This window comes from Alligator mississippiensis, chromosome 4 (assembly GCF_030867095.1).
Source record: "Alligator mississippiensis isolate rAllMis1 chromosome 4, rAllMis1, whole genome shotgun sequence".
NCBI lineage: Eukaryota > Metazoa > Chordata > Crocodylia > Alligatoridae > Alligator > Alligator mississippiensis.
This window is the reverse complement of record NC_081827.1, coordinates 71,623,692-71,695,780: the sequence shown is the minus strand read 5'-3', so window position 1 is coordinate 71,695,780 and position 72,089 is coordinate 71,623,692. Positions and strand designations below refer to the sequence as shown.

General features: G+C 42.9%; 1 protein-coding gene across 2 annotated transcripts; it reads right to left on the bottom strand.

Annotated features, from left to right (window-relative positions):
* Positions 1-20,847: 20,847 nt before the first annotated feature.
* On the bottom strand, positions 20,848-38,928 carry TMEM19 (transmembrane protein 19). Of its 2 annotated transcripts, XM_006273803.4 has the most exons (7): positions 38,886-38,928; positions 38,632-38,782; positions 32,272-32,385; positions 29,972-30,109; positions 29,455-29,709; positions 28,851-29,060; positions 20,848-23,460 (listed from the first exon to the last, which is right to left on the bottom strand). In XM_006273803.4, exons 2-7 carry the CDS (start codon positions 38,759-38,761, stop codon positions 23,297-23,299), a joined length of 1,011 nt encoding a protein of 336 aa, XP_006273865.1. In that variant the 5' UTR covers positions 38,762-38,782; positions 38,886-38,928; the 3' UTR covers positions 20,848-23,296. The 2 variants fall into 2 exon arrangements, with proteins under 2 accessions (XP_006273865.1, XP_019349216.1); XM_019493671.2 differs by lacking the exon at positions 38,886-38,928 and having other exon boundaries at positions 38,632-38,877.
* Positions 38,929-72,089: the final 33,161 nt, after the last annotated feature.

Genomic DNA, 72,089 nt, shown 5'->3' with positions numbered 1-72,089 from the left:
AGGGGGCTCCAAAAATCTTGATTTTTCTGCATTTTATTTTATCTTCACTAATCAGATAAGCTCATCTACAAGGCACTTTTAAATTCATATTTACGGGTGTTTTTACAAAAGGAAATTTCCTGGTATAACTGATATAAGTATAGTTATACCCATATAACTGTGTTGTGGACATACTTATTCACAGATAAAAATGTCCTTTCCAATTTAGTTGATATCATTTTGTAAGTAGCATACTCCAAATTGGGAAAAGGTACTCTTAATCTGGACCAGGAAATCACAGTGATTTAAATACCATCATAATAATGACAGTGAATTTCCATAAGTCCCTAGTCTTACTCCTAGCAACTTACTTCCATAAGCTGCTTACAGTGAATAGAGTTGATTTGCTTGTAATTTGTCAGTTGTCATTTCCCTTCCCTTAACCCTATCTTCTCCACCCCCACCACTTGGGGTTTGGCCCCACTCCCCTGCTCCCTCGCCGCATCAGGCCCGGCCTGTTCCTCCCCTCTCCCCACACCGCATCAGGCCTGAGCCTGCTCCTAGCCTCCCCCCTCCCCCTCCAGGTTGGGCCTGGGCCGAGCCCACTCCTCCCCTCCTCCTCTGCCACATCAGACCTGGGCCTGCTCCTCCCCTCCCTGCCACCATGTCGGGCCCAGACCTGCTCCTCCCCTCCCCTCCTGCCACATTGGGCCCAGGTCCACTCTTCCCTTCCCCCGCTTGCCACGTCAGGCCTGGGGCCCAGGGCCGTTCCCCTCCTCCCTCACTTGGGGTCCAGGACTACTCCACCCACCACGGCCTCCAAGGAGCAGGAGTGGGGGTGGGGGGTGAGGCCAGCAGTGCCATTGCTGCTGCTTCTAGGGAGCAGGGCCAGGGGGTCTGCCCCCACCATCATAGCAGCACTCCGCTGCCACCTCCTGTCCAGAACACTCTTGGAGCACTCTGATTGGCTGTTTCAGGCAACCAGAGTATGACTAAAGTGTTACAGACAGACAGACTAAGGCTTTTATAATATTAGCATTGGGAAATCAAAGCATCTAGCACACAGAGTACAGTACCACTTACAGCAATTACAGTAGTCACTCAACACATATATATACCAAAGTCCATCATTTTATTTTGCCAGTCCAAAGGGGCACATACCAGTGGAAAAATATGAAAGTAACATGTGGTTTACATATCAAAGATATAATTTGAGACTACCAGGAGGTTGTTACCACATTCAAAACTGGTGGAGGGGTGCCATGGCTCTGAAAAGGTTGAGAACGATTGCTCTAGGCCAGGGGTCAGCAACCCCCAGCACATGCCAGCACACATTTGGGCCAGGGCTGGGGCCAGGGCCAAGGAGACAGCAGCTGTTTGTAGCCTCCAGGCTGCAGCTGGCCCTGGCTCTGGGTAGCTGCTGCCAGACGGGAGCCTGGGCTGCTCCCAGTGGGTGGCTGGGGGGCTGCAAGCCCTGTTGGGAGCAGCTACCCCACAGCTGGGGCCAGCTGCAGCCAGAAGGCTGCAAACAGCTGCTGCCTCCCCGCCCCGGCCCCAGTCCAGCCCCACGGATGCAGTGCCAGCACTCGCTGCCTTCCCAGAGCTCGGGACCGGGAGACAGCTGTGGTCAGGGCCAGGGGCAGGGCTGTGGGGCAGGGGCTTTGGGTGGGGGCACGGGGCACAAGCAGGGCATCCTGCCATGTACCCCCTGCCCTCGTTTTATTTTTCTGGCATGCTGGCACTCTGGCACCTTCCAAGGTAGACACTGTGGGGGGTTTTGGCACTCTGGCCAAAAAACGTTGCCTACCCCTGCTCTAGGTACACATTTTGGTTGCGGACTAGTATGGACCTCCTGGTTCAAATGCAGAACTGAGGAAATTTTGCTGTTTCCCCAGTGTTCTCTGCTCAGTTGGATCCTTGCATCTCCCCAGGTAACCATTTTAAGTTGTAAGGCTTTACCTTTCTGGCTGTGTACAGACATTTGGGAAGGTTAGGGGGAGGTTTGATTGTGTTAAAAATGGTCATCCAATGTAACTTAGTTCACCCAGGTATGGACTGCAGACTGTATGTGCAGACTGTACAGAAGTTCCAAGAAGGTTAGATTGGTCTAAAAATGGTCAATCCAATCTAAGTTAAATTTATCTCCAAGGTAGTCTAACTTAGATGAGGTTGCCCCTGACTCTCCTTCTTCTCATGACCTTTTGGCCATAGCCCTGCTCTTTGGCCTTTGGCCCCTCTCTTTTGGGCCCCAGCCCTGCTCCTGGGCTACCTTACCTCCCTTTGTCTTAATCCCCCAGACCACCAGTTCACTTATCCCAGCTTAGTTGTTTGCCAGGAGCCTAGCTGTAGTCCTGCTGTTCAGGAGTTTTTTACATCTCAGGATCAGACTGCTGCCGCAGTTCAGGCTCTGGGCTTCTATCCTGTAAGCTCAGACCCCTTCTGGGTCACGTGACCCTGCAATTGCCTCCTGCAGCACCTGCAGACTGGCTCCATTTGCAGTCTGCCTTCTCTTAGGGTGCAGACAGCAGTGCAGCTCCCCACTGTAACTGCAAATGCTTTGCAGGAAGTGTTCTGAGTTACAAGGATCCCCTGGACCAAACACAAGTTCACTGTCAGTTTCAAGGGGAAGGGGAATCTAGCTGCTGGCTGGGATCCTGCAACCAGTTTCCTCTAAAAATAGACCTTCCTCTCTCCCAGCCTGTCCCTGTTTTCAGAATGGGAGGGGGTAAAGGGAGCAGAGGGAAGTCATTCTAGGAGTTCCCCAGGGAGCACTGGAGGGTGGGCTGGGTGAACAGGAGCTCCTTCCACCTCAGTGGGACTCCAATACACCTGCCCCACCCTCCAGTAGGCTGAAAAAAATCCCAGACCAAACTCCCTCTGCTCCTTTTTCCCCCATCCCATTCTGAAAACAGCTTGAGTCTGGGAGGCAGCGCAGGCACAAGTTACAGAAAACACTCTGTTTTGAAATTTCTTCATTTGACCCCTCACGCAATGAGGGTTCCAATTTTCATCCAATCGGCGATTTTTTAAGCTGTCTGCAACCGTGCACTTGTGTTTGGTCATGGCTATAGACTGCTTTCCATGGCCAGATCAGGAAAAAATGGCCACTTTTTTCTGCGTCCCTTAAGTAGCAGGAGTACCAAGCCTCCTGCTTCAGGTATGACAGCAACTGGGCTTTATGCATTCCCAAAATGACAAGATGACTCTGATCTACAAGTTCCCTCTCACAGTTACCCGAGACATTAGGACAGCATTTATCACTTACCAGAAGAACATATTTCCTGTGCTTTAAGTAAGCCATATGAATAGCATCTAATCAGCAAAGGCACAGGACTGCAGGGGAGTCACTCAAGTTAACAGGAACTAAGTGTATCTGAGATAATACCACTGCACACAATTCTGCAAAACTGGAATGTTTGTGGGTTTTGCTAAGTAAGGGGGAAAAATCCCTGCATACAACTTTTCAGGAGACACTTTTTATTTTACAAAGCTGAAGGAATACCCAAAGATAGTTTTTAGCAGAGTAAAACACAATGACTGAAATATACAGCCTACTTCAGATCCACTAGTATTGTTGCCAGCCTTGGCTATAAGCAAGGGCCTAGAGTCCTAGACCAAACTATAGAATTGTGGCTAAGGCAGGAGGTGCCAAACTTGTTTCTGTGTGACTGCATAGTGATACTTTCAGATATTACAGCTAACCTGCTCAGCAAAATGAAAGGAAACAATCAACATGTTCAGCTAAACTAGTAATGAGAAGCATTTAAACAGAGCACAAGGAGACACAATAAAAGAAGGACTTCAAATAGATAAGTGAAATATACTGCATCACAAATTTAGCTTAAAAACTAGTAGCAGTGATTAATCTCACCAAATGTATTGGACAGTTTTGTTATAGTTATATTTGTGTTACATTTCTTAGATAATTTGTGAAAATTAAGCAGCTTTGTCAGTGAAGACTATAAAGCTCAAGTGACAAGAAGACAGGACAGTGGAAGCAGCATTCCACAATAGAGAAGGAAGGAGTTAAGAAATCCTTCCTTCCAGAACTGTAACTGTCACAAGGATAGATATCCCAACCAACTGACACCTTGGAAGTCCATAAAAGAGCTGGTTCAGTTCAGTTCAAACATATCAGTGAAACAAAGAAATGTAAACAAAACCAACCAGAGAATGCTTATTAGAATATGAGAACAATCCACTTATAAATATAGGGTCTAGACTGCAGGGAAATTTTGAGAATTCAGCATATTCAGGAAGACCATGCTGCCAGTCTGTTTGCCAGCCCGTCCCTCTTGAGTCCCCCAGCCGGTATAGGTAACAATCTGGGTTGCACTGTTCTGGGTAGCCAGACAGATTTTGGGAAAAGTTGTTATTTATATACTAGCCAATTGCCCATCAAGAATGACGGGGAGGGGGGTGCAGAGCAGGCAGGGATGGAGCCATGTGCCCCCTCCCCATCCAGGCCTGCTCCCCCCCTTCCCTCCTGCTGCTTGGGGTCCAGACCCGTTCCACCCCTCCCCACCGCAGTGGCGGGGGGAGGGGAGGAACGGGCCCGGGCTCGATGCGGGGGTGGACCGGGCCTGAGGGTGGGGAAAAGCCAGGCCACCACCGTGGGGTGGAGGGGAGCAGTGGGCCCGGGCCAATCTGGTGGTGGTGGGAGCACAGGAGGAGTGGGCTTGGGGCTGATGGGGGGGAAGGGGAGTGGGGGAGGAGTGGGCCTGGGTCTGAGGGGAGGACGAGGAGGAAGCCTGCTCCTCCCCTCCCCCAGCCACTGCTGTGTTTGGCTGTGTTGGGCTACGTTCCATCCACTCTGTTGCTGTCGCCTCCAGGGAGCAGGGCGGGGGGCAAAAGCCACCTGTGCTGGCCTCGCCCCCCTGCTCCATCCCATGTCCCTGCTATCATGGCGGTGCATTGCTACCCGTCTGAATGCTCCTCCACACTCTGATTGGCTGTTTATCAGCCAATCAGAGCATGAATAAAGCATTACAGACAGACAGATTAAGTTTTTTATAATATTAGAATTTTGGGATATGAGCAATAAAAAGTCAGGCTGTAGACCTGCCTTTTGACTCTCTTATTAGTAGCCAATTTATCACTTCACCTTTAATCCAAGTAACAATATCCACTGAAACTGATTTACACTTCGAGATGCCAGGCAGACAGACAGAGGATCAGGTCACTCATGAGTAAAAGGTAAAAAACTCTGAGGCACAGCAGAAAGTAGCTAGCTGCAGTTTAAAACTCTCTCTGCAGCCAAATACATAGCCTAACAGAAAAAAACTGAAGTTCAAAAATGAAAAATACTAGAACTGGTTGAAACAATTAATATAGATCCATAATGTCAGAGGTGTAGGGATCACTTCAGTACCTGGGGCATGAGGGTGGGGTGGGGGTCAGGGATTATGCTGACAGTTGAAGAGTGGAGAGGTGGGGAGTGGAGTCTAATCTGATGGGGCCTTCCTTGGGCACCAGCTATTTTTGTTCTCTCTGCTCTACAGCTATGTGGGTTCATACCGCTGCTGATGAGAAATAGGTAGCTGTGCAGGCCCATTTTCTTCCCCCCTCCAACCGTGGAGTGCAAGGCTGTGTTTCCAATGGCAAAGCCTCCTGGTGGGGTGAGGGGTGTCGAATGACACTCCTCCCCAACTGCCTAGATATACTGTTGAGCATAGGGCTTTGCCTGTCCCACTCCTTTGACTGGGTAAAGGCAGCACAGAGCCGCACCTCCTATGGCAAAGACTCCTGGAAGGAGAGGACCATACCAGTGTCCCCTCTAAGTTGGTACCAAGGACTGATGCCCCATTTGCTCCTCCCTAGTTATACTACTGCATAATGTAATCACCAACTGGAATTTATCCAGATTCTGGTGCCAGCAGGTCCTTTTTACCAAGTGCTATGGTATCTTTCATAACAACAATCCATATATATACCATCAACACAAGATATTATACTATGCAAAGAACTACAGAGTGCAGATCTCCTATGTCCTTGTGCTACTCAGTGCAGGGGGAAGGGAGCTATCAAGGAACTGCTTATCGTTCACTGATTATGCATCTGCCTGGTGTTAGTCAGTGCAGCTTATGGGTCACCCTAAATTAAACCAGGAAGGGCTGGCATAGCAGAATTCTGCTCTGAATTTCTCTAACCTTTACACTGGAAGGGTCACTTGACTTAGGAGCCCTGTCCACCAAATTTACTCCAGTGTAGAACTCACCACTGACAGGAAATTCTCCACTGGTAATTTACTACCAGAACATGTTGTAGAATGGCCAGATTCTGGCTCACCATTTTCAAATGCCATTGATCAAAGCAGGAAGCAAAACTGTTTTGATCAACCCATTCAGATAAAACAAAGAAGCATTCAGCCAACCATCCAAAAAAGTCCAAAAAAGTTTGTATAATTTTTCTCCTTTTATTTTAAACTTTCACTCAACACTTCCTGATTTTTGTGGCACCAGAAGCAGAACTCTGTAAACTGCTACAAGGAAGACTGCTTTCAGGGGATTTCCAGTTTGACTTGAAGTAAGAAGGAAGTGAGTGCTAAGACCACACAAAAGTCAGTTCAGAGAGTGGATTGAGCCAGTAGCCAAATCCATACTGGACTGACCAGTTTCCACACCAGCTGCAGAGACTCAATACTTACAGTGGGACTCAGAACAGATCTGTTGCTAGTGCAGGTCCTAAAACTCAGCCAGAAAATGATGCATTGGACAACATTCTGATAGTTTTCTTTGTAATCAGAATCAGCTGGTACATGCTTCAGGTCTTTATTTATTGACCATCTTTATTTATTCTATAAACACCTAGAATAGTATAAATAATAGGAACAAATGAAGGTTACATTCAGGTATTACCAAATGGGATCATGGACTCTCTACCAGATATTCATTTGTAATGAGATGCTGAAACTCACATAATCCTTCCTCAAGGGTAAAGGATAATCCTGTAGTACATGCTGGCTTCTTCATCTGTAGAAAACCCTGTGATATTTGAGCAGTTACTACAGTGGTTCTTAACCTTTTTAGATTCAAAGCATCCCTCAGAAAATGTCAGTTCTTAGCTTTCACTCATTTTGTGCCTATGGAAAAATAGAGTAATTCTTCTGTTGCAAAGAACTCAGAAAGACCACACCAGGTTAGAATGTTTTTGATACTATGGGTTCCTATTTGTAATCTATGGTTGCATCCACACGAGTGTGGGCATTTGGTTCCCATGGGGCAAGTTACCCCAGGTGGGGTAAGGGAGGGGATATCCCTCCATACCCTATCCCCTACCCTATCCAGGAGCCAAAAAAACCCACGGGGAAAAAAAAGAGCAGCGCACACATGGGCATCACTTTCTTGCAGTGTGGAGAACATCTGAATATGCAATATGTAGCACCACAGATACCATACAGCCAAGCTCGTCTGGACACAGCCTATGGCTTTATCTTGTGAATCATGTAGGTGTTTGTATACCTGACCATGGCACTCTGGTTGAGAAGCATTGAGTCAGTAGCTGTGTAATATGCCTCCAGTTACTCTGATCTCTGAAAATGTCTTTCAGTTACCTATGACAATGATACAGTAGTGTACAATTGTCTTACGTCTGCCCTTCACTAACTCTGTGTATAAAATTAAAATAATTCAAACAAGGAAGTAGCAATATCAAAACTAATTCTGATCTTTTCTATTACCACATTATTCAAATAAAAGAAAAGCAAAGCACCTAACCTTCTAGACAATTGGAAGGGGAAAAAAATCCTACTTAAGACTCAAGCTTTTTAAATTTCCAAATGAACTCAAAGCTTGCTGAGGGTAAGTTTCTTGTTCACACCTTTACAGGAACAGGGATTGTAGTTTTACCAAGGCATTGGATTTGGGCATCACATTCTGTAATGGGGCATTCAGTAAATTCTCTGTAAACTGTCTGAAAAATAATATTTATTAAAACACTGAGAAAGGGGCTCAGGGTCTGCACTGGTGATGTTTTTTTACATAAAAATTCCACCATTGATATCACAGGTTCAGCTCCACTTAGGGAAGCATTATGAAAGCTCTACCACATGCAAGGCTTTTCTGTTTGTACCCCTAGGTCATGTAGACTTGCCAGCCATTACAATAAAGACCTATAAATCTTCCTGGGCCTAAAAGCCTTAAGCTGCCTAACAATTGCCACATCAAAGACACTTTGGAATATATCAATGAGGGCAGATGAAGAAGCTCTGTCTATCTAATGGCAAATACAAAGTAAACAAATGCCTCTTTTGATGTTAAGCTGCATTTCTGCCAAAGGAGATCAGCTGACAACTCTGGTCTCTGTAAAGGGGATGATAATCTTGATTTTTTAATGCAGAAAAGAGGAAAGCAACCCAAGCATTTTAGCAGGGGGAAATAGATAGATCTGTTTGAAAATTACAGATTTCCAGGAGCTGACAGGAATTAAAAATAATCACAGGAAATTTGTAGAATGTTAAGGACAAGACTTATGATTTTGCTTTTATAATTCAATATACTCAGTTGTTATGCCATCTCTCCACAAACAGAAGCTAATAAGTAAGAATAAGTGGACCCTATCCAGCCACTACATGAAACCTACTGCCCCCTCCGATCAAAATCCAGGAGCTTCAGGAAGTTGTGCTAATGTTTTACTAAATGACATGTTTATCTAAGTTAGTATAGAACCAAAGTTGCACAACGCTAATCATGGTTCTAGTTTGAAGGTATATTTATTTAGGTGAGACACAAAACAGGTTTGGATCACCTTCGCTGTTAAGGGTTTCAAATACAAATGCAGTGGAATGTGTACATTGGCTAAGTACAGACAGTCAAAAAGCCTGAGGCTAAATTGATTCAATCTCTGCAGGTTAGTGTAAGCTGTGTATTTTGAACCAATAAACAAGTGAACAAGCATTCACTTTTGATTACAGAAATGCAGCCACGTTCCTACAGTGGCCCAAGCTAAAAGCCGGGTCATTGGGGGGCTGCAGCAGCTGGTGGGGGATGGGGCCAGGTGGTGCAGCAATCTGGGGGCTGGGGTGGGGCATGTGGGCCTTGCAGGGGGGTGGTATCCCCTGCAGGGGCCATAACCCCTTGTGTGGGGCCATAACCCCTGTTGGGGGCCCATAGCCCCTGTTGGGGGGGCCGTAGCCCCTGTGGGAGGGAAGCAAAATATATATTCATGTTTCATGAATTCATGAAACATGTATTTAGAGTTCACTTTATTATTATGATAGAGACACTGGTAGGCTTCCACATTGCTTTAACACTGTAGTGTAGATATATCAATAAAACATTGCCCAACTGATCACTGTCTCTGTCTCTGTCTGTCTGTCTCTCTTTATAGTGCTCTTTTGTTTTAGTTGTGGAGGAACATGGATTTGGGGGTATTTTACAGAATGACTTTGGGAATTTTTTTTATCACAGATTTTTCAGTTTTCCAATAGGGAACACCAGAATTCCTGCTAGGGAGGCCAGTGGCAGGACCCTGCCTGCTCAGAGCTGGCACTTTGGACCCAGCTGGCTGTAGCTAACCTCCTGGCCTCATGGGGCCAGGAGGACATGGTTTGACAGTTCAAAGCAGGCCACCACACCCAGAACATCTTCTGGGCGATAGCTGCCCAGATGGCCTGGCAGGGGCACACATGGCACTAGTGCCACACAGAGGCCAACTCTGTAGCCACAGCCCACTGGCAGCTGGTGCAGAGGGGCAGATGCCTCTACTGACTGTGCAGTCCCCATCTGGGTCTGGCAGGTGCACAGCACGTCACAGTTAAGCAGCAGCCCCCGCTGCCAGATTGCTGCAGTGTGTAAAGAGCGCAGGGAACTCTCAGGGCTGCTTCAGCAGTCCAGCTGGCACAAGGGGCAGGGTCCCCAGGTACCAATTGGCTGGGGCCCAGAAGCTCCTGAGAGCAAGTAGTCCTGAGCTACTTACCAGGGTGGCTTTTTATACTGCTGGGGCCAGGACAGGGCAGCTTTTTATACTGCTGGGGACAGCACAGGTGCTGGCCCTGGGCTCTAGCTCCCCCTGGCTGCAGATCTAGGAGGAGCCAGGCAGGGTTATTTTGCCCCAAGTGGCACTATTTGCTCCTCAACAAAGCGCATGTCCAAGCACATACAACGAGGCAAAAAGCCCCGGCTCAAATTTGCACTGCTTCTATTTGAGCTGCTGCAAGTGCATGTGCTTGCGTGTGTGGACGCGCCCACATAGGGCTGACCTCAGGACTATGAAAATGGTAATAAGATCATTCGTCAGGATTTCCTCCAAACAAAACTGACTCCTTCCCCAGTAAAAGGGAATATAGGAAAGACAAACTGATCTCTTCCCTGTTTCCTGCAACAGAAGTTGAGGATTCCAGCTGCTTTTTACTTTCAACCAAAACAATCAAGTTACCATAGCCTACATTTTTGTTTTCCTACAACCTTGGGAAGGGCAGAACGTTGAAGAGTAAGAGACAGGGGTGGGTGTTGTGTGCTATGGATTGAAGATGGGGAAAATTCTGGTATTCTTAAATTGGCTGATTAGTAGGATAATTTTTATAAGAATACACTATCTTGCATTGTGTTTTTATAAAGCAACTAGTATTTAAAAAATGTCAACCATTTGCCTTAGTCAAAGAAAGAATAAATTGTTCATAGTCAACTAACATGTCAGACATTTAGAAATATTAATTTCATATCTGCCACTACCAAAAGGTTCTGTGTTTTGAGCTATGTTCCAATCCTTATTCACAGAAACAGAATATAGCTGGAGATCTCCGTCCTAGAAATTGCAGCAGTAAAACAGAAAAAGAGACAAGGGAATGTCTTCAGGTGATGAAGAAAAATAAGCATGACAGAAGACAGATGGCGCAGACATCTCATAACTGAGGCAGCCAGATCTGGATCTGGCATATACTATATGTGTTTTGAAACGTCACACAGCAGTGTTTGGAGATTGAAAAATAATCGTTCATATAATTGTCTTTTTTTCCCCCTCTCTACACATCGCCTATATCTTGTAGCCTGAAAGCAAATGTGAAACTGTAACCCTGTATAGAAAGGAATGTTTTCCTGACTGATTTCGAAGAAACGTAGTGAGACACTCAAATTTCTGCAAGAGAATATCATAGATTTTATAGTGGGTTTCAAGAACTCTAATTATAACTTCACTTCTACTCCACACTGTTTCAAAAATTCTCCCTTTTGGCCAAAAAGTTTTCATGCTCACTTCTCAGCCAAGGGTAATTAGAAATCTGAACAAAATGCAGCTGTTTTTCTGTTAACAGAGTGAGAAGAAAAATATACTCCCTCTTTCAACAGTCTCCTTTTCATATAAACAAAATAGTTAGTTTATAAACATATCAAAAACAGCAAAACTTTACACTTAACAAATGGCTCATCCTCAAAGACAGCAGTCTGAAATTTCTTTAAAATTAATAAAGGCAGAAGCTATTAAAAATTCCCTTTCATGACTGCACAGTAAACACTTTCTGGATGTTGCTATTATTTCATTTGAGTAGATACAGAGTGGTTCAATACAAAACCTAAAAATTATCCAAAAGCTTTCCAAAAATTATCCAAAAGCTATTCAGTAAGTGGAATAATCTTTTAAAGACTAAAAATAACAAAGAAATTAAATGCAAATCTACATATAAACATATGTATGATCTTTTGCATTTGATGGTAACAACATATTGTCTATCTATATTATAAATCTATCTATCTATGACTTGTACATTTCTAATTTAATGTGCAACACAGATATCTCAACACTGCCATTCAAAGCTCAACAGTTGCATTTCCTGTCCACATACTGCCCTCTATGGATGAAAACTTCCTGAATTTGTGCCTGGTGAGTCAAAGCCGCTCCTATTGGCACAGGCATTGAAAAGAGCTAAATCAGACATTTTATAGATATAAAACCTTGTTAAATGAATGTCAAGGTTTGAAGTCAAGCACTCAAAAGTTAGGGCTGTCAATGCATCTTCTATTATGCCTTCTGTGCATTTGCATTATGGTATAATCTCCTATCATTTCCATAGAACTCTTGCCTCATCAATTAATGGATAGTTATTCAATATTTCTTTTTTATTCAGTGTATCACCATAACTCTTCTTTACCACACCATTCAAAGCCTTCTCTGAAAACAAAATTTATTAACACATTTCTGTGGTGTGACCACCAACATTAATGAAGTTATCTGCACAGAAATTCTGCACAAGTAGGTATTATCACCCCCTTTTTAAAGATGGGAAACAGAAGCACAGAGAGATTAAGGTCAAGATAGTTTAAAAATGTCCATTAATTCTGAGTTGCCAAACTGAGACAAATGTCACACACAGTTTGGCTGACTATCGAGTATTTCCATAAAATGGGAGTAGCCAACCTGCAGCTTGTGGGCCACAAGTGACCCTTGTGTGGCTGCTAGTGTGTGGCACATGGCAGTCTAGGGAGGGGACAGACAGTCTAGTAGCATATTGGGCAGGAAGTAGAAAGTAGAGCAGCAGAGTGGAGTGGCACAGGAAAAATGCAGGGATAATATATGACATGGCTGCCAAAAAGGCAGGCCCCCACTGCCGTACAACATTGAACGGTCAAATGCAAATCCAACTGCTTCATGTCCAGTTGTGGGTCCTCAGACCTCCTGTACATCTGGCCTGAATGACCAAAGCCTACAGGGAGGAACACACACCTAAGTGGCTCTTCATAAACATTTCAGCTAACATGGTTTGGTCATATCACACAGGAATTTGTGTGGATAGAGGCACACGTAGAATCCAATAGTCACCTCCGTTAACCAGGACACAACCCTCTCTCATTGCATTCCCCATAACTTCTACAGCATTGAAGCAGAGGCCCTGCTGACAACAGCCTCATTCACTGTCTGATCCTGATTCATTTCCTAGATACTACCCACTGTGTCAAAAAAGGGCTTGTGTAATGTAATAAAGGACTATCATAATGCACAAGCACAAGGGCCCCAAATTGAGGTCACATGGATAACTAATTTCTGGCATTTCCTAACTACTGACTGCAATTTTAGTGTTCTTATTTACCAGTTTTTTAGATAGGATTTCCTCATTTTTCATTTCCTCCTCACTGAAAATCACTTATCTCCTTTGCATTCACACTACACCGGGGGTGCTCAAACCTTGGTCTGCTTCCCAAAGGTCTGGAAATTAGGCACTGGGAAAGCAATGGCAGTGATAATTGCCACTCCCTCCAGATTGGCCCCATGCCACTCATCTGGCCTGCAGGGCCAGAACATTGGCTGCCACTGTATTGGCCGTTTTGTCTGTCTCCTCCATGGGCCGTCAGAGGCAGCATGGAGAGCACAGGAGAGAATGGTCATGTCTACACAAGATGCTACGTTGATGTAGCAATGAGCTATGGCAATGTAGCTCATCGCTATGGCGACAGTGTCGGCAGGCATGAACCATGACACTGATGCTACTGTGCAATAGCTATAAGCTACTGCACAGGATCTTGTTGCTACTGCTGTTACCAAATTTGCCCATTACTTTGGGGTGTGCTCATTTATTAGGGATAGTTTCTAGGGTCTTGGTGATTCTGTCAATATGCTGCTTGTGTTACTATATGGAGCTGTATTTCTCCCTTCTGCAAGCCCTCACCCCCGGTGGAGCTATCTTGCAGGACTCAATCTCAATGGGACTGGGTTCCTCCAGTCACCAAATCAGTCATACACACAAACACACACAAATTAACGTGACACGCCTGACCCGGCCGGGCTGATCAGCATGGACAGGCTGATCCCCTCATATGCCAAGAATCAGTTCATAAGAGCAACAATAAAATGCAGTCAGACACAAGCACACAGGTAAACAGAATCCCTCTGAATCCGGCTGGGTGTCCAGCTGACACCCTCATGGGCCAGCATTCAGTTCATAAGGGCACGTCTGAGTCAAACTGGGTCAATCAGCCTGTACAAGCTGATCCCCTTATGTGTTTCAAACTCAGCACATCCCAATCTTTGGCCTCTTGATGAGCAGACCCCACAATAATTTGGGCTTCACAGGGATCTTTAGCATAGGTAAAAGAAGCGTTGCTGCAGAGCACGGGAGGAATGAGAAGCAGAGAAGGAAAAATATACCCAATTACTACCAGTTTGACTATAAAAGTTATTTATTGCTAAGCATATGAAATATATAATAGTACTAGTAGTAATAGACATGCAAAAGAAAAACAAACACAAACAATGACAATACTACCCTGGTTTCACTAAATATTTGGGGAAACTTAGCTCAAGCTTAACTGATACAGTTCAGGTTCAGAAGTTTATGCCTAGAAAAAAGAGAGACAACGTTGGAATCTCACCTAGTCCACGGTACTCAGGCTGCAAAGCTGACAGGCACAGTCCGTAGCACAATCCTTGAAGAGAGAGATGATCTGTTCTTCCAGCGTCCCAAGAACGACAGGGGATGGTGTCAGCACAGGAGTTTTCTTCTTCTTTCCTTTTCCTCTCCTTCTCCTTTCCTCCTCCTTCTTCTTCTTTTTTTCTTTTTGAAGCACACACACTTACAGATTTTTATACCCTCAGTTCAGCTGCTTCGAAGCACCCTCAGTAGTGTAAATCATTGTCTTTTCTATTGACAAGGGGTTATCTGGTTTGGAACATCTCAGGAAAGTGTTTCCTGATTGATAATCAGGAAACACTTAAGATTAGGGAGTAACCCAAATACTTGGGAGCCAGCTTGAAATTCCTATGGATGGCAGATATACTGATGGGATATCTCATGGTTTCTTCAGGAACAATAGATAGCTTGCAGCATCAGGATTTTGGATTTTTACTTGTTGTGCACAAGCCTCAGTTTAGCATGACTTTTCCAGATTTTACTATAGTCTTTTAACAGACTTAAAGCAATTATTGGGGAGCTCATAACCTTTTGTGGAGAAGACTCCCACCAGTCGTCTCGGGAAAGGTATGACAACACCTGTGATTAGGGCTCCAGCAGGCTGGATGCTGTGATGAACCCTTAACCATTGTTCAAACATTGCCCATACCCCCTCTGACTCGGTCTCTTGCCTCAGCATTCCCTAACCCGGCAACCGAGTTTTAGTCAATCAAGTTTAAATAGGCCTCCCATAGTGGGACCGGGGAATGTACGGCCCGAGATGCCTATTAAACTTAGAGCTGTGTGTGTGTGTCTGGGGGGGGGGAAAGTCCTTAGCAAAGCCAGATTAGAACTGGTCTGATAAATGCTGTGAACATGGGTTGATTAACATTTGAAGCACAGATTCCCCATCATGCAGTGCTCCCCTGCTTCTCTGGTCCCAGAATTCACTGCAGTCTCTGCTTCAGGCTTTCTGTTCTCCATCTCTCATGTAAATGAATGGTCATCTGGTTCCATCTCGGATGTAAATGAGACCTAGGGCAGTTGTTTCACTCTTATCACCCTTATCTGGTGAGGGTCTTAGGTGCGTCTCTCACTGCATCTTAATCAGTTTCATTTAGGTAGAGGAGGGGAGGGAGAAGGGGGGTGAGTCCTTTGTGAGTCAGACAGACTGCATCCTGTGCCAGGGTTGCCCAAGAACACAGAGCTGAGGCATAACACTGCACAGTAGCATCAGAAAAAACCTGTGCAGTACCAGGACTGGGTAATATGGTAGAGACCATGGAAGGAATTCGGTTCCCCTTTCTGTACTATTTGGCAGTTTTGGCCCATGTAAATGGAGCATGATCAGTCACACCTACCTGGACATTTCTGGAAAAGAAGGAAGCAGTCCATCCCATGTTTTAGCACAGTAGCTGTGTAGTTAGGGCATTTGCCCAGGAAGTGGGAGATCCAGGTTTTAGGACCCCTTACCCAGAGAAGGCTTGTACCAAGATAATAGTATTTTCACCTTACTTTTTAGCATGTCATTACAACAAACATTGCTTCTTTAAAATGCTTGCTGTTTTTTTAAATTTCTGTACTGCTAACATCTTGAGTAAAGCTGGATAAGAGGGGCAATCGTGAACAGTGGGTGTGTCTACACAAGGCACTACTCTGCAGTGGTTATTAAGCATTTATTTAGTACTTGTATAATCAAGTACTAAATAAATGTGCAGTAACCAGAGTTACTGTGCAGTAGAGCCAGTGAATACCTTTTTAGTGATGCTACTGGGTAGTAGCCAAATAATACTGTGCAAGAGCATATTAGCACTGTTGGTGCTGTGGCGCACTGCTGTGCAGTACTATTTGCCTACTGCACAATTAGTGTCGCGTGTAGACATGCCCAGTGAGAGTAAACTGCTGAAGAACACTACTTGCTGTACTAAGTTCAGTGCTTTATAGAAAACTAACCACTATATCATTCCTGAGTGTGCTGTTGGCCACATCTACATCAATGCATTCCAATGCCTTGTTGCATGAACAGGAGGTGGAAATATTATTCTCCTGTTATTATGGTCATGTCCTTGCTTCTTGCTATGAGGTACTTCTGGAGCTCCTTTGCTTTGACTTGGCACTGGAAACAGATCTGGGAGCTCTGTCTCTTGTTTGCTCTGTCTTCCAAATGTGATTTAGTAAGTGATTTGTATGCTTCTTTTATTTCAGCATTGACTCTGAAGCCTAATAATGGAAATTTAAGGAGCAGATTTTAAAATAGCACAGGTGTCCACAGCATACACATTTAACACATCTGTCAATGAAAACCAAGTAGCTGCATGTACCTATTGCCTAACAAGCAATGGGGCAAAACAGCTGTGATCCAGAGTGCTACACATCACCGAAACTGTACTCTACCGTCTATATATTTGTATAATGCTTATTTGTTCCAGACTAATTATACGTACATTTAACCTGGTAACCACATCCACGGTTATACATATACTTGTTCCCTGGTTCACGAGGAAGATGACAGCAAAGCAGAATGTATTTGGGTGAAGATCAAAGGTGAAAGATATGGCACTAATACAATTAGTTGAGATTTATTATAGACCACCTAATCAGCTGGTAGATAGATTTGTCACATCTTCAAGCAGGTGATGAATCTATCCAAAAGCTATGGGATGGTATTGATGGGAGACTTCAGTTTTCTGGACATCTGCTGGAAGAACAATGCATCCAAACAAAATGTCAAGCCAGTTTCTAACTTATGTGGAAGACAACTTTCTCTTCCAGAAAGTGAAATTAGGGGATCATCTATCTTAGATCCTGTCCTGACCAACAGGGAAGAACTAATGGAGAAGGTGAAAGTCATGGGTATCTTGGGAGGAAGCAATCATGATACGACAGAATTCCAGATCCTGACACAGGGAAAACATGAGGTCAGAAAAATTAGGACACTAGAGGCACCCATACACGTGATAGACCTCTGCTTCGATGCATGCTAATTAGCACACGTCAAAGAGGACTCGATTAATCAAGTCTGCTGCAAGTCTGCTGGAGCGTGTCAATTAGCACACTCCAGCAGCCTCTGCATCACATGTATTCAGCATCCCCTACATTTTAAAATGGCAGCAGGGTGCTTTAAATGAAGCTTATCGAACGAGCTTTAGTTACTGCCATTTTGAAGCATGGGACACTGAATACATGTGATGCTGTGGGCGCCTTAATTAGAGCAGTTCTCAGAGCCACTCTAATTGAAGTGCCTCCTCCCTCCTCCAACCTGGAGCACGTGTATAGACGTCATAGATCTCAAAAAGGTGGATTTCATCTGACTCAAGGAGTTAATATGCATGGTGTCATAAGAGGATAGATTGAAGGACAAAGGTGCCTAGAAGGGCTAGGAGCTTCTATGGGGAACAGTATTGGAGGACTAACAAGACACTGTCCCAACACAATGGAAGCACAAAAAGAATGGCAAACCAATGTGGCTGCACAAGAAGCTTCTAAACTGCCTCAAATGCAAAAGGAGAGCATACAGGCAATGGAAAAATGGGCAGATCACCAAGGACGTGTAGCAGAAAATAGTAAGAAGCTGCAGGGACAAAATCAGGAAGGCAAAGAGAAAAAATGAGCTGCACCTGGTAAAGGAAGTGAAAGACAACAAGAGGTTCTGGAACTATGTTGGACAGAAAAGAAGGACCAAGGAAGCTGCGGGTCTTCTGTTAACAAGCCAGGAGGAACTCCTAACTGAAGATACAAAGACGACAGAGCTAATTGACAGCTACTTTGCCTCAGTCTTCACAAAAAAAAATTAAGCTGCCAGATACCTAACAGGAATTGGGTGACAATTTGATTCAGAGATTTGGTCCAATTCTGTGACTGAATCTCCGAATCCAGATCAAATCAGGGGACCAATTAAAAGGTCCGAATCAATTCGGACAATCCGTAGTGGCTGCAGCAGGAAGCTGCAGCTGGACTTGGAGCTGGTAAGTAGGGGGAGGGGGCAGGGGGCTGCGGTAGGGGACCATGGGAGGACCCCTGCCAGGTCCCATACCCTGCCTGCTCCACCAGCAATCCCTGGCCCCTGTCCACTCTCCCAGCCCCCACCCCCACACCTGCCCCAGCTCCCAGTCTTTAAAAAAAAAGCCTGCTGGGTGGGGGAGCAATCCCTGCTGCCCCCCACTGCCCCATGCTGCATGGGGGCTCTGTCACAAGCCCCCCAACCCTCCCTCACTCCCCCAGCCACCCCACAGGTGCCCTGCTGAGGCCAGCTCCGGCCCTTTAACAACAACAACGAGAAAAGCCCCAGGACTCACTGCTCCTGCGGCAGCCTCTGCACTTCGGGGGGCTTATGCACAGCCCCCCTTCCCACAGTGCAGGGCAGCAGGAGACAGTGAGGATCTCCCCCTGCTGGGCAGGAATGGTGAGTCTGGGGTTTTCCTCACTTTTTTTTTCTTGAAGGGGTGGAGCTGAGGTGGGTGGGGCACCCATGGGGGGCTAGGGGAGCGAGGGGGGGGTTCAGAGGGCTCATGCAGAGACCCCCATGCAGCGTGGGGCAGCAGGGATTGTCCCCCCAACCCAGCAGCACCCAGTAAGTTGGAGCTTTTTGTTTCCAAGCGCCTAGACCTGGGGCAGGCAGGGCAGCCATTGCCGGGGCTGGGAGAATGGGCAGGGGATGAGCCTGGCCTGGGTGATACAGTGATTCGGCAGCAGGGCAGGAGTTTCCTATATGCAATGCAATTATATGTAATGCGGATAACTGGCTCAGTAGCTACGAGCAAAGGGTAATTATTAATGGGTCCATGGCAGAATGGAGGAAGGTTTTGAGTCGCCAAGGTTCTGGGTCTAGTGCTGCAAAATGGCATTTATTAACTTTTTGGATGCTGGCATAGAAAACTTCTTGAGCAAGTTTGGAAATGACATGAAACTGGGAAGGATTGTGAACATGTTGGAGGAGGCGAGTGCAATTCGAAGGATCTTGACAGATTGGAAAGTTGGGCTAGAGCTAACAGGATGAAGTTCAGTGTGGACAAATGCAAGGTGCTACACCTTGGAAGGAATAATCAAAAACACAAATACAAAATGAGGGACACCTTGGCTGGATGGCATCTCTATGGAAAAGGACTTGGGAGTCTTGGTAGATCACAGACTCAATATGAGTCTGCAGTGTGAAGCAGCTGCACATAAAGTGAGTGCCATTTTAGACTGCATCAATAGAAGCAGTAGGTGCAAGACACGGGAGGTGATAGTGCCTCTCTACTCAGCACTGGTTAGGCCTAATCTGGAGTACTGTGTACAGTTCTGGGCTCCATATTTTAAAAAGGACATGGAAAAGTTGGAGAAGGTCCAAAGGCAGGCAACAAAGATGATCAAGGGCTTAGAAGGTAAGCCGTACAAGGAGAGGCTGAAGGCATGTTCAACTTGTGGAAAAGGCACTTAACAAGGGATGCATGATAGCAGCCTTCAAATATTTGCAGGGCTGTCATTAAGTGGGAAAGCACCTTCTCTCTCTTTCTGCAAAAGATGCAGACCAATGGGTTTAAGTTGCAGCAAAGTAAGTTTAGATTGGATATCTGGAAAACCTTCCTTACAATACCTGCTTGCAGATGTTTAAAAACCCCAAAAAACTCCCACTTTACTGGAAGCAGCAGCACGTTATTTCAACATGGCTCTGCAACGTCTGTATAGACTGGGGACTTCAACGTGGCTTTTTGGCACTTTTATCTAAAAGCTGATTTAATCAGCTATTAGGTAAAAACACCAAAAAAGCCCCACTAACGTGTCTGATCTATACAGAGGTTGGGTGAACCGGGTCCAACTAACACGATGCCTCTTCTGGGCATGTGCTGGGACTGTGCTGAGTTTAAACTAAAGCTCCACTTTTTTGTGTGTGTGACTGTAAGCAGCCTGCTAAAATAGTGAGGCAGTGAAGCAGACTTTCAGGAAGGAATTATACCCCATGGTCAGATTGGTACAGACTGTGGGGGTTTGTGCCTGCCTCTGTAGTGGGGGGTGTGACTCTCTACTGGGACCTCATGAGCACATATTGACATCATTTTATAGAAGCAGAGCATTGGCTGCTGTGGTTCCTCTCCTTTACCTGTGGCAAGTTAAAGCGTTAGGTTTATGTTGCATATGGGTTGATGGTGGTCTTACGTAGAGCTTAGATTATTGTTATATGAGATGGTTTGGACAGGGATGATCCCGTCTCAAGCAGAGAGTTGGACTAGATGACCTCTGGAGGTCCCTTCAAGCCCTACTTCTTTACAACTATAGCCTATGTTTTAAAGTTAGCCCTCTCCCCAGCATATACTTTATTTAGTTGTTCTACTTGGACATGTCCCAGTGATCTGTAGTTTAAAAAACACATGCTGGTACACTATTATGGATCTGACAGGCACAGAACAATGCATGTTTATAGTAGCAAATTAGTAAGAAAAGTGTCTTACAGATATATTTTAAAAATGAGTGATCCTAATGTAGTATTCTTAACTATTGTTTGGATTGAGATGCTAGACAGTTCAAATTAGAGTTTCTTTAGTAGGAAAAAAAAGAGTTCTTACAGACACAAAGCATGAATTGCACATGTTTATTAAGAAAAATTACTATTTAAACACTGAAAAATAACACATTTACTTGAACATACATAATCCATAAAATCATACAGAGAATAAGGCTCTACACTTTCCAATCAGAATTTTTTAGTTTAAGGAAATCTGACCAAAGGACTCAAGGAGTCGTTTGTGAATTAACATGCCAGTTCATTAAGAAAATTAGTGCCAGATTAATATAAAAAACTAACCATACACATATTGAAGCAAAACAAATATTCAGATATTTCAAAGTAAGTGAAATGTAAGCTGATTGGGGGGGGGGGGGGAGAGGGGGAAACAGGCCCAATTTATTTCTATTAATAATCTTTCATCCTCTCCTTCCCTTATCTGCTTCCCTTTTATTACCTTCCCTTTTACTTTCATATATATATATATATATATAGTCTCTGTTTATATCCAGACATCTTCTGCAGTATTGCCTCAACTTTTTTTTTGGAACAGCTCTCAGTGACATAAACTAGTTTACAGGCACCAAGTCACTTACATCTAATTTTCTTAGAATGCCTACATTTCCCCCTTTCAGATAGACTAAGCTTTCTGGGTCGCTTTTATGGAACATAAGTTAAATACAACACATTAATGTGAACAGTTATGTTCTATTCAGTGTAATGTCATCCTGCCAAGGCAATGTAATTTTCTGTAAAGCTAAAGAATGGTTGGGTTCTTCTACAACACTAGAGATTTCTGAGTGGGAATTTCAAGATAACTCCACATAAACTTAACTCCCCTCACTGGAAAAGTTAAGACACCAAGCATTAAGCACTTCTGAAAATTCCAACCCTGCTGCAAGCTTCCAAATGACTTCTTAAAACTTTATTAAATTTATATAATAGAAATCAAGACATTTCATACTGTTTTGGAAAGCTCATTTTAATGTTATGGTTGTGTTTCCAGTGTTAACTAAAACACCACACATGCCCATATCAGATATCAGTGAAAACTTGGTTAAATGCTTACTTAAGGGTTTAAAAATAAACCTTTGATCCCTGAAACAACACACCAGACAATAACACATTTAAACTGAAAGTAAGTCATCTCAGAACATCGCCATCATCCCAAGTCCTCCTTGGATGCTTAACACCACTTAACAAGAGAAAAAAAATGTGACTGTCTATTTAGACGCAGTAGAAAATCCCAACTATGCATGAAGAAAAACCTGTCTATTTACAGTAAAAATACAGCTAAGCAATAAGAGCATTTATGCTTTTTGTTTCAGTGCCTTTCAACAGAAACATTGAGACGAAGTGATCACATTTATTTAATTTTGCTTTAAATGATGCTACTGGTTTGAGATCTCCTACACTTTCAAATTGGGAATTATCACTGGAACGGGTAATCTCACTCAAACTGGAAAAATAGTTGGTAAGGTCTTATGGGTCAGATCCAGCAAAGGGATGGAGGTGGGCAGTGCATGCAACCTAGTTATAGAATCAGATCCTTTATTTACCGTATCAACTGAAAATCTCTTTAGCCTGCCACTGGAAGACAGAATTGAAAGCTGGTAAAGGTAAAGGTCTTCACACCATTCCATTTCCAGTGTGAAGTTTATTTAGCACTAAACAGATATGTTGCATTACTGGGGACCCAACAACAGCAACAAAAATTGCACTACTCGGAACAGACATGAAGAGTATCATGTGGTGAAAAAACCGAGTATAATTCTAATATATAATTTTAGACTTTCAGTAGCAATATTCACCTTTTCTAAACAGATGAGTTTTAATTAAAATTGTACTCTAAATTTAAATATCAGTAATTTAATTTGATAAGAAGTACCTCATGGTATTGCTAATGTAAGCTTTATAACCCCATTTTATACAAGTCAAATAGGCTGTCAAGAAAAAAAGCAAGGACAAGGGTCATCTTATTGGTCATCTTATTGGTAAAAGTATCAAAACACAGAATGGGCAATGTTGCTTATTAAAGTACAATTAAAGTACATTAGCTTGTTTCTATAAAACTTAGCAGATGATGGAAAATATGTACTAAACCTAAATTCAGTGATTTCATCTGTACTATTATGAACTTTTAAGAAGTTACGTAGCGTTCGGTCTGGCTTGGTGAATAGTGGCAATGGTTCATTATCCAGTCTCTCCCTTTCCCAGCTTCTGGGTACCAGAACTGATTTGCAGGCCAAGTATTCATCATCAGAAGTGTGACTGATGAAGTACTTCATGTCACACAGTAGTGATCTATGTTCAGTTAAGAAGCTGTACTGACTGGTTATTAAAAGGCCATCACCTTTGCCCAGACAGATGGTGGCTGTTACATGAAACTTACCGCTTAAGGAAGTTAAGCCCTTATGGCTCTGTAAAGGTTACAGACCCCTTCCCTCCGTAAGGCAAAAATAGTGCTCTGCGGAGAAATTTCCGAGTAAGATTTGAACCACATATAAAAAAATTATGATGTTTCATCCTCTTGGCCAAAAACCCCATGCTATACCAGGTAGCAACAAAGCAATGACTACGGAAGAAAAGAGGTTCACTGCGTTGTTGTCTAGTATAGGTTTTCCAGATATGTGCTCTGAGTCTTTTGTTTGGTGGTTGACAACCATGCCAATACGCTTGTCAAAACCTGGGGAAAGAAGTAAATAGAAGGTAAACATATTCAAATTTTGCAGCTGTCTTAATTGAGAGGAAACCTAACATCAAGTGCATGTTACTTCCTATAAGTGCTTAAGTTATGGCTTTTGGAATCAAACATCTATCTACTTAAAAAAGATAAATTCTTATTTTACATGAGCATTAATACCCTAATTTTTAAAACACACACACACACACACACACACACAGACAGAGTTCTATAATACTGTGATAGCAACAAAGGCTATTAAGGTAAGCAAAATTATTCCAAGAGTTGTCATGATAAAGATGATGTTACTGAACAAACATATAAATGGTTAGAAATGTGTATCCCTACCAAAAAAACACCCAATGCTTTCATATCCAAAAGTTACTCCATATCACAGCAAATCTAACCCTGAAATTAAGCCCATTAAATATCTTCACTTCCACAATGGTATTACATTAACTGGCTGTATAGCTCTCTTTCCAGTCTATGTGGCCCCTGGTCTGCCTCTGTATAAACACTGTCTTTCCTTATCAATGCAAAGGAAAAGTTAAAGTGAGTGGGACAGCATTCTCCTTATCCAATCTGTGTGCTAGGACAAATGTACATTTTAATGCTGGCTCAATACATAGTGAAGGATTCTATTTCTGTGGGGAAGAACCAGCATCTCAAAGTAAGCCATTATATTGTTTGCCAGTACTGTTCTTTGAAGTTTCTGAATATCTGTTAGTGCCCTGTATGTTCAAAGTAATGTTAAAATTCATGTTGAGCTACTGTTTTACTGAAAAGAGATGCTTAACACACCAAAAGAAAATCACACAGCTGCCTTGAAAGCAAACAGTTGAGAGTACTGCTTCTTCCCTAGCACTTACTGAACTAAAGCCAAAATGAGTTGTCAACAGTAATAGAAGCATTATCTTAAAACTTGTGATAGCTTAACACTTACTTAACACCCATTATAAAAGGGCGAAATCCATACATATTCCTAAACAGCCCATTAGCCACACATTAACATTTTTTTTCTGGGAGAACAGGGAATAGTCATCTCCTGCATCCATATGAAGCCACAATAAAAAAATAAAATTAAAAACCACACCACATAAGGGCTAGATTTATCTGTCCTTTATCACCTCAAGTAGTATTAAGTAATTAAGAATGGAAACTACTTGCACAATCCTATTAGGTCAGAATAAATTACCACTGCAAAACTGGGTAGCTTAAGTTTGACAGAATAACTGAAAAAGAGTGAAGTAAAGACTGTTTCGGCATTATAGGTGCACTTTAATTGGATAGCCATTCAGAGTACTAGGAAAGGGAAAAAGTAGACAACGCTAGAATACAGCATATTCAGGTTAAGAACTACAGGGATGGAAGGGAAGCTACTTTTACCTTCACAATAACAATTGTTCTTCAAGATGTGCTGGGCACACACACACTCCATTATCAAATGCACTACACATCTGTTAGAGTGCCACTGGCAGAGTATGCACCCTGCACATCCCCAGGCTTTCAAACTTCCCTCTCTGTTGCCAGAATTCTGGAGATGCAGGGTAGGAAGGAGCATGTGGAATGGACACAGGCACAAAACATCTCAAAGAACATCAGAACTATCCTGCCAAAGTCAGCACTGAGACAAGAAGTTTCAACTAAGGCATAAATGTCAAGGAAAGCCACGTAATGAAAACTTTTTTGTTTAACCTTACAAGTATCTACAATTGGGATACTGCTTTAGCCAAGTCAAATGTGCAAATATGCAAAAAAAAAATTTTCTGTGAGCTGAACTACAGCAAGTCTTTAGATATGCTGTAATCCAAGTGGCTATTAACTGACATTTCAATCTGTTTACCAAAGTAGTTTCGGTGAAGGTCCTTGTTTCATCGATGCAGAAGGGCAGCATTTTGTCAACATTTCTCTTTGGCTATTCAGAAGTGAGGCTTAGGAAGGAGGTATAGGTAAATGGATTATTTGATTCAGATTAAAGAAGTAAAAGATTTCTGGCATGGCATTTATGATTAATTTAAGAAAAATCATGCAATTGTGGAAATTGTATATAGTGGCTTGTAATCCAGAAACATTTTCAGATGATGTTTCCACCATTAAAAAATCTGTTTTATGTAAAAGATGGAAGAGACTACAAGATACTTAAAGATTCATACAGAGAGTCCACTGGATAAGAAGGGAAATAGGTTTAATGCGCACGTGAGAACTGGATCATGTATTGGAAGATGGACACTGAGGAAACTTCACAAAGCAAGATGGAAGTTATTTGGGACAAAAGAATGTGCTGCCAAATGCCTACTAAGTAAACCTTAACTAAAATGATAGAAAGCCCTGTTATGTTTTATTGTAGTTTATGCCAACTCTGCCATCATTCGTTCACTGCTGTCCAAACTAATAGGTTCTTCTGTTTATCAAAACAGATGGATTCCTTTCTGGTTTTATAAGTATTATTTTGAACCTTTTTGGTACAGAATCTTATTAATAAATTTTCCAACTGAGCACCCCACCCACTGGTTGAAATACCTGCAAAAGAAAAAAAGAACATATTAGCAGCTCTGCCCACTATTTGAGACAAAAGTACTTGAGCCAAGTTGCGAACAAACATATACAGTGGATGAGTAACAGATCAAGATACTAAGTACACTGAGCCTAGCCAAACCTGAACACTGTAGGTCTCACACATTCATGAGGCCACATGGTTTAGCAGTCTTTGACAATATCATAGACTTGGTCATGGTTCTGCTCTGCAAGTTCTGCACACAGTCAAGATAGTATAACACTAGTATGATGATAGGCAGACAGCAACTCATACAATTGAGGACAGAACTTGATGATGATGAACTTGATTTAATTTTTTTTGTACCAGTAATGAAGCAGACTTCTCTACTTTCAGGTTGAAATGAGTCACCAAAAACTGGATCTATTTGATGGAATTTTTTCCTTTAACCAGCCCTAGACATGTCAATAACTTGGGTTAAAAAAACCTGGATCTGCAAGCACTGACAGCAGACAGTCACTACCACTAGGCTCTGGGTAAAGGCTCTCAAAACTGATGAGAGGTCTGAAAGACGAATATCACCCAGGTATGTGGAATCTAACTTAGTAAATATTTGTTTTTCTTGCAACTTGGCAAAATTGCCATGGAAGCAGGCACCCTACAGGTCAAAAGAAGCATTCAGATAGATCTCAAAGAAACTGAAAGGAACTGGGAAAGAGTGAAACTGGCCTGAATATCTTATAAAAGTTATCTAAAATGTTCTCAGAGTCAGAATTCGTCTCAGACCACATCTTTTCTTGGGCAAAAAGAAACAGTAGGAATAAAAGCCTTTCTGTATATGCTTTTGGGGAGTTTCCTCTATTTCTCCCAGGTAAAGTAGTGTGTGCAACACCTGTACTAACACAGATTCATGAGAGGTCTTTAAAGAGGGACAGGAAATTGGGTAGAGATGAGAAGAAGAATGGACTTTATCCACTTTCTATAGTACTCAGGATCCATTTGTCTAATATAAATTCTCAGGCACTGTAGAGAAAGAGGAGATTATTCCCAAAGAGTGGGAAAGTTTTTTATAGGAACCTTATGAAATTGACAGACTTCTTTTAAGATGCCCATCAAAGTGGTCCCTTAACAAAGTATGGTTTGTCCCTCTGCTTGAAAAGATTATGTCTCTTTGATAAGTCCACCTACTTAGGTGGAGAAAAAGAACTATGTTGAATTTAAGCTACAATTACTTCTTCTTTGTCACTGGCATAGCTACACTTAAAGAGCAGAGCACAACTCTGGTACTTGTTAGTGTTTTCAGTTCATGTTTGTCAGCAATAAAGTCTGATTCCTGAATAGTAAACTAGCCTCTGCATGCTGGACCTTCACAGGAATGACACTTGGACCAGGAAAGAAAGTGCATGGGGTAGGAAGTGGAGTCCACAGCATCAACTACAACTTGCAGAAACAAACATTCTCTCTTTTTCCCCAGTGATGATGACTTTGAATTACCTACTGCATTTCTTAGACAATTTAATCTACCAAACTAAAATCTAGAGTTCCAATTGATGAAAGTTTGGCAAATAAAGCTGGCTGTCAAGTAAGATTTGCATCCAAATACATTCAATTTTCTTTTGATCTTTATTCCTCGAGGTAAGCTTAATATAAGTATATATTCACAACTATCTCAGCCAAGGATTCAGACAAGGAATGAATAAAGAAATGTTCAAGCCTTGGAATACACCCTAATAATACCCATCAAACATCTTGGAGACAGGCAGAAAAGGAGTCAAGGATCCAGCCATGACAGTGCCATATCTGAATTAACAGTATTGGAAATTAATGAATATACTGGTTTTCACTATGCTTTCTGATAATAGGGTCACCTTGGACAGGGTGTGTGCATCTGTGTGTGTGTGATCTTTGAAAGGATATGGCAGGGGGCCTTTTTTTGCTTTGCTTTTTAAAGCCCCTCACATTTCTCATCCGACTTCATTAAAAAATCTATTTTACCTGCTTAGGTAGAGAGATGCCTTTTTGACTGCAAGGCTTCCCTTTGGTGAAATGAAGAACAAGCAGCTGGAGAAGTATCCCTGATAGAGAGAACCTTTCCTAACATAGACTTGCCTGGGAAGGATAAGGATCTTCTAAGTCCTAAGAAAGCTCTTTGAAACAGATCTCTCTACTTTCTTGTTTGAAAGAGAAGATGTTTACAGATGGTGTCTTTCCCTTTCTTGGGCCAGAGCAAAAATCCATATATAACCTCCCCACCCCCACACAAGACACTGTTTAAAACCCTGAGGTTAGAATTTCCAATAGCTTTAGGTTATATAAATAACTAGTAGAGTTAAGAACTAACAAATATTAGAACTACTTACAAGTAAGGTGAATTCTGGCTGTGCAGAAAAACAAAAAAACCCAGAATGGAGTATGGATAGCTTACTGTTGTGATGGGCAGTTAGGAGGAACAGAGGGAAGCAAGATGATCACAGCTCCATATGCCCTCAGGTGAAATAAAGGGCAGGCAGGGCACATACTCTGTCCCAACAGTACTCCTAGTAAGGCTCCAGCTCAAGTGGCTGGAGCAAGTACAGCTATATACTGAAATGGATATGCACACCATCCCATGAAAGAATACTATATTTCTTTCTTATCACTTTTTCCTGATCATTTCAAAAACCATTACAATTCATGTAACAAATTGAGAGTAGCCTAAGATGATTTTGAGGCTCTAAAAACAAAGAAGTGGAGAACGGAAATAAGATGAAAGATAAGATTAACTGCCTTTGTTTCAGCCATCTTTTGGAAATCCATCATTGTGTTACTCCATCCATTCTTTCCCTGTTGTCAAAACCAAATCTTTAGCACCTTAAGATAATGGCAGTTTTTAAGTTAGAAAAAAAAAGAATTTTCTTACCACTATATTGCATTGTAGCTCCTAAATATGAATCAACGATTGAACCTAGTAAACCAGCTGCTGCTCCAAACATAATGACTGGCCACTGTGGAGCAGATATATCCAGATCACTCACAAAAATCTGTTGTGTAATGAAGTAAGCCACTCCTACTACTGTTCCACCAAGCAAACTTGAAATAAGGCCAATTACAGTAATTCCTCCATTGGTACCTAAATCAAACAAAAAGTTTGTATTTTTGTCGTATTTATGCTTACTGCATATAGCCTTTTACCAATTAAATATCTCAGATTTTAAAACACTTTTCAAATCCCTTCATTTGTGTGTTACATGACAGTTTATATCGTAGAAGATGTCATTTAAAATATAAACCCACACATAGTATTAAAAACAAAGACAAGACTCAGAATGGGGCAGCTTTTCAGTCACAGGATGTTATAACACTCCATTTTATTTACAACCTATGAAAAACCGTACTTATTTTCACCAAAGTAAACCTTTTTCAATATTAGCAGAATTCAATACTGTGGATCTGATTATGTAAATGCTCTTAGAAAGAACTAGATATAGTATCAACACAAGAATATGTAAAATCAGAGGCCTCACCTATTGGTACCTTTTCCCATGTTGTTATTAATCTTGGTTCACTTTTACTTAGGACAGTGCCAATCTCTGAAGCCCATGTATCACCAGCACAGCATGCCAAAGCACCCAAAAGGGAAAGACACATCCACGATGCTGTGTAATGCTTGGAAAAATCTATTGGAATTTCACCTGGTCCATTTTCTATCATATACAGCAGTGCCAGCTCTGTAGGCACACCACCATTACAGAATACTTGCACCCAATTCCTCTGCCCACCTGGAAGAAAGATAATTTAAATATTTTCATCCCTAGGAAGCTGACATGCAGCAGTTTACATCAGATGGAGACAGCAGCAACCAAACCAACGAACAGTTCTCAAGAAACAGCTACCATCTGTATTTTACTACTAAGGAGGGCAGGGAAACTTGCACAGTGTTCTCTACTCTGTATACTATGTAATATGTGTTACATTCAAAAACATCAAGCGAGACAAAATGTATTTTTCTCAGAATGTCTAACAATTAATCTTGGCATTTACCTTCCTTGTATTCTGAATCTATTTGCTTCTTGGCACCTTTTCTCCATTTAGTAAGTTTTGAAGAAGTAACAAAAAACATGAGCAAGGAAGTGAAGAAGCTGAAATTTGCAACTGTTAGGATAAACCCAACCACTAATCCTATAAAGAAAAAAAAAAATCAAATGAGTTAGTTCATGCAATAATCTTCTGCAAAGCAATTAATAATATGTTTTTATGTTCTAAAATGAACAATTAAATCTTCATAATAAACCTAGAAGATGACAACAGTGCAATTAGTCCGAGAATTACTGTGGTAACCCATGGGCTACATACAGTTTTAAAATACACCACAATCTTTATTGCAAAAAAAACTCCCACAGCTGCCTTTGCTTTAATGTTTTTCTTTGACAAACACTGATCTTCCACTAAGTATTTGTATAATAAAGAGCTTCTGAAACAACTCTCTCTTTGCTGGGAAATAGTAAGTCACCTATGCCAGGGCCACATAAAATTCAATAATAAAAACAATGCAAAAGGACATACATATGAAAATCTCTATATAATGTCCCCACCATTGTATCTATGACAAGCAATGGGAGTACATCTGTTAAGCCTCTATGTATATACTGACATTAGGAACATTGTTCTACAGTTTGGGTTGCAACATTTTTCTTGTGCTGGGGTCCTCTCTCAGGATAATCTCTAGGACTGTGCATTCCTGCTACATATAACATGTTCTAATCCAGAGCTGTCCAATTTCTGAGCAGCCAGGGGTCAAAGACATTCCCCACCATACCTCATGCAAGCTACACCACGAGCCCACCTTGCTGCACCACACAGGTCCCCGACGTGCTGCATGAGCCCACCCCAACCACATGGATCCTCTAACACACAATGCAAACCCCCTGAGCATGCAGATGTGATAAGACGTGCATCCTCCCCTCCTCTACACGGCAGGCAACTCCCACACTACACCACACTGGTGCAGATGCTTCAGACAGTTCCTGGGTCACACCTCCCCACCCCCCAGCCTGGCTGCCACATGGGCTCTGTCACTCCATCATATTCAGTGGGGTGGGGACAATAGAAGCTGGAGGAGGTATTGGGGGGGAGGGGGGCAGGGACACTGGCTACAACAGTGAGAAAACAAAGTGGGGAACAGCCCATGGACCAGGAGCCTAGGGGCTACTAACCCCTTGGAGCTGGACAGCTTTGTTTTAACCCTTGTTGCCGTTGATCTTTTTTGTTCATCTTCACTCTTGCCTCGTTTCCTGTTCTTGCTGCCTTGTTTGCAATACATCTCTTTAAGTAATTTTTCTTTGGTGTTATTTTGCACATGTGTTTTGACTTTTCTCCTCCCTCCTGCTCCCTGGGTAGATCCAATTCATAACACCTTACTGCTCTGCTCAGTGGAAAATTGCAATTTGCTGGGAGTGGAAAACAACTAGTGGCTGACTCAGCTCAATGCCACTGAAGCAGAAAAGATTGAGCTGATGACCTGCAGCTCTATGCAACTGAACTGCTCCCAGAGCTGTTAACACAAAAGCAACAGGAAAGGGAAGCTGATGTCTTTTAGGGGGGCACTGGCTATCTTAGATGTAGATAATGCACTATATTTGCAGAATGTATTGAATGGGGGTTGTCAACCGGGGGTACTTGGGAAGGCCCTAAGGGGTACAAGTGGGCGGGCAGGGACATATTGCTGCCACCGACCACCCTGCACCGCCGCCTCCCAGGGGCAGGGCTGGCAGGGAGAGGGCAGCGGCACCCCTTTGTGGGCCACACAGGTGCTGCCCGGCTGGCCAGACGCAAGGTGGGGAAGGGGAAGTTTGCATGCAGCAGTGGCTGCCGACAACCCCACCCCCTCCTCCCCCACCAAATCTGGCTGCGTGCCACCCTTCCCGCGCCGCTGCCCCAAGAAGGGTGGACTGACTACATGTCTCAACTTGAAAGAATTTCTTTCCAGCAGCCTTATTTCATTCTGATGTCCCTGGATGGGTGAAAAAAAAGACTACAACCACCAAGCCCCCCAAAAGGATTCCACAGACTCAAAAGCCCAATCATATATACTAACTTGGGTTTCATGACATTAAAATATGTAATTGCTGTAGCATGAACACAGTTGTTCAAATTGGAGGTGGAAGTGGGAGGCAACATTAAACAAACATGAAGCCATGACAGGTACTGTAGGCTTGTACACATTTCCCTTAGTTCAGAACTGAGTACGAAAGTCTTAAAAGCACATAGTCAGACAAAAATTAAGACAAATACATTGGTTTGTACCATAAACATGTCACTTAATACTCCCAAAAGAAACATACCTCCCAGAGCTCCACTGTGATCAAGACTCTTTTTTTTATACCCTTGTGAAGAAATCAGTAGTGGAAACACAATTGAAAAAAGCCAACGCCAGGGAGAAATTGGCCGTAAAGTACCTGAGAAGTTAAATAAAGTAGTTAAACTTGGCCTTATGAAAATGGTTTATATAAGAGAGATGCTAGACAAGAGTTTATATGCCAGTATGCATGTAAATTCTAAGTATAACATAGATGATACTTCCCTCACCTCCTTTACAATTCAGAAGAAAAATAACAAGGCATAAAACTAAAAATGAAGCAACTTAGGTATTTTCTTTAACACTCACATAAATTAATGCATATAAGGTACATCATTAATAAAAACTTTACTTACTAGAAATGATAGAAACTGATAGAAAAACAGACAATTATGCAGTAATTGAATGGGAATTACAAGCAGTGAAATGTAAAATCCAAAACATGAGAGACATTAGAGCCTGACCTTTAATTTTGGTAAAATGGACAAGTGCAGTTTTACAGTTAGGACATACCACACTGATATGTTAAGGTATCTTTTTTTCATAACTCTAAAACCTCAATTTAGACAATATAAGTATTATTTCTTTTATGCCAGTGATTGTCAACCTTTTTTGGACTCGAGGCATTGGAATCAAGGAACCTCTCATTGGACCTTACACACCCCTTCATAACTTCTGTGAATTGAGTGACATCCAATTTCAAAAGCTAGATTATATATTACAGCAATGACCTCCTTGCAGAAGGGTCAGGCAGTAGGATTGAGGGATCATCCAAGCAGGGACAAGCCAGAGCCTGTGCTTATCTGCTTAGTTTATCTGCTCATCTCCTTACACCTCAGGGTACTCTTCAAAGGATCTGGCAACCCCCTAGTTGAAAATCACTGGTTTTATGTTAAGAGATGGCAGGACTACATTTGAATAAATAGATAAATGTAAAGAGATCTTTCTGGTACTTTTTCTTAACAGGTTTCGTAGTAACTATATGAACAAGTTTTAACAGTTATGCTGTTTAATGCATTTTTTATGCCAAGATCCAATAAAGAGAGGAAATATTAAGGGGGAAAGAAGACAACCTTTTCAGAATCTTTTCAGCATCCTGTGTAGATGGCGCTTTCTGCTATGTACTACATTAACATTTTTGGTATGGCAGAAGAATAATTAATTTATTAGAAATTTCATATTGCCTCCAAAACCCCTGTCAACAGCAAAGGTTTTAGGAAAGAGCATACTATTTTATTGAAGGACTTTTTGGTGTCTAACAATAGCAAGACCTGTTTATTAGTCCACATATTCTGAATTACTCCTACAATGTCTAATGGTCTCACTAGATTGACTTTTACATAGTAATACAATTTGATCACTATCAATATATATTTACATAGGAAGGGGTGCTTCTATTCTGGAAAGATTCTGAAAGTATGTGTGTGTTTGTATTAAAAAAAATGAGATCAGCCTTTAGCAGCTACATAACAGCTTGTCTTTTTGTGGTTTTTGCATGACTAGTATACCCACACCTTTTTATTGTATCAATAATATTGATTACACTGTTTAATTTAACTGCAGTGACTGCTGATGTCATCTTAGTGAACTCATTGGGTCGTAAAGACTTCTGTCTTTGTACCAATTTATTTGTCTCTAGGACTTGCTGTTCCTAGATTGAATTATGCTAATTGTTTCTCATTTTACAGCAGGGTGAGTGTGTCAAAGATACAGTCCCTAGTTTTCCCCAATGACTCCTTATACTTATAAGCAACGGTTTAAAACCTCTTGATTTCTTCAGCAGTCTTCTTCATTAAATATTTTACTTTTGTGGTATTAATTGGACTTGACTCTTTTTCTTCTTTTTTTTTTTTTTTATATAGACAAAAATGTAGTTAATATTATCTATTACCTTGTTACATCTATTTAAGCCAGCCAATATGGCCTTTTTTCTCACTCAGTGGGCACATCTACACGCTGCCATACAGCGATGATGCTACAGAATCATGCTTTATTTAGTGAAGTACGGGCAGTTACTGAGCTGTGCTCATGGTTAGATTTCATTGCTACATCGCCACAGCAGCATGCTATACCGGGGAAGTAGTGATGTGCAGTATCAGTAGCTGGTGATAACATGTAGATCCACGTAATCACTACATCGCCGTAGAACACCATACGGAGACATAGCAACATGCTATGTCACCCTAAGATGATGTGTAGATACACTCAGTTGCTCTTTGAGGACATACTTGTAGTGCCATGTTTCCCCATGAAGAACTGAAGGCTGTGAATTCTGTCGATTTTGCTTTTTTCTGCTTCCCTTTCTTTCTTCTCCTAGGCTAATTATTTTCCCTCTTTTTATTAATTTATACGTGGTGCAGAATTTCAAGAAGTTTGACCTTTTTCATTACAATTGAAAAGGACTTTGTTTCTCTTTTGTTAGTTTCCAGAATATTCTTCCAAAATGCATCTGGATAGTTTAAGCCACACCTATCAAAACTGTATGTGTGTTAATGTCTGGCTTCATAATTCAATTTTCACAGAACTCATAGTTAGTTATTTATTCAATCTATTTATATGCAACCCTTTCCAAAAAAGGCTCAAAATGGCTTACAATAAGGTAACAAAACATCTTATAAAATAGGACAACAAAACAACTTGAAAAGAAAGTAGAGCATCAACATAAAACAGAAATCTCAAGCTTTTTCCGCCCTGTTATTCTTGCTATACGAGTAAATACCAAGCAAGAGTTTTGATCTTTCATCTCACAAATAATGAAACACACTGACTTGCATTTACAAAAAAAACCTTAACAAGCCTGCATGACATAATCTTCTCTACTAAGCACAACAGTATCTAGCATCTGTGTTGCTTTATCCTCCATTCCTATTCTTGCTCTAGACCATGACTCTTCCCTCACACCTTGCTCTATTTTAATCTGGGCCTTATGGGCATCTTTATACATACTCTGGGGATGGAGGTGAGGGGCGCTTTAATTAGAGCAGGTCTCGGTAGCTGCTTTAATTAAAGTGCCTGAAGTGTCAGGACAGGGAGGCGGGTCCTGCACAGCCCCATACAGCCTGTTATGCCCCTGGGCCGTGGGGGCTCGGTAGCGCAGGCTGCTTTGCCCCGAGCAATGGGGGCTCAGAGAAACCGGAAGTGCCACCGTGGGCACTTCCGGTTTCACTTTATCTTACAAGCCGGCATGTCGGTTAGTGGAGCATGCCGGCTTGTACAATGACGGATAACTGGGTGCAAAAAGTTCTACAAAACAAAGAAGTTACTCTTCCCTGCGTACCAAAAAGCAGCAGAAGTCATTTGGGAGATGCACAGGAACAAATCCTTGCTGTCACTGACCTCTTACAAAATGCAAGAGAGGCATTCCGTTCAGGGACGCCTATGGTACACGAGAAAAAAAAACACCTGCACAATAACAGTATTACCTGTGAAAGTTTTCCATACAAACTTGAATAGGCACAGTGCTATTTTAAGACTTATTTTAGATTAATAAGGCTTAGTATATTACTTTTGAGAAATAACAGCTGCTGATATACAGCAAAATTTACCCCAGCAAAAATACCAGTACGTTTGTATTTTGTACTTTTGATTAACGGCAGTACTAATATTATGTAGCAATACATTTTATATTATACCCACCTTGACTCAGAACTAAGATACACAGGCCAGGGACAGCAATTACATATAAAAATTACATACAAATCACATAAGTGATGGGAAACAGGTTCAAATTTGTAACACAAGAAAAATTCAGTGCACATAAACCACTTTCAAAATGAACAAAACCAGTTTAAGATAAACCTGGATGGATGTAGCATCAGACTTAACTGATTTAGGTTAAACTGGTTTATTGAACTTCTGTCCCCTCCAGATTCAAGTCAACTCACAGTCCCCCAGCATCCCAGGATGCTTTACATCTCCCCTGCAAACCCCTCCCCCCCTCCACAGGGTGGGTGGGATAGCCTTGGCCCAAGCTGTCTACTCCAGCCAAGGAGGTATGTTCCCCAATGCCACCCCCACCCTCCCACCCCATCTTCTGGCCTTGGCTACTGCAGGCACATGGCTGCATTTCTAGAATCAAAAGTGAATGCTGGTTCAATCTATGTAACTTAAACTAACCTGTGAAGATTGAATTGATTCAGCCTTGGGCTTTTTGACTGTATTTAGTTTGTAGGGCAGACTCCTTGCATCCTTTTATTCCTGTCCAGCGCACAAATTCCCTGTGCCATCTTCCCATACCTCTCTGTTGGAAGGACACCCTGTTAACCTAACCATGATTGGAGCTTTGTGTCTCCCTGTTCTTTTACACCCTATGCCAGAAATCTTCTACATCTGCATAGCAGGCCAGCTTCATGTCCCTCCTATGCCTCTTTTCAGGACAGCACCATGAGAGACATTCCGAAGTCCATGACTGTCCAACCCTAGTCAAATTATTGCTTGACACCAACTCCCCAGCCAGTTATTGCCCCCTCTCCAACCTCCCTTTCTGGGTAAAGGTTACTGAGAAGCTCCAAGCATATTTGCATGCCATTAGATTCTTGAACTCATGTCAGTCTGGCTTTCATCCAGGATACAGCAGAGACTGCACTTGTGATTTTGACTGATAATCTTTGCATGATCTCCAATGATCAATAGGGGCGACTGTCACCTGCAGATCTTTCTAGAGCGTTCAGTGACCTTTGACACAGTTGACCATAAGGTGCTGAAGTGTTTACGTGGCCTGGTAGCATTTGCCAAACCACTCTAAATTGGTTCTGCCCTTTTGTAGCAAGGAGGTCCCAGAGGGTGATAATGTTCAAGTGCCTGTCAGCCCTTTGGGACCTTTCCTGTGGGGTCCCCAGGGCTCCAACTTCTTGCTCCTCCTCCTCAATGTGTGTTTGAGGTTGCTGGGCAAGGCTATGTGGAAGTCTCATCTGAACAAGGCCCTGCCGTTTCAGTCCTTTCCCACTGCCTGGCTGCAGTGGGAAAAGACTGAAACAGTTGAAACAACTGGAACAGAATTGGGACAAGACAGAGGTAATGGTGGCGGGAAGACCAACTGGCTGAGGTTCCACTTCCCCTCATCCCTCAGGTTTGCACCCGTGTGCAACCTCAGGGTGCTCCTGGATTCTCTGCTGCATTTGGATCTTCAGATGGCAGCAATGGTTAGAAGGGCTTTTCACCAACTCCGTGTGGTGAGAAGGCTGCAACCTTTTGTTCAGGTTAGGATCTGGCCACCATCATCCATGCCTCTGTTACCTCAAAGCAAGACTACTGCAAAGCACTCTACATAGGACTGATCTTGAAGAACTTGGAAACTGCAGCAGAGGCAGAACAGCTTCTGATAGGGGTGGGTGCCCAGGAGCACATACATCCAACACTCCAGGGTCTGCCCTGGATCCCAAAAGCTTTCTGGACACATGTCAAGGCACTCATTTTGACCCATATGGCCCTAAATGGTCTTGGCCTTATAAAGCTACAGGTCTGTTTTCTCCCTTATGTTCCATTGCGACCCTTAAGGTCAGCCAAGAACAAACGCCTGCAAGTAGCATCAGACCGCCAAGTCTGCCTGACGCAAACTTATGGGAACTCGCCCTCAGCAGCTGTGCTCCTCAGCTCTGAAAGTCCGTCCTCCTTGAAGCTGACCACAGCCTCAGCCTGGCCATCCTTCCCAAGTGCTGGGAGACCTTCCTATGGGGGCATGCATTTAGCTAACACAACTAGGTGGGAATACTGTTTAGCAGGGTTATGTTTTCTCCTGTTTTTAGAAATGACTTGTTCTCCTAGCCTGAGCCTCTTCTGGGCAAGGCATCTAAATCAAGGGGACAAAGTGCAAAGAAGTGCCCCTCCCCCGCCAAAGGCTCTGTGTGCCGCCCAGAACGTGTCGCTCATCCTGCTCCCCAGGCAATATGCCACCGCCAACTGCCTGTGGGGCCGCGCACCCCTATGCACCGGGGGCTGCTGGCCTGGGGCAAGGGCTGCCCACTTGGCCTGGGCGCAGGTTCAATCCCCCCATGGGACACAGCCTCACAGCCTCAGGCAGGGGCCGACCTCAGGCCACCTGGATGAGGTGACCTCAGGCAGGCTCCTCGGTAGGGTGGCCATTGTACAGGACGTTCCGGTTTCCTGTCTTCTGTTGGTACGAAACCCAACGCCTTTACACCCTCTAATTTTCTCTTGAAAGAGAACCCATTTTTCTCTTGAAGAGAAAAACAGAAGATGTAAAGGTTTTGTATCAATAGAGGACGGAGGACAACCGGACTGTCCTCTGTGAGGGCCACCCTACTCCTCAGGGAACCCGTGATTTCCATGCCTCGGGCTCCAGGGGAGGGGGGGGGGGATGCTGGGGGTGCTGCGGGCCGGCCCTCACCGTAGTAGGTGCTGGCCGTGATGGAGATGATCCAGAAGACCAGGGAGATGCAGATGAGTAGGCTCAGGATGACCATGTTGGTCATCATCCTGATGTACTCCTTCAGGAAGTCGTCCCGCTGGTAGGTCATGGGCGCTCACGCGGCGATCGCCTGCCAAGGCAAAGCGCACGAGTCAGGCCCGGGGTCACGGCTCCGCTGCAGGTGCCGAGTCGGCTGCCCGGCCCCGCGCCCCGGCCGCCGACCCCGCACGCACCATGGCTCCGCCGGCACAGCCGCCCCGCCCCGCCCCGCCCCGCCCCGCGCATGCGCCTGCCGCGGGCAGCCCGCCCTCCCCCTATCGCGTCGCGTTGATTCGGTAGTCCTGTCTCTGACGCGCCCCCCTATGCTGCACCCCCTCCCCGGGCCCTAGCGGCGGCGGGAGGGAAGGAGGGCAGCAGGCGGTGCCCGACCCTCTCTAACCTGCGCTGTCAGTCTGTGCCCCCCGCCCAGAGCCCTGCAGAGCCCAGCCTGGGGCCTCCACAGCGCGCCAAGGGCAGCAGAGCTGGACTCCGCTCTGAGCTCCCCTCCTGAGCTGGAGCTGTCCCCAAACACCCGCACTAAGATAAGTCTCGTAGCAGTTCCAGCTGGGCCCCACACCCCCTTGCCCTCCCAGGGGGAGACGGACCTGGGCCTTGCTCCCCCCCACGGCTACAAACGAGCAGCGTTACTGAATGCGCGCCCCCTCTTTCCCTGAGCCAGTGAGCGCCCCAGGTCTTTCAGCGGGAGGTTGTAGGGCTCCCGTCCAGCACTGACCATCTGGTTTGTGTCCTCCTCAACCCCCCTGTATTCCCTCACTTGCATGGAGCCGCTGGCCCTGTCTCCTGTTTAGAGAGGTTGAGATCAAGGGGATTCCCAACTCTCACAATGCCTCACTGAGAGCTTGACTTCGCTGTAAGAGACTTCCTGCAGGGAGCCTGTATCCCACACAGTCCTTTTACTGAGACCTACCTCCAGCCTCAGTAAGACCTGTGCCATGATATACCCCTATAACCTATTAGACCTCCTACCTGGTCCTGTCCTGCTCACTGGGGACCAAATGTATGCCACTGCCTACTGTTACATCCTCCCACTTACTTATCTCTGCTTACCATACAATTTGAAGGCTGCTCCTTATATACAAAAGCATTAAAGCTTAACGGCAGCAAAGGAAGACATTGCTAAGTACCAATTCACAGACCAAAAATGGCACATATGCCATTAATGAACAGATCAGAATATGAAATCACTCAAGTAGTGGTGATATTTCCACATACTGAGAATGAGAAACGTGTTGAAACAGAGCAAATCCTTCAACACCAGTGGGGAGAGACTAGATGCTTCCTGAAAATACAGCTCCAGGTACACTCACAACAAACCAGTCTGGCAACTTCTTAGAGAACAAGCCAAAAATGTTTAAAGGATGCCATATACCTAAAGAAGATAATGAAAAAGTTATCAGGAGTGCTCACTTGAAGCTCACAAAAAGGTACAAGATCCCACACCCTTCTATACATTGCTGTCCCCCTTGGGGTAGGTAGCTATGAAAAGAACAAGATTTTATAGATCACAATAAAGAATTCTGAATGTGAAATCTTCACAGATTCCACATTGTTACATCAACAGCATGTATCACCTCAACCCCATAAATATATCATTAAATAAGGCTGTGCACATAAAAAGCCTCAGGTTTGCTTACATTAATAGGATTATTAAGCCTACAATTCATCATGGCAGCAGGATAGAGGTGCTTTTTTGTTCTTTTGCACTTAAAGTAGGGCTTGCCATTAGGGCAGTGGTTCTCAACTTTTCTGGATGCAAGGCACCTCTAATTGGAAGGTGCAAGGCACCTCTAATTAAAAAAACTAATTTATACATTACAGTGCTTACCCGCTTGCAAAGAGGCCAGGTGGTAAAGCTGGGGGATCATCCAGAAAGGGACAAGCCTGAGCCTATGTTTGTCTATTTAATTACTTTGCTTATCTGCTTAGCTCTTCACACTTTGATTATATCTTCTCACACCTTGTGGCACCCCTCAAAGGAACTGGAAGCACCTCACAGCAGTGCCCCAGCTGCCTGATAGAGAATTACTGCAGTAGGAAAAGAACAGGACTCAAAAGCCTCCCACATATAACATCACAAGATATTTATGCTAAACAAAATAGAATATAATGACGTTTGCTAATTTTGTGGTCCATTTGACTTTCAAATTATGTTTTTGTTAAATTCCTTTAGATAATGAGAATGGCTTTAAAATCTAATTTGTTGAATTAAAATGTGTACATTTCATGTAAGAAAAGACTTCATATTTTTTCTAACAAGCTACATCATTTGAAACATTTCTAACTCCTGCAGGCTGGCAGTTGTTGCCTTTTGATGCATGTTCTGTCATGTTTCATTCAGCATTTGCAGCAGTTTTCAAACAATACCCTGCATGCAATCCAGGTTCAGAATTCTCTGGCCATAGTAGCAGAAGAGACCAAGAGAAGAAGAGATCAAGGATAGACTACCCGATGGCTTTTAATGCACTGTTTATACTGGGGGCCTGATCTTATAAATAGTAAAACATATGCCTAAATACAACTGAAGTCAATGACCCTTCTTCTGTGTAAAACCTTAAGCAGTGTTTATAAGGAAAAAAGAAATGCCACTGATTTTACTATGAGGTAAAGTGTCTGGTGTGGTGGTGTTTTTGGCCTTTAAAAACTATATTGTGTAGTTAAAATGGCCAGGAGGCACCAGAGCTATAATAAAATACCTACCAAAGTTAATACCAAAGTAGCCGACCAGGTTCTAGTATTACTGGTTCCTGCACAGACACTAAAATAAGTTTGTGTAGACATAACTTTACTTGCAAGCAGCGTAAAACAATCGGGGAACATCCTGCATAAGAGGATTGTCTGCTGTGTGGAAAAAAATCAAGTTATTTTCTTGTCCTCCTGACCATATAATTTTAAATTGGGATTCAGGTTTAGGAATGTGGAGAGAAGTGGGCAACTATATTTTGCCTAATTTAATTGTAAGAAAGACGATGCTGAAACAAATTTGCTAGTGGACCTATATATTAACCGAAAATTTTGAGTGAACCTAAACTACCTAACACTTAAAACAGGGCACGATACAACTTATTCAGACCACCACTGTCTAACAGGCAATATACTTGGAGAAACTTGCTAGAGACACAAAAGATAACAATACAAATTTATTTAGGTACATTAGAAGTCAAAGACCTGCCAGGGAGTCATTTGGGCCTCTGGATGATCAGGGTGTAAAAGGAGCACTACAGGATGACAGGGCCATTATCAAGAAAATAAATACATTCCTTGCATCTCTCTTCACTGTGGAAGATGTACCTCACCAGATCCTCTCCTCTGTAGGGACAAGTTTGTGGAGCTGACCCAAACTGAGGTTTCAGTAGCTGTGGTCATAGAGGAAACTGATAAACTAAACAGTAGCAAATCACTAGGACCTGATGGCATTTACCTTAGGATCCTGAAGGAACTCAAATTAGAAATAGCCAATCTCTACCCTATCACTAAAGACTGTGTCAGTACCAGAGGACTGGATGTTTGTCAACATGACTCCTATATTTAAAAAAAGGGGGCCTCAAGGGGACCCAGGGGAATACAGGACAATGAATCTAACTTCTATTCCTGGAAAACTGGTAGAAACAATAATTTTTTAAAAAGTTCAATACATGGATGAACATCACATGCTAGGGAGGAATCAGTATGGTTTTGTCAAGGGAAATCATGTTTCACCAACCTGCTAGAGTTTTTGAGCTTGTCATTAAGCAGGTGGCATAGTATAGTATGGACTTCCAAAGAGCCTTTGACAAAGTCCTCCATCAAAGGCTTTAATGAAGCTAGGTAGTCATGGGATTACAGGGAAGGCCTACTCGTGAATTAGAAATTGGCTAAAGGATATTAAACGGAGTGAGTATAAATGGTTGGGTTTGGGGATGGACAGAATTAAACAGGAGCACTACAGGATGATACCAAAGCACTACAGTGGAGGCCCTCCGGGCTTTGTGTTGGGACCAGTGCTGTTAAACCATCATAAATGATCTGGAAAATGGGGAGTAGTGAGGTAGCCAAATTTACAGATGACAAAATTATTCCAAGTAGTAAAGACCAGGATGGACTGTGAGGAACTATGGAAGGAAGCAAATGAGCAACTAAACAACACATGAAATTCAATGTAGATAAGTATAAAGTGATACATATGGGCAACCCCCACCACAAATTATACCTACGTTATGATGGGCTCCACATTAGCTATTACCACACAGGAAAGAGATCTTCTCATCAACTACCAAAAAGGCAAGGAAAATATTTGGAACTATTAGGGGAACTGTAAACAATACAGAAAGTGTCATTATGCCCCTTATAGTGGCATGGTAAGTCCACACCTTGAATACGGTGCCCAGTTTTGGTCCCCATACCTCAAAAAAGATATAGAAAGACTAGAGAAGGTACAGAGAAGGACAACAAGGATAAGTGATATGAAGTGGCTTCCATTTCAGGACAGACTAAAAAGGCTAGGCCTATTCAATCACCAAAAGAGGTGATTGAAAGGGGACATGATAAGGGTTTGCAAAATACTAAATGGCAAATGGAAAGTAAATAGGGAGTTGTTATTTAATATTTCTCACCATACCAGAACTGGAGATCATAAAATTAAACTAGAGTGTAGTAAATTCAAAACTAATGAAAGAAAGTTTTTCACACAACATGTAATTGAAGTGTGGAACTCATTGCCACAAGATGTTGTGGAAGCTGGCAGTTTAACCAGATTCAGAAGGAGATAGGGCAAATTCTTGTAGGAAAGGTGCATTAGTAGCTATTGAGCATGAGAGATAGGGGTATAACCTCTGAATCAGAACTTCCTAGATCTTATATGCTGGCAGCTATAAGCAGGAGAAGAACAGGGAGAAAACACTGGCCATACCCTGTTCATTCTCTCTTACAGCATCCACACACTGCCACTGTGTCACAGACCTATTTGATGTGCCAGAAAAATATCATAGACTATTGCTCATCATGAAACCTGTAGGCCAGGGGCGGGCAATTATTTTGGGCAGAGGGCTGCTTACTGAGTTTCGGCAAGCCATTGAGGGCCTCATTACAGGCAGCCCAGGGCAGATTAATATTAATTTTCTAAATTTTTTAGGGGCTCCGCAGGCCAGATAGAATGGTCTGGCAGGCCGCATCCAGCCCCCGGGCCACCTTTTGCCCACCCCTGCTGTAGGCCTCCCTGAATAAGGGAGGCCACTGGGGACACATCAGTTAATTCCTTGGGACAACAAAAAAGAAAATAGGAATGGGAGTGAGGTCATAGATTAATAACTAGGGCATCGGAAGTAGACACCGAACAGAGAATCTCAGCCAATGCCCACTGGCCCCTGAAGGAGTCGAGGGAGCTTGTGGACACACCGTGTCACAAGATACTGGGCAAGATGGATCTATGCACTGACCAAGTAAATGGCAGTTCTTATGTTTGTATCTGCAATATTACTGTATTCATTCGCATACCACCATGAACGACTGGTATCTTCCGAGACTGGGGGGGGGGGGGTGCACCATTTGTAAGCGGCAGCGTTGGTGGTAAACAGTAGGCGGGACCGCCCGCAGATGCCAGCTGCAGTGTTGGTGGTGGGGAGAGGGGGATGGTGAGTGGCGAGCAGGGACCACCTGCAGATGCCAGTGGCCATGTCGGTGGCAAGGCAGGGGCAGCAACCACCTGAGGAAGCCGGTGGCAGCTTTAGTGGTGGCCAAGCTCAGGGGGGACATGTGCCCTCTGTGCCCTGCCGTACCCACCCTAAATGTTGTCTATGCATACCACGCACATCTTTTCCCCAAAAATCAGCGTCTAAAAATTGGGAGGTGGTTTTAAGCAGAGAAGCTGATTTTTCTGCCTAGAACAGAAGTACCCTGCTTTGATTCCAGCTCCAGCTTTGATTCCTGTTTGTAGAATGACTAAGTATTGGAGCAAAAGTATTTTACTGAGTAAATGGCAATCTATCAATTACTCAAAAAGCTTTGAAGTTGTAACTCAGTTTTAAGGAATACTGGAATCAGTGATTCTGTAATGATGATCAGACTTATATTCAAGTTTCCCCTCTCTTAGCTTGTGAGATTGTTTCACAGCCCTTAATGTTACAGTACAATAACCTTCTCTGTTTTGAAGACTATTATCAAATTGCCTTGCAACTTTTTCTTTTCTTTTCTAAATAACCCTGGGTTTTCCAGGCTTTCCTTGTCATATTTCCTTGATCTCAATGTTTTTTTTGCTTGCCTCTGGACTTTTTCTAATTTATCTATGTCTTTCTTGAAGTGCAGTGCCAAAACCTGCACACAGTACTGCAGATGAGGCTCCTCCGGTGTGGAACAGAAGGAAAAAAAATCTCTTTTACAGATCTATTTACATGCAGCACTCCCGAAACAGCATCACAGTACACTACTGGCTTCTTTTTGAAACAGTGCTATACTGTTGACTCATTTTCAGCCTACAACCCGTTACAGACCCCAAGTATTACTTTATATCAAACAAAATGTCTGTACATTAAGAAAGCACACATTTCTCATTCTGGCTTATTTAATACATGTGATATTTTAATGCAAACCACAAGCTATTCAGTTGCTAAAAGAAAAAAAAACAAAGCAGACACACAATTTTCTTTAATGGTTAGGTAAAACAAACAAGATCTAAAAGGTTTTATCGTTAAACTTGACTGAACAAATATCTCTCTGGACTAAACAAACGAATGAGAAGGGTTCAATGTGTTATCTTTTTAAGAAGCCATAAGCAAGGGCAACAAAAATTTACAACATTTTAGAAGTTTAGAATCCTTTCTTTCTTGAGACGTAGCAATCAAATCACAGCACTATAAAAAAACATTGTTTTGGGGCCTGGAAGTTCTCGGTCTGCGTTTACATACGATGCCATAATAAGAAAAAGGATTGAAAGGGGAATAAAGGAAACATGACAAAGCAGAACACTAATACACTTATCCCAAATCACTCTTCTGTATTCAGATAGTGACAGCCTCAGAAATATTTCTGGATGTGGTAGGCCTCAGATTATAGGACATGAAGCATCTCCTCTCCCATGTAGCTCTTAGAAATAGGTGTTGCCTTCTGCTTTATACAGTCCTTCGTATCTTTCTCTCTTTCTTTCTTCACTACTCCTCAAAATAAACTCATATCTATAAAACCTCTGTTCTTGAAAATTTGTTTCTATCCCTTCGCATACTTTGTAAAATTTGCAGGAAACTAGCTGATCTTCACCATAAATTAGTTTATTTTTACTCATGGGGGGGTGTTAATACAAATTTTAATGGTATAAATCAGAGATGATAGACAGAGAAATGGGAGCTAGAGGCTATGTACTTAAAAGGTAACTGGTGAGGCTTTACTAATTAGAGGTGGAGTCAGGGTTTTACAAATACAGGTTTAGTGATGTTAATACTTTAGAATAAACCTAAGAATGAAGGTTAAAAAAGAAATGCTGGGACTGGTTGGATTAGTTTTAAGCATTTAAGTGTGTTTGTTCCACTTGCTTTTACTTATTTTTACTTTAATATTTATATATTAACATGTTATAGAGCAAAACTTCATTATTGGGCATTGTCTTTTATGCTGACTTTACCTTCTTTAAAACACCCTACAAAGTTATTAGTGATTACTTTCTTACTAAAGGGGATAGTACCAACTTAAAAAAATAGCTTTAGAATCTCCTGTTTCTAGTAGAGCACCCTGTATATACTATATCCTGAAACATTTAAAAATAACCTTTAAAGTTTTAAAACATTTTTTCTACTTCTTTGGCATCTTCTGTTTTCAGCAATGGAAAAACTGATTAGGGATAAAATGTTGTTAAATACAAAAGGCTAGTAAACTAGAAAAATCAGGCAGTCTCATAGCTATATGGTATTTTAAAGTGTCTTAGTTGGAGATGGTGCAGAAAATAGAAGAGTATAAAATCACTTGTGTATTTACCAGAGAAATAAAAATACTGTTGATGATTTTAGTCCATAAACAAAGTGAATGACAAAAAAGGGTTTGATGTGAGCAAATGACTGTAACAAAGCATAACTTGGTGTGCTCAATTATTTTGCAATAGAAAAGAAAGCATAATCCATGTCCTAAGCAGTTTATAGTCAAAGATCATAAATAAAATATTGGGTAGAGTAAAAAATACATGGCTGCTACTGAACAGGTATGTCAGGTCAGTAATACCTGACAGATAGTGGCTGTAGATCTTTAGGATAGACTTTAATCATCTGAAATTTTCTAACAATATCTCAGGCTTTCATTTTGAATTGTTTTAAGTTTGAGTAAAAAAATGGTGCAGCACAAACATGGAGAAAATGGAGATTTGTTGTAACATTTTGTCAGAACTATAGCTTGTCAAAACTACAGAATTATCTTTATTTTGGAACAATGGAAAATTGAAGAAATCCCATACATAAACCTGTTTGAAAGCTATTTAAGTTGCAGGATCAATCACACAGCCTTTCTGAAATGTCAAAATGAAGGATTATTAAATACTGGTTCTTTTTCCTTGTGTCTTTAATTATCTACTCATAAATTATTTCTTTTTCAGTCTCCTACCTGCATTCAGCACATAAGCTGGATGGCAGTCAATGGCTAAAGTACCTCTAGAACTCTTATCTCATTCATTGCAAAAATTGGAATAAGGTGAATAAGGCAAGAAGCTACATGATGAAGAGAAAGTGTGGTCTTGTGGTTTTAGACAATTGAAAATGCCACCTAAGAGCTTTAGATTTTGTCCCTGCCTGTGTCATAAAATTCCTGAATGAGGTTTGACAAGCCACTTGAAATTTTCAAATGTGTCAAATAATGTTGTGAGGTAGTCCAAAATTTTAGTGATGAACTACTAAAAAGCTTATGAGGAAATAAATTATTTTTTACTCTTCTACAGCAAATAAAATCTGTTGCAATTCAATAAATTCAGATTGAAAAAATGCTGTGAAGTTGCTCTAGATTGCCCTAAAAGAAGCATTAGTTGATCTTATTATCATAAGAAATGGCAATTACTAATAAATATTAGTTTCAGGATTTTACTTTTGTACTGATATCATTTGTCAAAAGGATATGAATTAAATTCACTTATATAATAGTAAAATACTTTTGAAATGTTGACCTTCCTTGAGTATCTAGAATATTATAGTTCTCAGTTAGGTTTTTGCTATTTTACTGAGGACTCAAAAACATAGGAAAGTGAATTTAAGATAAATATACTTCAAGCTAAATTTAAGCTCAAGGCCCCTTCTATATATTATACAGTTGATCCCTGTCTATGTCTCATTGAAGTTATACTGTACTGAATTATCTTTTTCCACCAAACTTCAGAACAGAAATGGCATCTTTTTCCAAGGTCAACTAGTCCCATTGGTTTGTGCTAAATACCTTGCTGAATCAAAGTTTCACTGCTTACCTTGATTACTGATATGCTGTATGACCTTGGGCAAGGGATGATCTTCCTGGGTTTAAAACTCACATACATAGAGTATAATTATTTTCAACAAAGTGATGTAGTGAGAGTTTGTTTATTTTAGTGTTTGAAAGTGATTTGAAAGCAGTGGATGAAATTTATGTTAAATATAAATGTTGTATTTATTTCAGTTCCTTTGCTGAACACACATTATCTTCAGGAGGTATCATTCCTTTTGGAGATTCAATTTTCCCTTTAATTTTCAAGGCATAAGCTTCCCATTTTCTCAGCTGAATATAGTTCCAATACTAAAGTGGGTGTGACCCATCTAGAAATATTTCAGGGAAGCATTCTCAAGCCAGTTGAGCATTTATTGTATATAATTCAATTCTACCATGGTGCCCACAGATACTGGTTGTACAAAAGGGTGGCAGTTAGTGTTTTATGGATTTAAAAAAATGAGAATTCAAAACCGCTAAGTTGTGAAAACCCATTTTACCTATTTCTTTCTCTTGGTCTAAGAGGTGCTTTATGCATTCTAAACAGCAGTTTACACCCTTGCTTTAGAACTCAAGGGATGCTGTGAAGCATAAAGATTTTTCTGGCAGTCAAAGACTTAACTGCAAGATTACAGTTAGGTTGTAAGCCTGTTAGTGACGTGACAGGTCTCTCTGTACACTATCCAGCACAATTACAGGTCCCCCACTCCTGAAGGGTGCCTGTGGGATAGTGTTTAAGATTTAAGGTTCATATACTTAATAAATGTACTGCATTTTGAATTGCTTTCTGGACAGATCCTGTTTGAAAAACAAAACTCTGTTCTGCTCAGTTATAGCATAGCAAAGCATAGTGGGCCTCTAAGGAAAATGCTGCCACCTGGTTTATAGTCATTAGACCAGTGGTTCTCAACCTTTTTAGACTCAAACCACCCCTTGGAAAATGCCAGCTATTAGTTTTACCTGATTTTTAACTACAGAAAAATTATACAGCATTTCTCCTGTTGCAAAGAACTCAAAAAGACTAGAATGTTTTTGACACTATGACTTCCTATTTGAAATACCTGAGTATATCTTATGAATCATGACTTTACACCTAATAGTACTAACATCTCATGGCATCTTGTGACCCCCTTGAAAGGCTCTCAAGGCGAGGATCACTGTGTTAGATCTATATAGGCATTCACCTAACTGCCATTGATTTCAATGGGAGGTAAACACATTAATATTTTGGGGGAGATGGGTCTTACCCCTTTAAAGAGAGAATGCTGGAAAATAAGATCTTGAAGGAGGATTGGTAGGAGTTGGGCTATTGTGTGTGGATTTTATAGAAAAATCAGATGGGGTCTTAGTGTAGGAGGCTGATACAGAGATTAAACCTAGAGTTTGATTTCTTCATAATGGTTAGGCACAAAGGAATATGAAGAAATACCAAGAAGGACTAAAAATAAGCCTTGGAAGGAATGTAGAGGCAGAACAGAGCTGGTGGTAGAAAGACTCAGTGGAGTAGTACAAAAAAGAAGATAAATTGTCAGGACAGTGCAGCATAGCACTGAGGTGTGATGTGAACTCAAGGACTTCCAGTGAGTGCAGAAGCAATTCCTCTCATTTGAGAAGGGGATAAAAAGAAGCTATATTCTGTAGAGGCTGGAGAAACTCTGTAGCCCTAAGAATGGAGATAGCCAGAAAACACCACTATTTCATAAAAAAATGTAATGCAACTAAATCCCTCCACCAACCTCTCCTGAATTGCCCAGTAGTTAGGTTACCTGCCACAATGTGATACCCCACCCCGCAAGTGCAAGTCCCTGGTGTGAAGCAAAAAGACCCAGGACCTGAACCTACCTCTCCCACACCTAGGACTATGTGTGATTCTAGAATCTCGTGCAACAGAAGTTTCATCAAATCAGCATTTTCAATAAGAAATATATTTTAGTTGAAAAAGCCCTGTTAGGCTTCCCTGGGAGTGAACCCTGCAGCATTAGAGGTAGCAAGATATTGAATCCAAACACTGTTTGTTTGCATTTGTTTCTGTTTCCTTCTGAAAGGGGTAGAACTGAGCAAAAAACACCAAAGAAGTTTAAATTCCAATGAAGAAACATTATTGATATTTTAGGAAGTTAGCTGCTTGATTAGAAAAGCTAAAAAGCAATATCCAGCTAACTCTAGATTTAAGGGAATGAATTTGAGGAATTATTTAGTTGGGACTTTGAAATAGTGTCTGCTGGTATTTTTTCACCAAGTCTATATTCTGTCAGCTGTAAATATTCAGCTGTAAATACTTGGGAGAGTTGCCATCTTCCCACTCTTTTGACTGCTGAGACAAGTAGAGCGATCATTTAGGCTAGGGACAGACATTCAAAATGCCTGAGCCTGAATTGATTCAATCTTTGCAGGTTAATCTAACCTGGCTAGGTTAAATCACTTTGTAACTGCAGAGACATCCCAGAAATGCAGGCACATGCCTGCAGTGGCTCAGGCAAGAAGCCAGGGGGTGCATAAATAAAGATAGGCTAAAAATAAACTTTGAAAGAAATCTAGAAGCAGAACAAAGCTGGAAGTAGAAAGACTCAGCTGAGGAGTAGAGCAAAAATGAAGAAATATTGTCAGGAGAATGCAAAATAGCACTGGGGTGTGGTTAGTCTCTCTACATACTTAAATTCGTTACTTGTTGTCCCTGCAGGTCAGGTGAATGGTATTGTTGGTCTTCAGGCTAGATCATGCCCTAGGTGCCAGGATCAAGGCTTGTGCCACCTCATCAGGATCAGCCCCTGCATTGCCTCCCCCATCCTCATGCACCAGGATTGGCCCCCACGCTGTTTCTGCAGGCCCTGCCACACCCCAGTTGGTCCTGTGCCACCTCCACCCAGCCCAGCATGCCTGATACAGTTTGCATGGCCATGTTTTCCAGCCCATGGGGCTCTCCATGGGTCCAGAAATTTGGCAGCAGAGGAGCAGTTGTTGCCACCTCTCCCTTGCTGCCAAATTTCTAGACCTATGGGGAGCCTCATAAGCTATATAACACAGCTTAGCGGCCAGATCCGGCCTTTGGACCAGGGGTTGAGGATGCCTGTAGGAAAAGATCAGGCCTCATTCACTTTCCCTGGATACTTGTAACATGGAGCTAGTTCCATCAGGCAGATGTGGTCCACTCCTCTGCCCTTGGGGATTGATAGCAGGGTCTATTACTAAACTTACTGGTGCTGAATAAACACTTAGGCTAAGTATAGACTGTCAAAATGCTGAACTGCTTCAGTCTTTACAAGTTAGTTCAAGCTGCATAGATTGCAAGTGAACAGACATTCACTTTTGAATCAAGAAATGAAGCCACATGCCTGCAGTGGTCCAGGCCAGAAGCTGGGGAGCTCTGGAGCATGCCTCCCTGCTCAGCTGAAGCAGATAGCTTGGGCCAAGGCTAGCCCACCCGTGCTGTAAGTGGTGGGGGGCCGAAGTTTGAGGGAAAGCTACAAAGCATCCTGGGATGCTGGAAGATTGTGAGTTAACTTGAAATTGGAACAGAAGTTCAATAAACCAATTTTGTTTAAATCAGTTAAGTCTGATGCTACATCCATCCAGGATTTTCTTAAACCAGTTTCGGCCATTTTGAAAGCAGTTTATGTGCTTTGAACTTCTGTTGTATTGCAGACTTGAACTGTTTTTCGATCACTTTGTGTGTAATTTCTGGCCGTAGCCTTATACTATTCAGCCTCCTTCTCACTTTTTTCATAATTGCTTAGCTTAGGTTCTCTTCAATTAGAATGTTTTTCATGGCTCTGTTTTACTAGTAATAAGTTATTTTGGGTATCTTGGCAACCACATACCCCACCAAAATCTAGACTAATTCTTTCATTATGTCATAGTTTCATAGTTGTTAGGAGCTGGAAGGGACTGTAACAGAGAACCCTAGCCCTGTTACTAAGAGGCAGAGTTGCCCCTTTAAGACCTGGGGCTACAGGAACATCAAGCACCAGGATGGTAGGGGTTAATAGCCCAACCACCCAGGCTGGTCAGCTGATAAGAAGGGGAATAGGCCTCTGGGCACATATAAGCCCCAGGGCCAAGGATGGCAGGGGGAAGGTCTCTGGCAAGCGGCCAGGGGAAGAGAGCTCCTGCACAGCAGAATACCCAGGAATGCTGTGGTTGTTGGCCAGACTGTAGCTGTGGCTAAAGACGCTCCAGGAGTCTACAACGTACCCAGATTTTGGGGGGGGGGGTATTCAATGCTCAAGGAGTGGTTTGGGGTTTTAAAGGAGCCAGAGTGTGGTTTATAGGACTTCTATTATGTTATAGCCCAGGGTCTTATATTCATTTTACTGTTTGTCTGGTGGACTGGGATGAGGCTATTTGGGGAGGAGAAGGCCTCAGTAGGGCACACTACTGTGCAAAGCACCAGTGACAGGGGGTGATCAGGCCCCAGTGCCAGGGGACACAGCAACAGGGGGTGATCAGCCCCAGCACCAGGGGGGCGCAGTGACAGGGGGTGATCAGACCACAGCGCCAGGGGGCACAGTGCCAGGTGGCACAGAGACAGGGGGCAGACCCCAGTGCCGAGAGGCATAGCAACAGAGAGTAAGCCGACCCCATGCCCTAGGGCACAGGTCAACATTTATACTATCTGTGAGGCATGGGCCACTATGTAAGGGAGGTTTGGAGTGGTGGATAGTGACCCCTAGCATTGGGGTATTAAAATGGGCAGCCTCTCACCTGAGTTAACGTCATAATTATTGTTCCATCAAGGCATGGCAGAAGAGATAGGTTGGCAGGTAGCCTGGAGACAGAGGTCAGGCCTCCGTTAGATAGGCATGGGGAAGGACACCTGTCACAGGGACCTTACAGATGATTGGGTCAGGCCCCCTGCACTTGGGCATGAGCCCACCAAGATGGGCATCAAGATGCTTTGTGAAGATTGCCAGGGTGGATAACTGTACTACTTTCTTCCCAGTCTCCCATTTAACTTGTCACTCCAACTTTAACTATGCAACCAGTAATTATCAAGTGAAAGATTTATGTCCCTTGGCTCTTACTAGTCAGTGGAATTAAAAAAATAGACATGTTTATGTTTTACTATATTAAAAAATATGTGTGGCAATATACGTTGGTTGCTATTGTTACTATCACATCTCGTTTTATTTGGAAAGTCCTGTTCTACTCCTGTGCTTCATTGCCCAGGCAGACTGCCACCTTGTTTGCAACATGTAGCTTTACTACAGGTGAATCAGAACATGGACAAGCAAAAAGGACCTGTTCAGAGAACTTCAAAAAGGGGTGCAGATAGTAAATCAGAAGAAAAAAAATGATTCGGGTGATACAGTATCTATGGCTGCTGTCCTGCCTCAGTTACACTTATGCCACAATTCCCATGATTTCCCTAAGACAGGGGTAGCTAACCTAGAGGACAAGTGCCACAGGTAGCCTCTGTGTATATGTAGTTCAAACGGTGTTTCTGAGTTTGTTTTAATTATGACTTGTAAAACAGTGCTCAGCATAACTTTTCCTTATCTACCCTTGGATTCCTACAACAGTCAGCTGACAGCATTGCAAGTCTGCTAGTGTTAGCAACAAGCACATCACTCATTGATGAACCAGCCAGACTATCTCTTCTGCAATTGCTTCTCCCCAACATGGTTTCAAGTGCCCTAGCTGCAGTCAGTTCCTCTAACCATGTTTGTCCTTCAGAGTGTCTAGACTGCAGTTTTGTGTAACCCCAAGGACATATAAATTAAAGGAATAAATTAAAGGAATAAATTACTACAATAACATGGAAAGGGACAGATCAACTGCTGTAAAACTGCTGTAAACTGCTCTACTGAATCAGTGATGATATGCTGTTTTGTACCAATTGAATACATACTTTAGGGACTCTGGCATGCTAAGTACTGTTTCAGAAGTCATAATTTACATTGTCAAGCTAAAAAGGGACTTAATGTCCTCAATTACTACTTGTTACTAAGAAGATAAAATTTGCATTTTTTTAACGTTTTATGTATTCCAGGTCAAATTAGCCAAAACAAATTCCAAATCCAAGAGTCCAGAACAATAAGTGGCCCTACTACCAGCAAACATCCTCCATCCCCATCTGGGGCTTCAGATGTTCGCAGAACCTTTGGCAGGCATCCTACTTGCAGGCCCAAGCCTGAAGGCTTGGGGTTCAGATGCCCTCAAGTTTTGATTGCCCTCAGCCGTAAGGCCCCAGGAAAAAGCCAGAGAGGACTCTCTCATTTCCATAAAGTGGGTCAAGACCTTCCCACTCCAGTAGCTAAGTGGGAGGTCTACTATACATTACCGTGGCAGATATTATCCCTGTGCCAGGAGAGTGGTTTTCCCCAGGAGCAACTAGAAAGACCACCTCTGCGGGTACAGTGTTTCCCTTGCCAGGCAAGCATAGACTACGCTTGATCCAAGTCGAAAGGCCGAGAACATTATTTCTTTTGTAAATGAAGGGAGACCAAATCTCTTAAATAGACATTTTTCTTCTTTTCACCATTTTGCTAATCACTATTAAAGTCAGAGTGAGCAATTTTGTATATTTTTCTTAAGAAAAACATGACATTTAATTTTGAATTCCAAAAAAATGTTTTTATTGTAATAAACAGTCTACCATCAAATGGGCCATGCACCATCAGAAGGGTAGTGCACCATGTACAATTAGCTAGTACTAGACTAGCTAGACATAAAAATTGCTGCAAAAAGCCTCATATTGATTAAATTAGATCAAAACTGAAGATTGGATTGGCGAGGGTACTGTCCTTGCTTACATAGTTTGGTTCAGTGTTTCTCAGCATTTTTTACATCAGAGGACCCCTCTATAACTTATCTGTGCTTGGCAGTGCCCTGGTTGAGAACAATTGTTGTACTGCCTCAGCTTACTTTAGTGGTTCTCACCTGGGATGTTGCCACTGCCCCAGCCATGTGGAGCTGTCTTTGGTGCCTTGTGTGGAGCCAGACCAGGAAGGGCTGTGGAAGAGTGTGTGCTCCTGCCTGATTATCTGATAAACTGGGCAGAAACATGAAGTCTTCCAGCCCTTCCTGGTCCAATCCTGCATGCTCCTTTTGGAACATTAAGCACAGGACTCACTCACAAAATATGGAAAAAAATAGCTTTTAAAAAAAATCTCTTCCATGGTTTTACACTCCTAGCTGAAAATTTTCAACTCTTCTTTTAAAACTGAGTGAGGAATGTACTATGGCTTTTAAATCAACTTCAAATTAATGTGTGGGGCCATGGAGAGTTAGCTCTGGCTGCTTGTGTTTCTCTGAAGCAGTGCCCTGGCCCTGCCCTACTCCAGATGGGTAGGGCCTCAAGGTCACGCTGGTGGCCCAGTGCACAAACCTGAGCAGGTATCTCTGCTGCCTAGGACACAAACTCTAATAGTTATAACTCTGGTCTAGAGCCAGGTCCAAAATTGATAGTCTACCAGCACTCAGCTACCATATTATCATTTTCTATTAGGCTGATTGTAATTTTTAATATTGTGTATAGTACAGCATGTACCTTGATATTTCATATAGCTACTATAGTAATATTGATATAGAAAATGCACTAGTGCGTTGAGGAAAAAAATCACTCTGTAAGTGGCAGTAACAGCTAAAAGAGAGGAGTAAAATGCAGCTTGACTTCTACCGTGCTCACTTTAAAAGTAAAATTTTTGCACTATTAGTGTTATAGATGTAACCTGTGTTCTGGAAGTTAGTCTCATATCTGCCTTGCCTGTCATCTCCAGCAAGAGGTTCTGCAATCTAAATTTAGGTGAGAAGCCTGTCAATATATCATCCATAAAATTATCCAGCTTGCACTCCGGAGTTGTATTGTCTCTCTGCTGCTATCAAATGTAAATTTACTTTTGTCAGTCAGGTAGGTAGGACATAGCTTATACACAGAAAGTAGATCAAGTAAATTCCATGCTTGCATACCTCCAAAGGATTAAGATCAGAACACTAATTTATAAGGGACCAATGGGAGGCAATTCCTGGGTTGTATATAGTTTTTGTGGCTTTAAGTTTTTGCACTATAAAATTTGATCAGAGAATAACAACTGTGGTTTATTGCATAGGGCAAGTATATACATTACAATGTTAACTTAAATTAGCATACTTATAGAAGTAGTACATTCTGCACGTAACAACTTAGTTATTAATATCAATATGTAAAGTTATCAATATGTAAAGTTATGAATATTTTTGTATCATTAAAACATTTACAGATGTCTTACTCAAATATTGTCTTGTTTTAAATAAAACAAGTTTTAGGCAGAGCTTATGAGAAACAGTAGCTGGGAAGACTTAAAATCCTGTACTATAGTTTTACTGAAGGTTGCAGACAGCTACAAAACTAAATCTTGTGTAAAGGAGGTTTAATAATACAGAGTAAAAAAATAAATACATTTGAGAAACAGGAGTATTCCTTACCTCCCTTGGAGATTTCTCCACAGCTCAAACAGACTCAGCAAAACTCTTGGAAGGTCCAGAGAAAGTAAAATTCTCAAAAGCAAAATGAGTTGTAGTGCTGGGAGACAGACAGTCTCACAGCTGTCACCACGCTAAAATAGCCAAACAAAAAGACAGCTATCCTACCTTGTTGGATATTTTCTCTACTAATAAGTTTATTCTCAATCTTTTAATCATGAGGAGTAAAACAATGACAGGCATCCTTTTGTGAAGCAGGCAAGGTTGAGGAAATTAAGACAAGCAGGGTGGAGCCTGGTATGCAGTTCGCACACCAAAACCGTATACATTTAATTGATGCTCTTTTTTCACTCTCATGACCTTAGAGATCCACCCAGTGTTATAGACTGGTACTGGAGTTTCAGAATGCTCTGACTGTACAAATTTCTCTCTTATTGTAGTATTAATTATATTTAGATAAATTAAAATTAAACTGATATGGATATAGGTATTTGTTTATAATTCCCCTTTTCTGAGGCCACCATCTTTCTATTGTGCTTTAATTTCTTAACAAAAGTAGTCAAGCTCCTCTATTTTAAGCAGACAAGGTTCCTTGGGTGAATTTGATATCTTTTATTAGACCAACCCAAATAGTTGGAGAATAGTTATTAAGCAAGCTTTCGGGTTCAAAAACCCTTCGTCAGGCTAAGGAAGTTTCAGCAGTTGGTGTGTGTTCTTCCAGGATGGAATGAAAAGTAAAGAAGCCAGGGGCTGGGCTGGGCTGGGCTGGGGAGTCAGTTGCCAGGCAGATTGTAATATATCAAAAATCCAATGTCTATGTTTAGTCCCTGATCTCTAGTATCCAGCAGGTTGATGAAATGGAGCTCATAGGCTCGTCTCTGGGATGTGTTGTGTAAGTTTCCCTTGAGGATCAGGACTGAGAGATTGGAGAGAGAGTGGCCCTCCTGTGAGAAATGTGCCCCCACCGGTAATTGGGTGTTTCTGTCTTTGATGTATTTCCGGTGTGCGTTCAATCTGGTGCGCCGTTGTTGTCTGGTCTCTCCTACATATCTTCCATCAGGGCATTTGGTACATTGGATGAGGTATACTACATTCTCGGAGGTGCAGCTGTAAGATCCTGAGATGCTGATGGCTCTGTTGTGGGGTGTAGTAATTGTGGGGGTGGTGGAGATGTGGGGGCTTGAGGAAGTTTGCTTCTGGGGATGAGGTTGGTGAGGTTTGGTGCTTGTCTGAAGGCTAGGATGGGTGGCTCTGGGAAGATCTTTCTAAGAATAGGGTCTTTTTCTAATATGGGTTGAAATTTTTTGAGGATTTTCCGTACAGGTTCAAGGGATGGGTGATAGGTCATAACCAGCGGTGTGTGATTTGTGGGTGTTTTTCTTCTGTACTGCAGCAGTTCTTCACATGGTATACAGGTGGCTCTTTCAAACGTGCGATCTACCTCTCTGGAGGAGTGTCCTTGCTGGATGAAAGCCTTTTTAAGATTGGTGAGGTGGCAATCCCGGGTGTTCTCTTCAGTACAGCTTTTTTTTTTAAAGATCCTGCTGTAAATAAGATGTTTAATTGCTGTTTTACAAAAGATCAACTTCTTCTGGTATGAAGTTCCTCTATATCTACACTTTCTTTCCTAAGTTAAATATATTCAGGCTTGCCATAACTTAAATATTTGGAAATCTGTGCTAACAGCTTATTGTTCACAAACTGCTGGCAAGCCAGAGAGACCTCAAGGTAGCTCATTAATCATAGACAATGCAAAAATATCTATACCAGTGGTTCTCAACTTTGATTAGAACTCAAATTATCCCTGGATAGACTTGAGACACCCCTGGATAGACATGGGGCACCCCTTGGAAAATGCTAGCCCTTATTTTTCCCTCCTTTTTGCCCACAAAAAAGAGAACCGTTTTTTCTGTCGCAAAGAACTCGGAAAGATCATAACTATGGACTTCTATTTGAAATCTCTAGATTTATTTGTGAATCATGTTTGCAAACCTGTTAACATTGCACGGCACTCCATGGTACCCTTCAAAAGATAACAAGGCTCTCTAGGGTGCTATTGCAGTCTGGTTGAGAATCACTGATCTATACTTATAATCATGGAGATCTTAGCATTGACTGACATTCTTAGGTGTGAAACACATCATTGGTACTAGGAACAAACACATGACTTGAACAAAACATTCCTAGTACTGTCCTGTTGTCATCTATCAGCTTAGACTTACCCTTCCTATCAGACTAGCATTGTTTTGGATTTTATTATGAGCCTTTATACTCTTGTCTATTACTGACAAGACAGAACTTCAGATGGTTTCAATAGGGTTAATAAAAAATGATCAAGTGACAACATGGAGTGATATTTTAAAACCTAGAGTGTCTTTGACTACCCAGGTAGGTGATCACAAGCAAGCCAGGTCTGTGCCAGTAGGCCAGAGATATTGCCAAGTAGTTTGTGAACTGCAGGCAAAAGGGAAAGCGTGAACTTAGTTATTCTCCTACAATAAAGTTGAAATATTTTGGGTGTTTGAAAGTATCAACAAATGTGCATAATTGCATTTAAAGTTACCTTCCTTTAGAGGGCCAACATATTGTGCATCATTTATTATCATTTCATGTTTTTCTGGATTCCTTAAACAGTGGGTTAGGTGAACATGCTAGAATATTGGCTTTCATTCATATTTATTTATTTATTTATTTATTTTGGTTTGCCTATATATATATAAATATATATAATATATGATATATTATTAAATTGTGTATATATATTATATTATATACATTTACATAATATATAAATATATATTTTTGATTTCCTTATATATATATATATATATATATATATATATATAAGCAAACTAAAAATAAAAACTAGGAGGGATTAGAATACAAACACATTATTTTTAAAATCTTATTTTTTTAGGGGAACTAAATTATGATTGCTAATATTCTTTGTCTTTCCTTCTTTCAGGACTTTAGCTCATTCTGCTCTTTATTTGGGCCTTTCAACAGTTCTACTGCACAAGCACATGTCCAGCTAGTATGTTGAAATTAAATCAAGTTTCAACATCTGACCAAAGAAAACATCAAGTCCTAGATAACTCATTGCTTCTTCTGGACTTCTGGATTGAAAGCACTTCCCTTTTTCTTTTGCACTCAGAAGTGGGAACTCAGCGTATTTCTTGCCAGGAAAGGATAGATATTTCTTTTTGCAATTGAAGGACACAAGAACATTGTCAAGGAGAAAGTGATCAGGTGCAAAGTGTTTCTGAAAACATGATCTTGTAGTACCAATGAGGAATGCTTAGAGTCAGTGCAGGAGTGTAATTTGGGGTGGGTGAGTGGGACTCCAGCCCTAGGTCTTCACTTAAGGCAGGCACCAGAATAGCAACTCCCCATTGAATCTGGTACTGCTGCAGCAGCAGCAGCTGCCTGTGCAGGGCAGACCACATCCTGTCAGCAGCATTCAGGGACTTTGACACAGCAAAGAATGACCAAGAATAGAGGCTTTCTTATACCAGTATATGACCTTTTTCCATGAAGGCAAGTTATTACCATGGGCTAGTAAAATATTCTTTCAAATAAAAATCTCAGCTCCCAAGTCTGCGGACTAAATGCTTCAAATAAATACTACGTCATTCTCTTAGCTAGTTGCCTCCATCACCAGCTTCTTGGTGGGGTGGAATCCAGAAAATCTACCCTATTTTCCTCATGTAGAGTATGCCCCAGAATAGAATATGCACCCCTTTTTTTTTTTGAAAGACAGAATGAAGAAACAAAAAGAGATCTTTCCTTACAATAACTGAATAGCAGCAGCTAGGAAGGCAAGCCTGCTTGTAGTTCTGCTCCCTGTGGATTGCTAGCAGACTTCACTCTCACTTTAGCTGGGCCGAATCTTAAGCATCAGAAAGTGTTATCAACATATTTCCTTGCATATACTGTACATACCAGTTTCAAGCAGCTGGTTGGGGGAAAAGTATGTGTTGGATGTGAAAATATACAGTAATTATGGTCATCAATCATAATTGGAAAGATTTTCCAAACCATCAGTTGGTACAAATATGATGCAATAGCACAGGAAATCTATTTTCCTTGCCCAGGTAGGCCACAGCTACAGTGCCACATACTGCACATTCAGGTGTTTGGTATGCTGCAAAGGAGCAGCACGGCAGGGTGGGGTTGACCCCAGGAGATCCCAGGGTCAAAAGGATGGGTTGATGCACATGGGGACAGTACGCACCATTCAGAACTGCAGCCTGGCCATGTGGAGCCACACTCCACCTGCCAGCCAGGCTCCAAGTGGCAGGATTGCTCTGGCTGCAGCCCCAGGAGGCCACCAAGACGCCAGGTAAGGCTGCTGGGGCCAGCTCCTACCCCACCGGGGGTAACCTGCCGTGTGCCAGAGGGCATGTGGCACAGGCATTCCCCAGGGACAAGTAGCAGTGACACAAGGCGCACTGCTGTTAGTTGTCCCAGGGGAACCAAGCGTCCACGTTCATGTGGACGCTGCCCAAGACTGCCAACTCTCTGTACTAAAGCTGATGCTCAAGCATTAAAATATACTCCAGTTGTGCCAAGATTAAAAAATCCCAACGCACAGCACTCAAACCTGGGATTATGGAAGTAGTCTCAGGCCATTTTCTGGCTTAACTATATTTGCTCAGTGTGTTGGGCATAGCTCTCCAAGACTGTTTATTTTGCACTTTCACAAGTATTAACTCACAAGTAAATAAGGATTTTTATGTAGACATTCATGAATCCAGAATGGTTTCAATTTTTGTTGACCATTTCTCCCCCTTGTTCATAAAAATAGAGTTAGAAATAAACTCATGGGTTTAAAACGTTTGAAAATAACCAGTTAAAAAAAAAAAGGAGAAAATCGTTGTGTATATATAATATACACACTATATAGAGGGAGATTCATTGTAGCTTAGTTACAATGCACACAAATGTGTTCTCCCATGCTTATTCAAGAATTTATAAGATGAATCTTATTCAACTATATTTTCCACAAGAATGTTAGTTCATATACTTGCTGGTGGAAAAAAAAAAAGTGACTTCTACTTGAAAAGCAACAAAACTTTTTTTTTTGGCGATCATATCAGATTGAAGGTAAATCTGTTCCACCATATTTGTGTTTGAGATTACTTTTGCAATAAGTAGCATTTCAACAAGTATCTAGAAGTATGCTAATAAGAAAGATGCATTCTGTTAAAGAAAAAAAACAGGTTAAAAGTTAGTACTTGTTTTACAAGTCTACATGCTGTTTTCAGAGACACAGATACGACCATTGCCTTTTGTTAAATAACTTGTTTCATCAATACGCTGTCTGAGGTGAGGCCTATATCCTGGAAAATGAGAAGATAAAAAGACTTATAATAAAAAGATACAAAGTATGTTATACTGAGTGCTTAAAACAGATTCTAGGGAATAATTAATCACAAGATTAAGTAGTACTCTAGTGTTAATTATTAACCAGAAATTCAGTTAAATAAACAAAACCAAACCAAGAAAACCATACTAGTTAACCAGTAATTCAGCACAAAACCCAAGTCTAATAAAATCAAATGACTCTACAACAGGGGCAGGCAATTATTTTGGGCAGAGGGCCACTTACTGAGTTTTGGCAAGCCATCAAGGGCCTTATGACAGGCAGCTCAGGGAAGATTAATATTAATTTTCTAAATTTTTTAGGGGCCCCGTAGGCCAGATAGAATGGGCTGATGGGCCACATTCAGCCCCCAGGCCACCTTTTGCCCACCCCTGCTCTACAACCTCCAGGGGAACTAGTCTTGCCCCAAGTTCCTATACTTTCTTCAGAGCAATATTCAGTTTCAAGGGTCATTTGCAGTTTTAAGTTAAAACCTATTCTGTCAAAGGGAAGAGCATGAATTTTATTTTATTGGCTTCCTCTAGAGATTTTCAAGTCCCAGAAGTTTAGAAACCTACTTCTTTGTGCTCCTGTCTGTCTCTATCTACCTGCTGGTTTTTTTACTTATATTTAGATTGTAAACTCTTCAGAAAAGGGACTATCTTTTTGCTAGGCATTGTATAAACATATAACAAAATGCATCTTAATTAGAACTCAAGATACCTCTTTTTGACATTCTGGAAGACTGCAGTTTTGATTGACCTGAAAGTATTTGTGGGACAAGATCTGCTGGGATGAGGGAGAGGGGAAGAGCAAGAAGACTTGGGGCTTCACCAAGATGTGCCAACCATTATCACCTGCTTTTTATCCAGTAGTCCAAGATTAAGAACTTGGGAAGATATGAATGATCCAGGTTCAAATCCTTTCACTGCCAGGTGACCTCAGATCCCTCATCTCTAAGGCCTCCCCAGGACATGCTTTTTTGTAGTGTGTAGTGGGTTCAGGGATTGTTAGCTCAAGCAATCTTCAACTTCAGCTCAGTACTTTGTTTCCTGGGCACACTTCCCTGCAGGGAACCCTTGAACAGAACTCAGTCCACACTCAGTATCTATCATCATCAGTCTCTCTAGGGTTGAGCCACACACAGTCTTCCTTCTCAGGTAGTATCCAGCTGTTTTCAGCTTCCAGGATCCAGAGTCAGGATCCTGATTCTGCTCTCTCAGGTTTCCCTCTGGGAATCTCTCTAACCATGTCTCTCTGTTACCAATTCCATCTGACCCTATCAGTTTCGCTTTTATCCCTGGCTCCTTCTGGAAGTCTTTCTCTAGATTCCCCTCCCTGGGAGCCTTTTGATTTCCTGTGACTGCTACTTACCTCCTTCAGTTGGCTCAGTCCTCCTGAGCAGCCTGCAATTCGGCATTGGCAATGCATAGGGGGTGCACGCAGGTGCATGTACACCCCCTGAGCATGGTGGTCCACCCCCTACAAAGGTCAATGCTTGCCACTCTCCGCCCTCACCGCCAGCATCGCTGGCAGCGTCTGCATGCGGTCAACGATCCGGCGGCATCTATGGGTGGTCACCAACCCTTGGTCGGCGCTCGCCACCTGCCCCCTGACAATGCTGGCAGTGTCTTCAGGAGCTCCCTGCTTACTGGTGCTGCGCTTCCGCCACCACCAGCGCTACTGTGCTCCCCCAGCCACCAGGGGCATGCATCATTCATGCAATTAGGATTACTTCTCACAGCTGGACTGGAGCTTCTGCAACTTGCAGACCACTTGCAGGCCTTGAGCTAGCAGGCTGCTTCATAGTGCTACAGATGTTCAGAGCCCCCTGGTGAAGGGCAACAGGGTTGTGGTAAAGGCAGGCTCTCCATCCAGGAGGCATTAGGGAGAAGTTCCACTGCTTCCTCCCTCCACCCCCTCCCCTCATTTGTTAAAAAATGCATGTATGGAAATTTTTATAGATCTAATTTTATCAATCTATTGAAGGAAAAGTACATTAAATACAGCTGATTACCTTTGAAATATTGTAAAGAAAAAAGAGGATTTATTTCTAATATTCTATTGATTCTAACATTTCTAAGCTTCTAATATTTATTTCCAACAGTACTTCTAATACAACTTTTTATGAACAAAGGGGACAAACTTGCAAAACCAAACACACACATATTTTTTATGAATAAATATAAATATCAATTAATAGTTTATCTCCTTTTTTGTTGAGGAAGGAAAAAATCTATTAATGTTAATGCATCCATTTTGACCCCAAAGTCCTGTTTATACCCAAGTCTAATACTTAAACTATTAATATCGGGGAAAAATCAATTTTGATGCTCATGCAATGAGGGACTTCAACACACTTACTGTATACTCCCATATTTACTTGATTCCAAGACAAGTTTTGTTTTTCCCATTGAATGTAGGGAAAAATGGAGTCTTATTTTAGACTCAAGTGAAAACATCAGAAGAGATGGCAGGAGTCCATTTGAGATACCCATTGGAAACAGACCTGGCACGGAGGCATAGAGCAGCATGGGACCTGGTGTCAACAGGTGGGAGGGCAGGCACAAGTGACAGTAAGAGGAGGGGGAAATGGGGAAAAGGGGTAGGGCTTAGGTCAGCTGCCCTTCCCCCACTTGCCTCTGCTGCTCCTTTCCCCACTGTTTGCCCCTCTGCCACTACTTTCTCCACCACTCGGGAGGGAGGGGGGGAGAGAAATGGGGCAAGGGTAAGATAATCAATAATTAAAAATGCTATACATTGAAAATTATAAGAGATGTTATAAATATGTTTATGTATAACATCTAATTACTGAGGAGGTATCTCAAGTTTGATATCAACTTCAATTCAGATAAATAGTTAATGTGGCATAATGCCAATCTTTCTGTCCTTAGATTTTGCAAAAATTGGTTAAGTGGCAGGTGCTTAAACCAACTGTTTTATGGCTCCTTTTTTCCACTCATTTACCACTGAGAGACTAAGCAACTGCAAGTGACAAAAGGAGAAATCTTGGTTTGCAAAAAAAAATAAAAAATGCAGAAGACTGTGCCCATATGAAGAACCCTGCATTTTGCATGGGTTATTTGTCAAGAGAACAACTAAAAAAGGTTCCTTATCTTCATCTGACAGCTATGGTCTAACTGGTAGTCAAAGGGAAGTGGCAAAAAAGAGTAAGATTTGAAAAAAAAAAGTTTATTCAATAAATTTAAAACTTGAATAAGAAGCTGAATAGAGTAGGATCTACTTCTCAGCCTTCTGTGAAATTCAGCTTTATGTCCTGTACTTAATAAAACCTCTTACCTTAGAGAAATAGTTCAACTGGGGTGCTACAGAATCTTAAGGGTGTTGCATCACCCAGCTCATCTGAGGGGGTAAGCACTCTTCTCCCCTTTCCAACATCCCACATCTGTCCAATCAGCCCCACAAACCACTAATGCCTATGGCTGCTCCTCTGAAGACTACTGCTACTGCTGTCTTCCACAGCTGAGCAGCCCATGCCAGCCACCCCCCTACTCTGAGCATTGTGCTCAGCTACAGGCAAGTAGGCAGATATAGGGCTGCACTTTTCAGCCTGACTCATACCCTACACTGGAGTTGGTGGCAGTGGTCACTGGCAGATGGTTCTGGTTGCTAGGGAGCCACAAGGAGCTCAGTCGTTATTGCAGCAGCACTGCCTCGGTCCCTTCCCTGCCGTCAACCCCAAGACATGTATGCCAAGCAAATGCTTTTGTGTGCTACACTCTAGCACCCATGCCAGGGGCTGCCTGCCTCTGAGCTAGAGCTTAAAACAGTCTGCAAGGCTAAGAAATTGAAGAGAGAGACATTACCTGGAATGACTAACAGACAGCAAAATTGCAGAAGGTAACTGGAATAGTGAAACATCAAGATCATTAAAAAGGAGAGGGTTGTTGTTAACACCTATGGAGCAGAGAGATTAGCAGGAATCAAAGATGATCAGCCATGAAGTCAATTGACTCTCTCAGCAGTGCCTGAAGAGAAATGCCATGGCACCTCCCAGGCAGCTGATTTTAAAATTTAGGTGTACAGCAGGGCCAGCCAAGGGCAGCTGTAGCACCCTCTCAGGGCCAAACTAATCCTACGCTTCACTCCACCTCTTCAGTGATCCCATTTTACTATCTGACCTGCCATGCCTTGAGGTAACTGTTATAGCTAACAGGGAGGCTGCTGCAGTCAGAGTGATCCTGGTGGTGCTTTCCATAGATACACTCATCTTGCTCTGCTGGATCCTCAATCCTCATCACCAGACCCTCAGTCCACTGAGAAAATTATTTATTGCCTTTCACTACTCAAGTCCTGTGTGCACCAAGCTTGCCCTCTTTGCACCAATTCTGGCCCTACAGGCCCTATTTGTCTTTGGGCAATAATCATGGCCCTCTTGGGCCTAATCATGCCTTAGCCACTCTAAAGATAGCCTCCAGCCACCCCCTTAGCCACAGTCCATGCCACAGCCCATGCCCCTACTCTGTCCTTTTGTGTATAAGGCTCTCTGGCCTTACCCTTTCATGTTCTGGGCTGTCTGCCCTAATGCTCAGGCCCACTGGGTCCCTGAATCTGGCTGGACCAGTCTATCTCATCTTTTAACTGAGCTTCTGGCCCTGTCTGGCTTGGACACCCTGCGCTGTTCTGGGTTCAGCCCCCTGAGCCCCTGACTCTGGAGGGCTGCTGTCTCCAGCCTCCAATTGCTTGGCTTTAGCCCCACACAATCTACTGGATCCCAGACCCCTGCAGGGCTCTCTCTCTCTCTTCAGGCCTTAGCCCCCTCTACTGCAAGGTGCTGCCCAGACACCCCCACCTGGGGCCTCCACACCATCCCCACAGCCTCTACCCAGACCTCCAGTCAAACTCAAACATAAGCATAAGCCTATGAGGTTTGAACACAATCTCATATCCCTTCTAGGATTTCTACCTGATACAAACCCTTCTCTAGGTTTCAGCCTGTCTGCTTCTACTCCTACAGGCAAGTTCTCTTCTTCAGGGGATCAAGCCGGACTGTTTTGGCTCTGGGCTGAGTTTTACTCTTTCAGGTGACATGGCCTCCACCTTAGCTCCCTTACTAAGCCCAGGTGTCCCCCTTTAGCTCAATGGACTGCCTGCTCCTTTCTGCTGCAGCATGCACAGCTGAGTTGCTTACTGTGGGAACATCTACACAGGCACTTTAACATGCATTAGCCTACTTTAACTAAATAGCATGTTTTTTTCAGTGATGCTTTATAGTGGATTAATGTGCATTAGAATAGGTTAATGCGCATTCAGCATCACTAAAAATCTTTATAGACATGCTCCTGGAGGCAGAGGAGGGGTGCTTTAATTACAGATTCATAGATATTAGGGTTGGAAGGGACCTCAGTAGCTCATCGAGTCTGACCCCTGCCCTGGGCAGGAAAGAGCGCTGGGGTCAGATGACCCCAGCTAGGTGCTTATCCAGTCTCCTCTTGAAGACCCCCAGGGTAGGAGAGAGCACCACCTCTCTTGGAAGCCCATTCCAGATTCTGGCAACCCTTACTGTGAAGAAGTTTTTTCTAATGTCTAACCTAAATCTGCTCTCTGTCAATTTGTGGCCATTGTTCCTGGTTATTCCAGGGGGTGCCCTAGTAAACAGAGCATCTCCTATTCCCTGCTGCCCTCCTATGATGAATTTATAGGCAGCCACAAAATCACCTCTCAGCCTTCTCTTGTGAAGGCTGAAGAGATCTAGGTCCCTCAATCTCTCCTGGTAGGGCCTTGCCTGCAGGCCTCTGACCATACGAGTGGCCCTCCTCTGAACCCTCTCAAGATTCTCCACATCCTCCTTGAAGTGTGGCGCCCAAAACTGGACATAGTACTCCAACTGTGGCCTGACCAGTGCCACATAGAGGGGAAGCATTACTTCCCTGGATCTGTTTGTCATGCACCTGCTAATGCATAATAAAGTGCGGTTAGTCTTGTTGATCACTTTGTCACGTTGACGAGTCATGTTTATCTTGGAGTCAACTATGACTCCAAGATCCCTTTCCGCTGATGTGCTGCTGAGAAGGTCATCCCCCAGCCTGTAAGTGTGTTGGTGGTTCTTTTTGCCCAGGTGCAGCGCTTTGCACTTGCCTTTGTTGAACTGCATCCTATTTTGTTCTGCCTATTTTTCCAACCTGTCCAGATCCACCTGGATCCGTTCCCTACCCTCTGGTGTGTTAACTTTGCCCCATATCAAAGTTTGGTATCAACTGCGAACTTGGATAGGGTACTCTCCACGCCTTTGTCCAAGTCACTGATGAAGACATTGAATAGCACTGGTCCAAGGACTGAGTGTTGCGGGACTCCACTGCCCACATCTTTCTAGGTTGATATTGACCCATCCACCACCACTCTCTGGGTGCAACTCTGTCACGATATGGCCATCCCTGGGATGGCTGTGATGTCCCTATGGCACCGTGACTGTGCCGACTCTGCCCTATGGGTGCCTGCTAATCTCACCTGCCATGTTTTGTTGATATAAATGATGAATTGGGAGGCTGCCTTCAAGTTACTGCTCTGTCACAGTCTTGACAGTCTCCTTTTAACCCTGTGGGTTGCTGGTCCCCTTTATTGGGTCCCACACTCAGGAGGTGCCTTACGATACCCCACCCCCCAAGCCTTATGGACTAGATGCATGACTCCAAAACCAGCCCTCTAATATGCCCCATGCCTCACAGATGTTATGTAGACATTGTCTTCTTGTGTTGAGGCCTCAGCTTGGTCCGGCTTCAGTAACTACGCCCTCTGGCACTGGGGTCTGCTCACCCTCTGTCACTGCACCCTCTCTGGCGCTGGGGTCTGCTCACCCCCTATCACTGCGCCCTCTCTGGCAATGGGGTCTCCACACTGTAGTGTGCCCCAATTAGGCCTCCTGCTCTCCAATAGTGTCAGCCTGGTCCACCGGTTTAAATAACAACAGACAGCACAAGCCCCTGGGCTACAACACAACCATAACACAGGGCCCACATTCTAACCCCTTTTAGAAGACAAGCTTCTCTTTCAATTTACTGGGCCTTCCCCCGCCTAGGGCCCTCTGTCTAGGCAGTTTCTGCCCTTAAAGGAGCAGGCACCTTACTGCCCTGCTACAGACCCCTAAGCCAATTTGCCACCCACCTGACCGTGTAATAATCTACATCACAGCCTGTCAGTTTATTTATGAGAACAGAATGCAATATCATAACAAAGGCCTTCTTAAAGTCTAGGTAAATGACACCTACCTCAACTCCTGCATCTAAGCATTTTGTGACCTGGTCATAAAAAGAAACAAGGTTAGTCAGGTAGGATCTACCTGCAATGAACCTGTGCTGATTTCCTTTCAGCATTATTTCCCCTGTTGAGCTCCCACAAATGTGATCCTTAATGATTTTTTCTAGAGTTTTCCCAAGGATAGAGGTGAGACTAACTGGCTTATAATTTCCCAGTTCCTCCCTCCTCCCCTTCTTAAATATAGGAACCACATTGACCCTTTTCTAGTCCCCTGGGACCTGATCAGAGCACTCAACAACACCTGGCTGAGCTGCTGCTCACAGAACACCTTGGAAATAAGGGAGGAAATAAGGGAGGGGAAAGCAGGAGATTCCTAGGGTCCCAGTGGGGTCCCGAGCCCCAGGAAGAAGGCTAGGACCTTGTAAGAGAGCTGTGCTAATTAAAAGCACCTGGAGCACCATGTATATCAGTGTCCCCACACTGAAAAATGGCAGCTGAGCTCTTTAAACTAAAGCTCAAACAAGCTTTAAATTTAAAGCACCCCGCCACCATTTTTCAGTGTGGGGACACTGATATACATGACGCTGGAGTCTGCTGGAGCATCATGTATATTGCTCTTTAGTTAATGTGCATTAAGACAGACTAATGTTTATTTTCCTAGTACCTCACAGTAGAGGTATTAGATCTAATCCCCATTAACTGAAGTGTGTTAATGCACGTGTAGATGCGCCCTCAGTACCTGGCCTAAGCTCACTTTCCCCCATCAAGATGCAGCACTAGCCTTCTGCTCTCCCCTCTTAAAGTAACAGGGGTCTTGGCTCCCTGTTACAGGGTGGAGCAGAAATAAAAGGTGGTGTGCAACTGCATTAATTCCTCCTCCCCCCCCCCCCAGATATGCCCTGGTTCTCAAACTTTTTAGGTTTAAGGCATCCCTTTATATCTTTTCTGCATGTTGATTCTAACTCAGTAATTTTCAACTAGGATGACATTCAATTCAGAATACTTACAGGGGTGCCTTGAGGCAAAAAAATTGAGGCTACTGCCTTAAAGTATAGGAAGATATCCGGAGCATGTTTATGTTTACTGGTGAACAAGTTAAGAGGCTGTGATGTGGATGACTGCACAGTCCGGTGGGTGGTGAATTGGCTAGAGGGTCGCACCCAAAGAGTCGTGGTAGATGGGTCGGTCTCGACCTGGAAGGGTGTGGGCAGTGGGGTCCCGCAGGGTTCGGTCCTTGGACCGATACTCTTTAATGTCTTCATCAGAGACTTGGACGAGGGAGTCAAATGTACTCTGTCCAAGTTTACAGATGACACAAAGCTATGGGGAGAAGTGGACACGCCGGAGGGCAGGGAACAGCTGCAGGCAGACCTGGATAGGCTGGACAAGTGGGCAGAAAACAACAGGATGCAGTTCAACAAGGAGAAATGCAAAGTGCTGCATCTAGGGAGGAAAAATGTCCAGCACACCTACAGCCTAGGGAATGACCTGCTGGGTGGCACAGAGGTAGAAAGGGATCTTGGAGTCCTAGTGGACTCCAAGATGAACATGAGCCGGCAGTGTGACGAAGCCATCAGAAAAGCCAATGGCACTTTATCGTGCATCAGCAGATGCATGACGAATAGGTCCAGGGAGGTGATACTTCCCCTCTATAGGGCGTTGGTCAGACCGCAGTTGGAGTACTGCGTGCAATTCTGGGCGCCACACTTCAAGAAGGATGCGGATAACCTGGAGAGGGTACAGAGAAGGGCAACTCGTATGGTCAAGGGCCTGCAGACCAAGCCCTACGAGGAGAGACTAGAGAAACTGGACCTTTTCAGCCTCTGCAAGAGAAGGTTGAGAGGCGACCTTGTGGCTGCCTATAAGTTCATCACGGGGGCACAGAAGGGAATTGGTGAGGATTTATTCACCAAAGCGCCCCCGGGGGTTACAAGAAACAATGGCCACAAGCTAGCAGAGAGCAGATTTAGATTGGACATTAGGAAGAACTTCTTCACAGTTAGAGTGGCCAAGGTCTGGAACGGGCTCCCAAGGGAGGTGGTGCTCTCCCCTACCCTGGGGGTCTTCAAGAGGAGGTTAGACGAGCATCTAGCTGGGGTCATCTAGACCCAGCACTCTTTCCTGCTTATGCAGGGGGTCGGACTTGATGATCTATTGAGGTCCCTCCCGACCCTAACATCTATGAATCTATGAATCTATGTAATGAGGCCAGATCAGAACTCAGGACATAGCCGGTCCCAATCAGGAGACCAGGACAAGTCATCTTCTGAATAGGCACCACCTGCAGGGTGCCCTGGTCCCAGCTGGGCTGAGCAAAGCAATTAGGGCAGCCAGTCCCCTGAAGCCACAGGCAGTTAGGAAATTAGATGACTCTGGAAGGTAATCATCCTTCTTTCTAGCCAACAGGGAGGCTAACAGGAATATTTCTTGATGTAGATTTCTGAAACAAAACCATACGTAAGTTTCAGGAAGTAAAATAAAAACTGATGTGAGACTTATGACAAACTGGGCTCATCTACACATGCATTTGATCCAAGATCAGTTTAATTGCAAGTAAACTACTCACAAGTAAACATTCCCAGGCAGGCATCTACACATGCAGGGGCATGGGAGAAGATTTGTTGCTCTTAGCAGCAAACTGCTTCCACTTCCTGTGGCCCTGCAATGGGCCTCCTGCTGCCACCAGGGGGAGCTTGAGGCTCTGGTTGCAGCTGCCAGCCATCTTGAAAAGCCAGCCCCATTCTCTGATCCCTGGCCAGCCACTTCCCTGGCCAGGAGCAGCATGCACAGTGCAAGGACAGCATGCAGCAGCTCTCACCTTGCTACCTCTGCCTTTCCACACCATGGCTATTTCAGCCCCTGCCCCTGGCAGCAATGACCAGCACCCTGGGCTCCTGCTGGCTGCTGCGCTGGCCTGCCACACTGATCACTATCTGGCCCTTGGGTATCTGGGCTCTCCCAGCTCCCCCACACACAGTGACTGCCTGCCTGACCACAATGCGCT

Bases quoted from the DNA above. Each gene is read 5' to 3' on its own strand.
- TMEM19 (XM_006273803.4), bottom strand. From the start codon at position 38,761: ATGACCTACCAGCGGGACGACTTCCTGAAGGAGTACATCAGGATGATG. The intron at 29,710-29,971 runs GTAAATGCCAAG...TCTTTCTTCCAG, and splicing joins AGATTCAGAATACAAGGAAG to GTGGGCAGAGGAATTGGGTG. The intron at 29,061-29,454 runs GTGAGGCCTCTG...TGTTTGATTTAG, and splicing joins ATGGGAAAAGGTACCAATAG to GTACCAATGGAGGAATTACT.